Source organism: Drosophila sulfurigaster, chromosome 2R (genome assembly GCF_023558435.1).
Source record: "Drosophila sulfurigaster albostrigata strain 15112-1811.04 chromosome 2R, ASM2355843v2, whole genome shotgun sequence".
Taxonomy (NCBI): Eukaryota; Metazoa; Arthropoda; class Insecta; order Diptera; family Drosophilidae; genus Drosophila; species Drosophila sulfurigaster.
Window position 1 is genome coordinate 8,949,456 of NC_084882.1, and position 72,089 is coordinate 9,021,544.

General features: G+C 37.4%; 4 protein-coding genes across 7 annotated transcripts; 3 read left to right on the top strand and 1 right to left on the bottom strand.

The window, feature by feature from the left end:
• Positions 1-2,974: 2,974 nt before the first annotated feature.
• Positions 2,975-13,449, top strand: LOC133836887 (esterase B1). The gene is made up of 5 exons (XM_062267481.1): positions 2,975-3,637; positions 10,819-11,131; positions 11,190-11,340; positions 11,400-12,136; positions 12,205-13,449. Exons 1-5 carry the CDS (start codon positions 3,594-3,596, stop codon positions 12,667-12,669), a joined length of 1,710 nt encoding a protein of 569 aa, XP_062123465.1. The 5' UTR covers positions 2,975-3,593; the 3' UTR covers positions 12,670-13,449.
• Positions 7,146-8,462, bottom strand: LOC133836896 (growth hormone-inducible transmembrane protein). The gene has a single exon (XM_062267493.1). It carries the CDS (start codon positions 8,366-8,368, stop codon positions 7,283-7,285), a length of 1,086 nt encoding a protein of 361 aa, XP_062123477.1. The 5' UTR covers positions 8,369-8,462; the 3' UTR covers positions 7,146-7,282.
• Positions 13,450-13,731: 282 nt separating the features above from the next.
• LOC133836885 (esterase B1) lies at positions 13,732-23,774 on the top strand. 3 transcript variants are annotated; one of them, XM_062267477.1, is made up of 4 exons: positions 13,732-13,870; positions 21,708-22,020; positions 22,089-22,800; positions 22,862-23,774. In XM_062267477.1, exons 1-4 carry the CDS (start codon positions 13,776-13,778, stop codon positions 23,482-23,484), a joined length of 1,743 nt encoding a protein of 580 aa, XP_062123461.1. In that variant the 5' UTR covers positions 13,732-13,775; the 3' UTR covers positions 23,485-23,774. The 3 variants fall into 3 exon arrangements, 2 of the variants coding, with proteins under 2 accessions (XP_062123461.1, XP_062123462.1); XM_062267478.1 differs by lacking the exon at positions 13,732-13,870 and adding an exon at positions 17,821-18,091; XR_009893753.1 differs by lacking the exons at positions 21,708-22,020; positions 22,089-22,800; positions 22,862-23,774 and adding exons at positions 13,934-14,772; positions 14,835-15,472 and having other exon boundaries at positions 13,796-13,870.
• Positions 23,775-26,215: 2,441 nt separating this feature from the next.
• Positions 26,216-31,574, top strand: LOC133836895 (esterase B1-like). 2 transcript variants are annotated; one of them, XM_062267490.1, is made up of 4 exons: positions 28,136-28,343; positions 29,653-29,965; positions 30,034-30,745; positions 30,807-31,573. In XM_062267490.1, the coding sequence occupies exons 1-4, from the start codon at positions 28,297-28,299 to the stop codon at positions 31,421-31,423; spliced, it is 1,689 nt and encodes a 562-aa protein (XP_062123474.1). In that variant the 5' UTR covers positions 28,136-28,296; the 3' UTR covers positions 31,424-31,573. The 2 variants fall into 2 exon arrangements, with proteins under 2 accessions (XP_062123475.1, XP_062123474.1); XM_062267491.1 differs by lacking the exons at positions 28,136-28,343; positions 29,653-29,965 and adding an exon at positions 26,216-26,308 and having other exon boundaries at positions 30,807-31,574.
• Positions 31,575-72,089: the final 40,515 nt, after the last annotated feature.

Below are 72,089 nucleotides of genomic sequence, written 5' to 3' on the forward strand. Positions count from 1 at the left end.
TTTTAACTCAACTCAATTTAATTGACTTTGCACAACATTGCCTATACAATTTCATATTGTTTGTATGTATTGTTTAAAGTTATCAAAGTTCCCTTTCTGCTTTATTTTCCATCGAAGCGAGTTAAGCAGGCGGGCGTTTGGCTTTAACTATGTCGGAAGCTCCTGAATTTTTTTAAATCGCAGACAATAGTTTTCTGTCACGTGTGGAGGAGTTTGAAGGGTGGGCGAAGCACTGAGCAACGTTAGGGGCAACACTAAAGTATTCCACAAATCCCTCTCATTTTGCTCAAGCGCCACTGCCAGCGACAATGAGGATAAGAGTGAGAGAAGCAGGACGAGTCATATTACCCATGTGCGCCGTAATCGAGTCACGGAATGTCTGAGAAAAAGTCACGCGAGATTGTTGAACTGTCTGAAAATTATGACTCTGGGGGTTGGCCGTTGCGATATGAGGGGGCGTGCCGAGTATCCTTATGATTTGATTTTAAAAAATTCATGAGGCAATTGTTGAGCGCGTAAAAAGATTTTACTTTCCACTTTCCCAACGCCAAGGCTTCAACGTTTTCTTGTGTGACAGCTGGCATTTCCTTTAGAGGAGATACTTTAGAGCTGCTGCAGCTCCGAGCACATAATAGTTAATCAGAAAGAAGTTGACATATACTTCTCATGAATGTTTAAAGAGCAAGCCTATAAACTTGTACAGAGAAAACACGTTCAACACATTTTTATGGAGAACAAATTATGAGTCAAAGCGATCGTACTTTCCCTATCTGGAAAACAGAAAAGAAAAGAATCGATAAGCAGAGTCTTGAATCAAATCCATATAATAAATAATAACGAACAGAACAATTATTGTTCCATTCTTCTGTGCAATCATCTTTCACTGTTAAAATTTAATTTTCAGTTGAATATTTGCTTACTTCAATGTTTACAAAATCGTCCAAATGCTGCAAAATTCAAATGAATTTTAAACAAACTTATAGACAAATTAAAAAAACTTAAATACAATTTTGACTCTGTGATGCATCGACAGATGGAAACGATCAGAGGCCCAATAAAAAAAATAGATAAAAGAAATAACAAGCCAAAATATAAAAAATCATAACAAGGAGAATGGAAGAACTTTAATTTCATTAATCAAATTCATTTAAAAGCTAACAATGTGCAAACTGAGCTGACAACTGAGCCAGAAATAGACGCAAATTTCAATTGATTTAAATGAATTAGTGGCAAAAAACGTGCCGAGCGTCGGAGCACGAGATTGCGCTTTGAGAGCAGAAGAGCGATAGAAAGAGAGATAACGAACGTGCAAACATGTTCAGTTGAGCTGTTGCTCTTGAAAAGCTCGCTGAACCGTCACTGAAAAAAGCACATGAGAGCATAAGGCACGAGAGTTTATGCTTTGATAGATCGGATACGGTGTTTGCTCAAGGTCATACAGTCAACGTGCTAATGAAATGAAAACAATGCGGTAGATAGGTCTGAGGATACAGATACGAGAAAGTACACATTAATAAACACATGCAAAAGTGTATTATGTGTACAATGATTGCATACAGTTGTGTATGTACATAATATATTAGAAGGGTAGATTGCTTTTATTGAGCTTAATCAATTTTGATTTGAGGCAGCGCATTGCGTGTGGACATGTGTGGCATGGTCTGTGATTTTTCGATTAGAAGCGCTCTTTTGTTGCGTGCCTAGGATAAGTAACCAACTAACGGTAACTGGCCATAACTAACTATAATTGCCTAGTCAAAGCAATCAACTGACCCATTTTGAAAAATTAAAACGTACAAAAGCGCAACACAAGAAAAGCTTTACAGCGAGAGCTTTCACGTGTTTGCACGACCCACAAGTTGGAAACTTGAAGCAGCAACAGGAGCTCATGGTCGAGCCCTTCAGTCAGCTGTTTTCGCTGTTTTGTTTACATTGGCTTGAAAAGCTTTTTTTTTTATTATTTTTTTGGGTTTTTTTTTTTTTTGTCAATAAAGCATAAAAAGCACAAGCACATGTAGTGAATGACTTTTGTTTTCATCCTCTTTTCTAATACAAAATGGTTAAGAATCAACGGAACAATAAGCAAGTGAATGCGTCAAGTTTTTCATACTTTACCCCAACCAATTTTATATTGTCACCGAGATAGTTGTACAACTTGCAGTATTTTATTGGTTGATAGGTCTTCCCTGTACGTCCGATGACTCACATACAACCGAAATAACTGACGCACTTCGCCTTATCAATGTCATTTATGCCCCTTCCATGATTTTTTTTTATTCTTTGAAAGATTACCAATGTTTAACAACGCAGGCAATACCGCGAAATCAGAGTACGGGTACTTGGGGCTCAGCCCATACCGAACTCATTACCATTCATCAATATCGATCTATTTGGTCAGCGATAAGGGCGCCATAACCATAAGTGAGGTCCGTTATGACTCAGTTAACCTATGATTCAATGGAAAAAGCACTGTTCAACATCGATTGGGGCGCATAATTACGAGGCATCATATACTACTTATGCCAAGATAATGCGCTATCCGCAAGGCTCGACGTTATCGTCGCGACACCCAAAAGATTTATTCAAAAGTAGTCGACGAATTACTTCCCTAATTTAAATCTGCGATTTTAATATTGTGCTTTGTTAGATTATAAATAAAAAAGTAATTCTGACTTTAGGTAAAAACCCCGATTATAGTATACTTGAGATTACGTAAAGAATTTACGTAATTTTAATTTTACGTAATTTAATTTTTAGGGAATGAAATCATTAAAACGATAAGAAAATTCCTTGTAACTCTAAATAAACCTTTCAATTCGTTGAATCATATAGTCACGGAACACATATGTACGTAACGTACAGTTCGCGCGCTCTTTAGTTATGCTCAGTGGGGGAAACACAAAAGCTTTCGGTGCTTCGGCCATGTGCTTAGAACTTTTGCGCGGTGCTTTTCGGTTTGCTGCTTTAAAAACAGTTGACGAGCTGCTTTCATGCCCAACGGACGTTGCAGAAAGCGAAGAGAACTGAACTGAACTGAACGAAAATAAAGCAAATGACAGACAGAATCAACAGCTAGCTAATAATACAACAACACAATACATTATAAACTATAATAGAATTAAATTAATTCGCTTTGCTTGGCAACAATTCAACTACACCATATTTCGCGATTCGTCTTCTCTTTTACGGTTCGCGCATTGAAAGCAAAAGTTATGTGATAAGCAATTTATGCGTGTGCTTTTTTCGCAGTGAATTTATCCTGCGTGCTTGTGCGTGTCTAAACGTGTGTGTGGTAGTGTTAGTGTTTGTGTGTGAGCGCCAATAACTGCGCAGGACGCGACGGGAAAAGCTCCTTTATCAGTGAAGAGCTGCTGCTGCACAGCAGCCTGTTTGTAATCAGACACATCAAGACAAGGTCAAGAAAACAGCTGGCAAGATACAAAATTCAAAATAGAAACCATTCTATAAACACGATTCGGTTTGTGAAAGGAATTGAATTATAATTGGCGTAATTTATTAAAAATAAAAGAACAACGTAATTGTGTATCATTTTTTTATTTGACGACGACGCAACAAAGAGCACAAGCAACAAAATGTCTTCCATGGCTGCATTTGATCAAATTAAAATTGGACTCAAGTAAGTCTCATGCAAAAGTAAACAAAAGCACTTGAGCTATCAAACTGCCTACTTAGTAGGCAGCTGAACTAAAATATATTATAACCAGAGATGTGTGCATTATCAAGCAGATCATTAAATCCATCAATGGCGTAAGCGATTGTCAGAATTTGGTATTAATTGAAGAATAGGTAGCTACTTTGTACGTACTCGTCGTAGTTTATTATTTTGATGCCATTAAAATTACTTAAGCAAGAATGACATCAGCTGATTGTGTCATCAACCGCAAAAACTTACTTACTTATAATAAATGCTTACTTTTAAGGGCTACTCTAAAGAGGGGGAGTTCCAAACTGCGTTAGAAAATATATATTTTCAGTATGTTCATTCATATATGTATATTTATTTATGTGTGCTGCGATAAGAGATAGACATGTTAACTTGAGCAAATCGGCGAGATTAAATATTTATTTGGCAAACAGAAACCCGTGTTTGCCTTTGTCTAACAAGCCCACGAATCTGTTCGTGTATATAAAATTAAATGGTTTCTTTTTTGTTCGTATTTTTCACCAAATTACTGCAATCTGGTTGAACAGCTGGGTCCTTTGGCAGGTCCTACACCTGCAAATGAGTTGTGACGGCAACAAAACAAACATGTTCACGCCAGGAGCCTCAATTTACTAACAGCTTTGACAGGCTACCTTACCCATATCTCTCTCACTCGCTCACTCACTCACTCACTCAGTCGCTGGCTCCCTCACTCTTCTATTGATTCCGAGAACTCTGTAATTTGTCTACATAACGAGCAAGCATAAATGACAAGCTGACAGCGCTCGGAGCCCGGAGCCCCAGCACATCTGTCATTAGAGGCGCCCATTGTGAGCGGTTCTTTGGTCTCATTTTCCATGTTTTCATATGTATGCGCTTGTGTGCCGGGCCGGCACTTAAAATGCGCAAATAATTAGGTAGAAACTGCTGTTGAACTGTTCTCAAAGCGCCCCGCAGCTGTCGCAAAAAAAAGGCGCACTATTTATGTAAATTTCGTCTATTGTAGAAGCTCAAGCTGAGTCATTTGTGTCATAGCAAAATGTTTGAGAGAATAGGAAAGAGATTGTGCCATGAGATCAGCTAAGAGCAACAGGTTTGGGTTGCCATATAAGCAATCCATTTGATATAATCGCACATGCGATTCATTTGTTAATGCCACATCAAACAACGAAAGAAACTCGTTGTACAGTCCAGAAAGCCCAGCCAAACATTTTGGGCTTAAGCTGTATCAGAAGTGCGTATTACTTTATTGATTGATCAATCCGTTCAGTTTAAAACGAGCTGGCAACTTATTGCCATATTCTGTTTACAAAGGGCTTTAGATGGCACTTGTATTCCCTTTCCAATTAATATGACACTCTCTCACATACACACCCATAAATTTATTTTAATATTTATTTTTTGTTCGTTTTCATTTTTTTTTTTTTATTACTTTTCAACTGCGTGGTTTAGTGCAACATTTTTTGATGCAACATGCTGCCAGCTGTTTTTATTTCGCACAAATTTGCATATTCATTGTTTGTGCGGTGATTTATGCCGATTCATTTGAGTAGGGCACTCGTTGTCATTTATATATTCATATAGTATGTATATTCATTGAGCATCAAAAAATCAACAATCAAACTTAAATTGTCAATTCAATTGGCTAGTAATTTAATTCTTTCGACCGAAATCATTTTTAAACGAAGCATTTATTACTATTCTCGTAGTTGTATCAATTCGCAGACGCCAATAGGGAACATTTCTCCGACACACGTGCTGACATCGTTTACATCTTAATTAACCTTGAAATTGATAAATGAAATTCTTCAAAGAATTCATAGCTCACGTTTAGCATTCTCTCAAATTAAGTCGGATGTGGCCTTGTAGTTGTAACATAAATGAAAATAAATTCGTACTCTTAATGTCCCAATGCAGAAATTTGTAACATTTTCTCATCATAAAATTTGTGTTTGTAGATTCATGCATTCCGAACATTGAGTAAACATAGATTTCCTCATATTTGCGATGGCTGCCAAATATATATTTTGTTGTTCTTCTATGTAGTTTATTGTTTTTGTCTTCTGACATTGCTCATACGCCGCATGTGCGTTCCACACCAAATACATTTGTCGCCGTCGCTTTTGCTTAGCTCATGCTGATCGCCCACACGCACGCATACGTACACAAACTGAGTTATAAGTATGTGTGAGCTCGTCAATTTCATTTAATTTTGCCGCGTTTTGTTCGCGTTTTGTGTCATTTTTGTAAGGCTTTTATAGCTAGCGAAAAAGTGGCTTGAATGAATAAAGAATGAAAGATTGAGCGCATGAAAGATTGATATCATATACGAGTACAAAAGCATAGAATAATAAGTATATTTCTTCTATAGATTCGTGTATGGCAATAGAATATATTCATTGACACTTTGTGTGCTACCTAAATGGGTTTAACGTCATCAAATTGCGGCATATAAATTGGTGAATTGTGGCCAACCATTTGTCTGCTTTTCCCAATTTGCTTCAATTTCAATTTTTGATTTCCTTTTCAATTGTCTCTCTCCCTCTGTCTCTCCATTGTTTGGTGTAAATATTTAGCCATTTTGTGGTAGAAACACGCCTTGACCTGCTGACTGACATCAGAGACCTTACTTTGCAAGTATTACTTACCTTGTGTTTTATCCTTGCGCTACTTGTAAGCTTTTTCCCATTCATACGCCAAGAGCTTTCGAGTGAAGCTTTTGCGAGTCCTGGACTGGCGTGCCTTGCGTGCAGCCTTGCCAAGGTCAACGGGCTTTGCGACCGACGGAATTATGGACATGCAAAAACTAAGCATTAAGTGTCTGCCTTTTTTATGTTCGAATAAATACGATGGACTGTTCCCTCTCCATGGGAATTAGCATCCATTCAGACACACATTCCTTTTTTATGATTATAATATGATTATAATATAAATTGTGACTCTGGCAAAAACTACACAACGAGCAGTTTCTGTTGCTATTTGTTTAGACTTCGTGCGAGATTCGTCGACTGTCTGGCATGTTGATAAGCGAGCGTGAGGGGGCGCTGTAAGGTTGAGAATTGTGTTAGGGGCTTAATACGAGCAGCACGTCTGGGCATGGAAAATTAATGCAATCATTACGACATAATCTGTTACATTCTCTGCTTATCATATGGGGCCACATGCGAGGGTGATCAGGGAGCGCACATGAGAAATATTTGCACTCGGAGAGTGAGATTATTTTAGAGTATTGCAGCTGCAGTTTTACATTTCGGCCGAGGTGTTGATTGTTGTCCTTCAGTGAGTGAGTGGTAATAACATCAGCATAAAAAGGCTTAAAACATATGTAAAACAATTTCATGTCATTTAGTTGAGTTTGAATGAGCTAATCTCTTAGTCTTGTCTGAAGCGAGAGTAAATTTACTAATGAACAAAAAATTAGCTATTATTATGTTGATAATTTCATAGACAGAAATTTATAAAAATCATTTTGTTCTTTTCGGGATTCATTGTTACCGCTAAACTTGAATTTTGATTTATTACCACAAACTGCCAATTAACTAGTCATTGTTTAAACATGTATTGCTAAGAAACCGAGTGCTTGTAATTTGATTTGTTGTCTGTTGTCGTCTGCGATATCTATTTTTTTCGCTGATCACTGGATGACAAAATGATGGCGATGCGTATGAAAATGTTAAGGGCATCCATATAGATGGCCAAGGCGTGGTTGATAGGATCGAAATTGTAGGGACTGCGCTCCGGATGCATTTCAGCCGCCTTCACAATGCGCTGCGTGTCGTAGAGCAGAAATCCGCTGAAGAGTATAAGGCCTCCATATAGCGACACGGATGCGAGGCCAGCGCCAATGGCTGTTGTGGGTGGCAGCCACATGGAGGCCAGCGATGAGGCGAATATGATGCCCAATCCAATGGCCAGCGGTCCGCCAATGTTCAGAAACTTCTCGCTGGGCGCACACGCGGCCACCGTGGAGAGAGCACCCACAATGCCGCCCGTGTAGAGCAAAGCTTTCACCAGAATCGGACCGCCCATAAAGCACATAGGCGCAATGACGGCACCCAGGACTGCGCAGTGCAATGCCCAGGCCAACTGCTTGATTCCAAGACCGGGCTGATACTCAATGGCTTGTGTCAAGGCGCCCGTGCCCATGACCAGACCCAGAGTCACCAAGGTTGCCAGCCAGCCACTGCGCATTATCAGACTGAGCAGCGCTTCCGACTGGAACACAGCTGCCGCCGAGGCCGCTGTCACGGCACAGGAGGATCCAAAGTAGGCGTAGGTGGCATGTATGCGACTCTTCACGTACTGCGGCCACATCACCGAGCGATCGTAGAGACTCGGCTGATCCGACAGTCCCAAGCCATAGTAACAGAGTGCCACAAGTCCCATCAGAGCGGCTCCGGCTGCAGCTCCTTTGCCCATCGAATAGGCATTCTCACTGGGCGGCCCCATTAGCTTCTCTTTGAGAGTGGGTCCTCGAGTGCGCTGCTCCAGATGGGAACGATTGCGATCCTGTGAGTCCTCTGCGAAATTGCGCCTGAAATTGAGACGAGTTGGCAGCGCTGATCCCTTGTTTGTTGGCATTGTTGACCTGCCTCTGGTCGCCTGCAACATTGTTCGCCATAATCCTGCTGCGTTGTTGGGAACTCGGTATAACAAACACGCTGAACGTGCAGGCAGATGATGCGCCAGTCGTGCCGCAAGCATTTTCCCAGATCGAAAGTATATATTTTTCAGAATGTACAGCACAAAATTTATGAAAATGTTTGTAGAGCTCCAAAAATGCTTTAAAATTAGACTTTAGTGTCAAAGTTGATTAATGAAAGTGTTGAGGTTATTTATTTTAATAGTTATATTATTGGCTTCAACCACATAGAAAATAATACACTAATGATTAATTTTGGTTTAATTTAAATTTTATTATTCAAACAAATCAAACTACAATACTATTACTAACAAGCTCTAATAATAGTCACCTTCTGTGTTCTTCTTGAAAATTTGAGCACAATTCTTTCATTTGACTAATGGATCATTATATCATTTCGATGAAATCTAGTTTATGCCAGCTTTAGTCAGATGAATTCCGCATTTCTCTCCACATGTTTGGCAATGTCAGCAATTGTGGCATACAAATAATAAGATGCTCAACTCCGAGGAATGCCACATTGCAAAAAATCGGAAATGTGTCTCATATGCTACATATAGTAAATAGTAGAGTATGATGTGTTTGTTAATTATGAATATCTCATGATATATTTGCCTTTCGTTTATTTGTCTTTTATGTTAATTTCGACTGCTGTCGTCACTTTCAGCGAATGAAACAGGAATTTGTTTGTTTTTCTTGAAATTTATTTTCGAATCTATAGCAAAAGACTTTTGTGCCAAGACAAGCACATAAATCAGAAAATTAAACTCAACGTCATTTCGATATATGCGATCATTCGAATGGAAGTCGTAGCAATGCCCCCTTTAAATACTATATTCTGTTTGTGTATCTTAATGAAACACTGGGGGAAAATCCAAGAGAAATATAGGACAATACATATATATACATATATTGTCATGACATTTCGCCAATTCCCATGTAAGGTATTTTTCCTACAATTGGCAAAATTCGCCATGTTAGGTGTGTCCCCTGGGCAGCAAAGCGAAATGGTTTTGACACACGCAAAGCCGGCATTAGAAATTTTTTTGGTTGACTTTTTCTATTTATTTAGTATAGTATACAATTTTTATATTTTTTGTGTACATTTTTTTTATGACACGCGTCCCGTCATGAACATTATTTATATTGACCTTTACTTTTATAGCAGACTGACCATTAGCTAAAACGTTGGGATAGCTTCCACCAAAATTTCTATGGCAAAGTTCAGGGCTGCGTTGCGATAGTCGAAAAATCACAATCATTGCCCCAGACTGTGAGTACTTATGGCATGAGTATGATAGCCAAGAGGCAGAAAATAAATACAACAGCTCGACTGGCTATTAATAAGCATAAATATGACATATTTTCGTCGCTTTTGCTGACATTTGCAAAAGCCAAAGAAGCAACGAAAACGCATGTGTAGGTTGTTGATTATATATTTTTTTATTATTATTGGTATTGTGATGTAGTCAAGTGTTGAAGATTTGTTTGAAAATTAAAGCACGTTTCTTTCGATGAGTTCGCAATTTGCATTGCCCAAAACTATGTCTAAACCTAAAATACTTTTTGATAAACACAAATGGCAAAACCAGAAATAATCATGTTGGAAACTTTTGTGGCTTCTTTTTGCTGAATTACAGAGATCAATCAAGTACGTTTCCGGAAATAGCAAACCTATACGCTTAAAAACAATTCCAATTTGATAGTTTGGGCCAATTTAAAGTGAATTATTTACTCTAGTATTGTCGGCAATTTTCGTTCTTTTTACTTTTTTGTGCACCTTTAATACAACTTTGAAATTATGCGCAATTATGCGATGACCTTGAGTCTATATTTGAAACAATGCTTCGTTGTGAAATAACATTCTCAGAATGGTAGAGATATGATATAGCGCTTATAATAAAAAGCACTTCAAAGAAATGTTGTTGCTTGGGAATACGAATATTCTTTTTTCCTTATTTACCTCTCACAAAGTATTTGATATGGACTGATTTGTATTTTTATTTTTACTTGTCTTTTGTATTTAATCTAAATTTAACTTTTAATTTTCCCAACGGAAACTCGCGTTTATCTTTTAGAACCCAAAACGAAGGCAAGTTGAAATTTAAACGAACAAAAAATAAATAAAATGGCAAACGGAAATACACTTTTAAGCTGAAACAGAGACGAGTGGGGACGTTGAGATTTTGGGCCTGCACTGATAAATTGCGAAATGGCGAGCACCTGGCTCGCGTCGCTGATAAAGCATTAGCTTTATCGCAGTGTGGGCTTATACATATATGAAATTATATAGAATTGAATGGGGAAAAGACGTCGCACCGATATTAATAGAGATAGTGCAAAACGTATTGTTTATATTGTGATTGATTGATGGCGGCTCTCGAATTAAGGGCCAAAGTGCGAGTCATGTTTACCATTATAATGAACTACGTAGAAGCATATGCTGCAAATAAATCCTGTCAACTAATGCTAATAATTTACCCCCTCTCCATCTATCTCCTACTATATATAGAATGGTCGACTTCAAGGTCCAACAGCGTCGTTATCGCACAAGCGAAAAGACTGTCGTCAGCACCACATATGGTCCCATCAAGGGGGTCAAACGTAAGTCCATCTATGGACAATCCTACTTCAGCTTCGAGAAAATACCCTTCGCCAAGCCGCCCATCGGTGAATTGCGCTACAAGGCGCCGCAGCCGCCAGAGATTTGGACTGAAGTCAAGAGCTGTACCTCTCAAGGCCCGAAGCCACTGCAGAAGCACTTTGTATTCGAGATGACAGATGGTTCCGAGGATTGCCTCTATCTGAATGTCTACACAAAGAATGTGCGTATATTAAACAATTTGTGCACTTTAACTTCACTAAAATCATTTCTTATTGCAGTTATATCCCACAAAACCCATGCCTGTGATGGTATGGATTTATGGCGGTGGCTTTCAGTTTGGCGAGGCCTCAAGAGAATGCTACAGTCCCGATTACCTGCTTCGCGAGGATGTCGTTGTCATCTCCATCAACTATCGCCTCGGTCCACTAGGTAATTGATTATTAAGCGCACTCCAAAAGAAACATCGAACTAATCATATTGTTACTCAGGTTTCCTTTGTCTCGAGGATCCCGAATTCGATGTACCCGGTAATGCAGGACTCAAGGATCAAGTGCTGGCGCTGCGTTGGGTCAAGGCCAACTGCTCGCGCTTTGGCGGCGACTCCAGCAATATCACGATCTTCGGCGACAGTGCAGGCAGTGCCTCAGTGCATTACATGATGATCACGGAACAGACGCGCGGTCTGTTTCACAAGGCCATCTGCATGTCGGGGAACACGCTATCGCCTTGGGCCGTAACACCGCAACGCAATTGGCCCTATCGCTTGGCTGTCCAGGCTGGCTACACGGGCGACAATGTGGAACGTGAGGTTTGGGAGTTCTTGAAGAATGCCAAGGGTTCGGATATCATCAAGGCGAACGGCGAACTGTGCATCGATGAAGAGAAGAAGGAGCGCATTGGCTTCTCCTTTGGCCCCGTGATTGAACCTTACGAAACCAGCCACTGTGTGGTGCCCACGAAGCCCATTGTCATGATGCGAACTGCCTGGAGCAATAGCATACCTCTGATACTGGGCGGTGTCTCGAACGAGGGACTGCTGCTCTACTCGGAGACAAAATCGAATCCCAAATGCCTCAACGAGCTCGACGACTGTCGCTTCGTGGTGCCCATCGAACTGGGCATGGATCGGGAGAGTGCGTTGTGCAAGGAATACGGTGAGCAGCTGAGGCAGTGCTACTATGGCGATAAGACGCCCAGTCTGGACACGTTACACGAGTACCTGCAGGTAATAGCAACTATTCTTCCGTATATTGAAGTGTTCGTATTGCTCATCCCACCATTCACTTCTTGTAGATGGTCTCGCACGAGTATTTCTGGTTCCCCATCTATCGCACAGTATTGTCGCGCATGGAGCACGCACCTGGCGCACCCACCTATCTGTATCGCTTTGACTTCGACTCGAAGCACTTTAATCATCTGCGCATTCTCAGCTGCGGCAAGAAGGTGCGTGGCACCTGCCACGGCGACGATCTCTCCTATCTCTTCTACAATTCGCTGGCGCGCAAACTGAAGAACCACACAAGGGAATACAAGTGCATCGAGCGACTCGTAGGCTTGTGGACGCACTTTGCCACCTTTGGCAATCCGAATTTCGATCCCGATCAGTCTGAGCTGTGGCAGCCCATCTCTGGTGCGGCGCTCGAGAAGCATCAGCTGAAGTGCCTTAATATATCCGACGATCTCAAGATCATCGATGTGCCCGATCTGCGCAAATTGATGGTCTGGGAGAGCTTCTTTCGCCGCGACGAGCTGCTGTGAATAATCGAGTGCATTGATTGTTATCATCTGGGGGTCTTTACTTAGCACTTACCACTTAGCACTTAGCACCTATCATTATCGTTACCATTAGCTTTATGTTTAAAACCAATGCAAAGCTTAGCTTTAGAGCTTTACCATCTGACAACTGATGCAGTTACAGTCACAGATACAAATACAGATACAGATACATCTACTATACATGTTGTTAAGTTTGTCCATGATCAAAACTCTATTTAAGCCTGTTAAAGTTTGAACAGCGTCTCTAAGATCATGTTGAAATCCACTATTGATGTTAGTTATAGTACATATTGAATTGATTTCAAGTAAGTCGCAACAAAAGTACCTTTTGATAGAGCCAACAGCAGGGGAATTCTCCTTTTCAAAAATTATAAAATCAAAACATTCATTTATGTATCGCGCACAGTGCTAAAAAGTCTGTCAAGGTCGACATTTTATAAATTATAGTTCATATTACAGTTCTCTCTCATACGTACATATAAGAAGACATTACACAAGTTCGTAATGATGCGTTGGGTAGACAACCCCTCATTAGCTTTAAAGTCAACCTGCGAAGGCTTTTGAATAAATGTTTAACCATTTTTGTAATTACATAAGTACAATATAATTTTTGGAAATGTATTTTTTTTAGCAAAACTCGTCCAAGTTTTACATATTTAGGAATATGATTCTTGTTAACAGAGAACGCGATATACTATGCATATATGTATATTATATATGAATAACTAAACGCCACAAATTTATATAGGAAACTTAAACAAAGAAGAAGAAGAGAAACTTGAATTATCTGCTCGACACCTTGAAATGTTATTGAAAGTGCACAACGTAATCTTAAATGTTTCGAATTGTTTTTTATAGATTCCATAAATGAGCATAATATTTCGAGCTCGATAAATTTAATTCCTATAAGCTTCGAAGTAATGTGATGCCACAAGATTAATACTAAAATAAAACTAAAATCCATATTTTACTAAAAAAAAACATTTCAATGGAAAACTGAATATATTTCAAATAAAAAAAAGGAAACTGAACAAAAACTGTCATTTATTATTGGCTACTTTGCCAATGTTATCAGTACAATAATAATAATGACGGCGAGGAAAATTGTGGTTGTTTTAACAAAACTGAATTTGATTAAGAGACGAGCACCTCGTGTTTTTACGAATTATGATTATTTACAACAGTAAGTACAGCATTAATTGAGAAACCTTTCGATATCTCTTGACTGACGCAACACTGTCTGTAGTTTGCGCTACTTGAAATCTTATCGCGATCTTAAATCTGAATCATATAAACTCGTGTGCCGCACTGGGAAGGCACGCGGTCTTTCAACCACAGAGTATAATACGACTACAACAAAAATCGCGTATCAGCTGACGTTTGACAAACTCGAGATTATTACAATCATAAAAAAAACAAAAACCAAAACAAACAATCATAATTTAAAACGTAGCGTGACTAATTCAAGTGCAAATGGCAAGTTGTTAATTAGCTACGAATAACTGGTCTTTTTTTTGTTGTAGATTTGGAGGTGCGACTTGCTTGTTAATTGTTGCCGATAAATATTTATGGGAGTGTTATAAGAAATTATCTGAATATCTTTATGGCGAATAGATAAACGCTTATACACTTCATATTTTTATGAAGCCAATAAATATATTTCAAGAATTATGAGTAACAATTTCTAAGCCTAAAAACTCGAACTTGGATGTAGATGTAGCTAACATAAATATTTCTCCAAATTTATGAAAGACTATCATTGTCAATGCTTTTGATATATTTGTAATTTCACTGAGAAACCAAAATTGTTTACATAACAATCTAATTTAAATTTGTACACAACTTATTGGTTTATTTGCCAAATGTCTAGTGATTTCGAAGGACTGTTTGACGCATTCTTTGTTGTTTGACGATTCAATTATGGATCAATTTCACTAGTGCTAAACGTATACTAATATGTCTGGTAAATAGCTGATTATATATATATAGCTCATGGTTAGTTGACTGCAAGTTAGTTGCATATGTGAATTACTCGAGTCAAGTCAAAATGTTCTCCAAGCTAGGATATACTTTACTACTACTTAGGTACTTCGAATTTCGAGTAATACGTTTTACAGAATTATCATGTAAATCATTTATTTATTCAGCTTCTTGGCCCTCTTCATACGCCAAACATTATGCGAATTGCCTGATCCTGAAGTCATCACTGAAGGCGAGCCTGAGCATACAACACCAAATGACTATCAGTATTGAGTGGAAGAGTCAAGAGACGAGGTTGATGCCAAGCGGAAAGAAATAATAATTTCGGGTTAATAAATTTATTAAATAATGTTAATAGAAACCACAAACTGGCTGCGTTTCGTCAGTGATACAGACTCAGACTCAACAGACACCAGTCATTGACGTATCATTAGACTGTAGACAACTAAAACTGGTTTAGTATAGTACCTCATACTATGTACGTAACATTATTTGAACAAATTCAAGTTCAAAACCGCATTCGAATCGTTTCTACTGTTAACTGTTTCTTAACTGTTGTGCTACTTAAAAAATGTCGTTTTCAGGTCTTTGCACTCCACTCATTATGTTTGCTTCGTATCATACTTAGTTATACTTCGCTAGGGTTTAATAACATGGGCGTTTGCTTTATATTCCATTTCAAGTCTACGTTCAAGGTGGATTGTTATTATTATTTGCATTTTGTGGCTTTTTGAATGGGCTGTGTGTTTAGCTCGAGGTTATTGCTGCTTATAAAACAATTCCATTAAGTGTATTAAGGCGAAATGTGTATTCTGATTGATTGAACATTTTGGTTCTTAGAATTGTATTGTATCCAATTTATGGTGAATGTACTTCTTATGAATGTACAGTTAGAACTCACAAATTTACAATTAGAACTCTCGAATATTCATATCTATTTCTGGAAAAATATAGAAAAACAAGAATCTTACAAACTTTTACATTTATTGGGTTGTATGGTTCCCATTACTTAATTTTTATACCCGCTACCCATAGGGTAGAAGGGTATTATAACTTTGTGCCGGCAGGAAATGTATGTAACAGGTTGAACGAGGCATCTCCGACCCTATAAAGTATATATATTCTTGATCAGCGTCAACAGCCGAGACGATATAGCCATGTCCGTCTGTCCGTCTGTGTGTCTGTCCGTCTGTTGGTACATTCTATAATTACTATAGTAGTTATGATTCCTGAAAATTTGGTTGCGATCAGATAAAAATTGTGGAAGTTATCAAAGAAATAATTTTGTATGGGCTAAATCGCCTACTTACTAGGGGTCTGAGTTGCTTTGGCCGACAATCTGGTACATTGTGCCGTCTATGGTATGTTTTGAATGGTGTGCTGTATCGATATACCAAACATACCCTTTGGTATATTTTTAGTATTTTTTAAAGTATTTTCGGTATATTTTAAAATAATACCGCAATATTTTGCCCTTATTAAAAATGGGTAGCGGGTATCTCACAGTCGAGCACACTCGACTGTAACATTCTTACTTGTTTTTTATACATATGAAATAACGTATAATATAATTTTTTTTTAAAAACTGTTTTCCCGTTTATTATTTATGATGTTTAAGTTTTTAGTGCATGGACTGCAAAGAAATTTGTTTTGAATGTCGTTCTAATATTTCTTTCTCTTTTTTTACATCCGTCCTTAATAATTACTTTGCTTGTAAAATAACTGTATTCAATTTATAGTTATTATACTTTTTTCTAAACACAAGCTTACATTTAGGCCAAGAAACTTAAATTCGTTCTTAGAAGCTTTCAAAGTATCGCTAAATTTCATTAAATGCTTTCAGTATCGAATCAAAGCTTTTAAAAAATGTTTAACAGCGATCTAGCAGTATAAACATAAAGCTTTCTGCTAAAGCGCTGTGTGCTTAAACTCGACAGCATTGCCAGTCCACAAAATGTCAACCGAAAGCTCTTTCAAATCGAACGTACATACAGTGCTGGCCGAAATTAATTGGCTTTAAGCAACCGGTTGACTCAGTAATACAAACACACCTGTTGAGAGCAAGAGTCAAGCGCACCAGTGAGAGAGAGTGTGAATGAATTTTTTGTTTTTGAGAACCGCTTCCGTTAATGTTTATATTGTCGCGGTCATGATACAATAACACAAGGTAGTCTCGTCGTGTGCCTTTTCGTTCGGCTTCGAGCCGTTATCGCTCAGTGCGCTCGTGCTTGTTGAAGGGAAAGGTTGTATGCGGACGATCTTTTCTCTAAATATTAACCCTTGCGCAAGGCAAAAATGTCAGATTGCAATTATATTATATATATATTTGAACTTTATGATAGAATTAAAAACCTGAACAAAATAATTAGTAATCAAAAACAAAAATAACGATTACTATCAATTTCTAAACTGTAAAAAATTAAATTATAAAAACATTTCAACTCTTTTTAATACAGTGGAACAATTAAACCATATGCGCCATTTAAGGGTTAATTACAAAGCTCTACTGTCGATTCTTTCGCACTCACTAGGCGCAGTCGTTTCACTCGCACTTATGTATGGTATAGATAACGGATAGCTTTTGCCGACGAGACTACCTTGTGTTATTGTATCATGGTCGCGGTCTGCTTCTCAGCTGACGCTATCTCTCTCTGACTCCCTCTCTGACAAAGCACAAGCCATGATACAATAACACAAGGTAGTCTCGTCGGAAAAGCTGCCCCTTATCGACAGTAGAGCTTTGCGATTAACCCTTCAATTGCGCATAGGGTTTAATTGTTCCACTATATTAAAAAGAGTTGAAATGTTTTTTTATAATTTAATTTTTAATAGTTTAGAAGTTGAAAGTAATCGTTATTTTTGTTTTTGATTACTAATTATTTTGTTCAGGTTCTTAATTCTATCATAAAGTTCAAATATATATATAATATAATTGCAATCTGACATTTTTGTCTTGCGCAAGGGTTAATCTCCACAAAAAAAATCGTCCGCGCACAACCTTTCGCTTCAACAAGCACGAGCGCACTGACGATAGTGGCTCGAAGCCGAACGTTAAGGCACGCGACGAGACTACCTTGTGTTATTGTATCATGCTTGTGTTATTGTATCATGGCACAAGCTGTCGTTAGCGGCGCGATCGTTTCGCTTCAGTCAGTTGTCGGCGCGCTCTTGTCTGTGGCGCTTTACAGAACGGTTCGTCTTAAGTGTTTACTTATCGGCGTGTTTGTTGCGTGCGTGATAAAAACATTTGTAACTTACTCGCGGTGCTTTGTGAACTTTCCCCTGTTTCAACCGCGCCCAAAAGCAAGCGAAGGGCCGTGCATTTTCTATTTGTTTGTCATAATTTTCATTAATTTGGTGTTAAAAGCAAACTAACTATAACAATGGCTGTGCGCGTCTTGGATATGCTAAAACTCACCTTTAAGTAAGTTTTCACAAGCTTCGTTACTGTTTTTCTGTCTTTCGCTTATTGCAGTAACATGTGCAGAGATTGCAGATTGCGAATTTGTTCGATGTTGTTATTATCCATCTATCTCGCTTGCTCTTTTGGACGATTGCGAGTATCACCATGTTCACCATTGGTGAAATTGTTGCGCAAGTTTCGCTGCTGGTTTTTTGTTGTATTTGTTTTTTGGTTTTGTTTTGTTTTTGTTTGCATAAATTGATCGGTTTTTGTTTTCTTTTGTTGTCTTTTGCCCGACTCATTCGCCAGTGTTGTGATTTTATTTCTTATTACTTGCACGTCTTAGTCGGAGCCCACATTTGAAATTATTTATTGGCCATTTGGCGGCAAGTAATTTACAGTTTTTCTTACTAATAATTATGGTAAACTCTTGCAAAATGCAAACTCTATAATTCAAACTTAAAGCACATTTTAGCTTTCTTGTCGTATTCTATCTTAATTACAAACTCTAAAGTTTGAAAGTCCCTCATGTATAAAATTTTATTTATTTTTATCAGATATGCTTTTTTTATGCTATAGTTAAAGTATTTTTATTCTTAGAATTTCTTCAATGTGGCATAAATTTTATCGCACCATTATAAATGTGAATAATACTTAAAGTTATAATAGATTTTGGTGAATGTGCGTATAGTCGTGTATAAATAGGGAGGCGACCTAATAAAGTATAGTTCAGACTAGAGGTGGGCGCGGGCCTGTATTTTGAGGCCCGGGCACGCACGAAAACAAACTCTTTTTTGAGAGGCCCGGCCCGGCCGAACACGAAACATTTTCATCAAGACCCGGGCCCGGCCCGGCCCGGCACGAAACTTATTTACACATATAAGAAAACATTATTGCCATTATAATTAACGCAATCGAAAAGCTTTCACACTTCACTCCTGCCCTTTTCATTTTGTATAAATTTTACACATTCACTTTTTTTTATTTACAGCGTCCTGAATTGTTTGTCGCGTCATTTTTATTTTTCACAGATTTGCTAATTTCACAATAAGCCGCCAATTTTGAATTAGTGGTGTGCAAACAAATAAAATATTGTATAAGCAAATTAATAGTAGCATCGATAAGCAATTAAAATGCCACAAATGGCAGTTCTAATTCGATCAAATCAAAAATTTTTTCGGGCCTTTTTCGGGTTTTTACGGGCCGGGCCTTTTTGCTAAGGCCCGGGCCCGCACGAAGCCCGTAGGAATCTTAATTTTAAGGCCCGGGCCCGCCCGAACCCGCTCCGGGCCTGTGTAAGCCCGCGGGCCACGAAAAAAAGCCCGGCCCGTGCCCACCTCTAGTTCAGACGAATGTCTGTCCGTCTGTCACTGTAAGTTCGTTAATCTCAGAAACTAAGGGACCTATTCTGTATATGCAAAATTATTATTACATCGTCTACTTTGGTATAAATTTTATACTCTTTACTAGCAAAATGTGTAGTCAATTAATATAAAAATAAGTTTTTGTGGTTTGATTCAATGGATGTATAAAAATGTGTAAAGTCAGAAAGCACTGGGTATTTAGCAATCGAGCACTCTTGACTGCTTTACTTGCTTTGTTATTTTTCAGTGTGTATTCACTTGCTCACCTATGTGTTTGATAAAGCGACCGCCAGGTGCATAGTTCACTTAGATTTCAGATTTGCTTTATTTTTCTTTTGTCGTGTTGAGCGGTTGATTTGCTAAACAGGCATGACTGCGCAAGTTTACGGTATATTATAAATATTCGACATTAATTCGAATGCTAATTAAGGCTTTGACAGTATAATTACAAGTTTTCCACTTAATGACTTTGTGATTTCAAAGAGGGTTTTGTGCTCTCACAATTGTAACACATTGTTGATATCGTTTGAAAGTGGCTAGTAACTGAAATCAATAAAACTATAGCTTATCAGCAATTTAATAATCAGCTTCGTTATCTATAATCAGCTTGGGCAAACTTTTCGCCGAAACATTTAATTCACAATTCTGATGTCAAGGCATATCTTCTATGAAAACAACACGCGATACACAACTAAAAGTCCAAGCATTAGTTTAGTAGTAGATAATCAAAGAGGTTAATTATGTACTTGCTCTTTTATAAAATATTTGATCCATCCATTTCTATTACTTTACTTTTCTAAAATAGATCAATATTTAAAGGCAATAAATGAACAGGGAAATATTAATAAGTTTAGTTTAACAATGATATGTAGGTTTAGTAATTAGTTTATAAATTATCATGAATGATTTGACAGAAAAGATTCTAGTTTTCTAACCGCTATTATCGTCATGCCCTATTAGTTGACTAGATTTAATTAATCTTAAAACACGTTTTGTTACAAGAAATTAACATTGTTGAATGTCACCTGTTGATCTTTACTCTGTAGAAAATATTATTTTTAAGTAAAACTAACTAAGCAAAACTTATTCTGCGACGTTAAAAATCTTAATTGCCACTTAGAAGCAATGGAAAGTCGAAGTCTAAATGCCCTCTAATAAATATAGATCATATATGCACATTTCTTACATTAGGTGTAATTGTTTAAATTTTAAACTAATTAAAAAAAAACAAAATTTTACCTTTGATTTTTTTGATACTACTTTCTGAAAGTGTATAAAACAAGTTTGTAAATTAAATTTCTACTCTCTACCTCTATAGAGCCGAGTTTCCCAACTTTGCGGCAAGCACGTACACGATGATAATCTTTATATCAGATCTCTCCTCTTTCACTGAGTCTGCTCTCAATGATCAATTTGTATGCAGTTTTTTTCAGTTTTAAACTATGTCAGTGCATCGGGACAATGCGTGTGAAATATAAAATGTTTGATTAATTTCTGCGCAACTGCGCAATTTGAAGGCAACAAAAATGCCATAAAATGCATATGCCACACACCCGCAGGGCAATAAAAATTGAATGCAAGAAATCGAAAACAAAAATAAAAAACAAAAACAATTATAAACGCAAAAGTCGAGCTTTGACTCTAGTAGACCCTTTAGTTTTTATTCCCCTACTACAAATGTTGCTTTCATATGTGATTGATAAACTTTAATGCAAAGCTTTCAAATTTATTGGACTCACACTCATGTTTTGCCAAGCACTTTTAGATTGACTTCCACCCTTAACAAAATGTATATATTCATGTCCCGATCGCAATATAATATCTATAATTAATATAAAACATTTGATGCTTGTAACGTTATAAACTAAAATCTGGCGGGAAATTTGGATTTTGTCTATCTTAATAGACTCTTTTTAAATTTTTGTACAAGCGAAGGGTCTACAAAAATCAAAACAAATATAAATTGCAATAATGAAAATAGAAATAAACAGTAGAGAACTTGTCATGCATATTAAGCGTTAAGCATTGAGGCTGGTCAAAAGACTCTGACAACACAACAACGGCAACGACTTTCAACACACAAAAGACCGTAAAGCAAACACTGAGCAACCACTTGGCAGCGGCATTGAAACCACCTTGCCGGCAATTTGTTGGCCCGGCTGCGTGACTGATTTTGGGCCACAAAAGCAGCGGCAAAAAAGTGGCAACAACTTGTGCCTCATAACTAATCGGAAACTATGTTCCGCTCTCTCTATCTTTCTCTCGTTTTACAGGGTACTCAGCTATAAGTTTGAGCAACGAAGGCTGACCACGGCACTCTATTCGGTGGTTAAGACAAAACTTGGCTCCGTTCGCGGCGTCAAGCGGAACACAATTTGGGGCGGCAGCTACCTCAGCTTTGAGAAAATACCCTTTGCCAAACCGCCAGTGGGTGAGCTGCGTTTCCGAGCCCCAGAGCCGGTTGAACCATGGGATCACGAACTGGATTGCACATCGTCATGTGAGAAACCGATGCAGACTCACATGTTTTTTAGCAAGTTTGCTGGCACCGAGGATTGCCTATATCTAAATGTTTATGCCAGGGATGTAAGTATCCTAACAGCAAGTGGTATTCAACATGGTTGTGTAATAGTTTTTTATTTGTCCATTAATAGCTGCATCCGGAAAAACTGCGCCCCGTGATGGTTTGGATTTACGGCGGTGGCTTCCAGGTTGGAGAGGCCTCGCGAGACATGTACAGTCCGGACTTCTTTATGTCTAAGGATGTGGTGGTTGTTACCATCAATTATCGACTGGGTGCCCTAGGCTTTCTAAGTCTAGATGATCCCGAGGTCAATGTTCCTGGGAATGCGGGACTTAAAGATCAACTGCTGGGACTGCGCTGGGTGCAACAGAACATCGAAGCTTTTGGCGGTGATCCCAATAATGTGACTCTGTTTGGCGAGAGTGCGGGTGGAGCTTCGACTCATCTGCTCTCACTGAGCCCGCAGTCAGAGGGATTAATTCACAAGGCAATTGCGATGTCAGGCTCGGCGCTGTGTCCTTGGGCACTTCCACCCCGGAACAATTGGGCACTTCGCTTGGCCGAGAAGATGGGCTATACGGGCTCTCCTAAGGATAAGGAGATCTATAAGTTTCTGCGTGATGCCAAGGGTGGAGACATTGTTAAGGCAACGGCCCTGGTACTTAACAAGGACGAGAAACACAAACGCATATTGTTTGCATTTGGTCCCGTCGTCGAACCCTATAAGACCGAGCACACTTTGATTGACAGCCAACCATTTGAGCTAATGCAGCAAACCTGGAGCAATCGAGTGCCCATGATTATCGGCGGCACCAGCTTTGAGGGTTTACTCTTTTATCCAGGTGAGAAGGGATATTTTTAGCAACTTATTGGTTAACCTAATGGCTCACGGGATGCTTGCAGAGGTGATGCGACGACCGGCTACGTTGGATGAGGTGGGCAACTGCATAGATGTGCTGCCCCTTGATTTGGGTGGCAGTCTGGATCCAAAGTTGAGAGAGAACTATGCATTGCAACTGAAGCGCGCTTACTTTGGGGATGAACCGTGCAACAAGGAAAATATGATGAAATTCTTGGACCTGGAATCCTATCGCGAATTCTGGCATCCCGTCTATCGTACAGCTCTTTCTCGACTAAGACATGCCAGTGCTCCCACTTATGTGTATCGATTCGACTTCGATTCCAAGCTTTGCAACGCCATACGCATTGTGCTCTGTGGCAAGGATATGCGTGGTGCGTGTCATGGCGATGATATGTGCTACCTGTTTAACAGCATGCTGTTGCATCAATCGGAGGTAGGCTCACCAGAATACAAAATCATCAAAACCATGATCGATGTCTGGACGAGTTTTGCGGCCAACAGTGATCCCAATTGTGAGAGCATTAAGGAGCTTAAGTTTGCACCCCTTGGGGATGAGATAGACATTCAATGCCTGAACATTAGTGAGCCGATCGAGGTGAAGACATTGCCCGAGCAGGAGAAGTTGCAGCTCTGGAATAGCTTCTATTCCAGGAATAAACTGTAAGGCGCGGATAGATTTGAGCTCTCAGTCTTTTTTTGGTTTTATAGCTTTGGCTTGCACTCTTAGGGCCTTCTTTTTCGCATATACTCTACTCGTATGTAAATATTTTGTTGTAAATGTAAATATGTTGTTTTAATATGTATTTTATACTGTTAAATTCCAGCTTAGTCTTATTTATTATTATTACCGAGTTGTATTTTGTGGAAGGTTGTCCACATGGTTTGGTTTATCAGCTGCAAATATACGTAAACTTTAAACAAGCAAAATAAAATATATATTTAATTTAAAGTAAATATTTCCAAGTTATCTGTGCGTTAAATACGATGGCTTAATTTTAAGTGAAACAATGAATACATACGTTTTTGCAAAGTATTTAAAAAAAATCAATATACCAACATTTTTTTGGAAAGAATACTAGTAATTAAATTGTACTCCTAGCGTACTTTTAGGCCATGCATATTAATTCTCACTTAAAGCCATTAAGTTTGAGGTGGCAAAAACATCGATATTTTTGGACATATTCAGTTTCAATGTTTTTATAGCAGGTACCCATAGGGTAGAAGGGTATTATAACTTGGTGCCGGCAGTAAATGTATGTAACAGGTAGAAGGAGGCGTCTCCGACTCTATAAAGTATATATATTCTTGATCAGCGTCAACAGCCGAGACGATATAGCCATGTCCGTCTGCCCGTCCGTCCGTTCGTCCGTCCGTCCGTCCGTATGAACACCTAGATCTCAGAGACTATAAGAGATAGAGCTATAATTTTTTTTCGACAGCATTTGTTATGTTTGCACGCAGATCAAGTTTGTTTCAAATTTTTGACACGCCCACTTCCGCCACCACAAATTGACAAAAATCGAATAAAAAGCGTAATTTTAAAGCAAGAGTCGAATTTCAGTATATATAATAATGACTATAGTCTTAGTGATTCCTGAAAATTAGGTTGCAATCAGAAAATAATTGTCGAAGTTATTACAGAAATACTTTTGTAAGGGCAAAAACGCCTACTTATAAGGGGTCTTAGCTGCTTTGGCTGACAATCTGGTATATTTTGCACTCTGTAGTATATATTAAGAGTTGTATCTTATCAATATACCAAATATACAACTTGGTATGTTTTTGGTATTTTGTGGTATATTGATTAAGTATATGTTGAAAAATACTGCAATATTTTGCTTTTATTCAAAATTGGTAGCGGGTGTCTCACAGTCGAGCACACTGTATCTTAGCGGTTGCTGGCTGTATTCTTCTATCAATAACTTTGTTAATTTCTTGAAAATTCGAAGTCTGAAGTATGCAGCTTCGTACAAAATACCCTTTAAGTAAGTCTTCAACAAATTCTTTGTATTCTGTAGGTATTAATATGGATATGATTGAGAGTATTTAATAAGAAACAAATACTGTACGATTTTTTGTTTCTCAATTAAAACTGGTAAGACGATGTGCACCTATCTTGGAAACACTGCAGGTACAGCTTTGTGAGAAACGTTTTTGTATAAAAATCTAAAATTGGTCAAATACCAAGGAAAAAAATCTACAAATTAATTAAAAGATGTTTCAAATATTAATATAAATATTAACATTTTTAAATGAGGTCATGCCAATATTTACTTCTGTTTTAAACACATTTTTAATAACATCACTCTAAGATGCATTTGGCAATAACGTGTCACACACGTTAGATCTAGAGATTCGCAATGCTTAGCCATTGTTTGGTCTAACCGGTCCAACCGAACTTATTCAAAACAAGTGGGAATCTTTTTGTTTAGAGTACTCTACTAAAGATGTGTCTCCAATTTGAATATAAATTAAATAGAATTAAATAATGCAATTTGACATTTTTTTGTAAACTTACCGCATTCTAAGAATACTTTATATGTTTTAGAAATGAAAAGTGAAAACAAATAAAATTTGAACTGAAAATTCTCTAAACAAAGTTTTGTAGAAATATGTAAAATATTTTAAGCACACGGAGATTATAAGAGATAGATTTACAATTTGTTAATTAGACTTGTTAGGGTTGCTGATTAAGTCGATGAGGGACACATAAAAGAATAGCGAGCATATTGTTATACCCGTTACCCGAACGTTAGAAAGGTAATTTTAAGTCGTTAGGTAATGTAGGTAGACAGAATTTACCTCCAGTACCATTACTTATACAGTTCAGCGTCAAGAGTCTGTCTGTCAGTCAGCCCGTACGAACACCCAAATCTTTAACATATAATTCTTTGAAATTTGGTTTCGATCACATTAAAAACTTAGAAGGGCCAAATTAAACTAAAACTGATCGCACCTATCAGAGCGTATTTGTATTTTGAGGAATATTTTTAATAATTTTACTTTCTTTCCTTCACCTACAAATGGCGCATGACATAGATTCAGCACTGATAGACTTTGAGAATTAGTTGTTCAGGAGGACGCACATCTTGTCGTCTGTTGAATATTAATTGTGTAAAGGTTCGGAGATAATTGCTTCATTTACATTTCCTTTTAACACAATGTCATGGTAATCTTTCACCTGATGGTGATTATAATAAGAGGAAACTCTCAACAAAACACAAACACTTGTTCACTTTTTCGCTCCTTCTAACTCACTTTATAGAGCGATCTGTTTTAAAATTCATCAATTTCGGCAAACTACGAAGATCTATACTACAACAGTTCACATGAATCTTTTCGATTCCGTGCCCCAGAGGCGGTTGAGCCATGGGATCACGAACTAGATTGGACATCGTCAGGTGATATGCCGTTTGCAGAAGCACACGTTTTTTAGCTGGTCTGCCGGAACCGAGGATTGTCTGTACTTGAATGTTTATGCCAAGAATGTGAGTAACCAAACAGAAACTGATCTTGACCATGTTTATCTAATAGTGTTGTCACTCTCCATTAATATAATGTACCGAAGAAGCTGCGTCCCGTGATGGTTTCGATATATGGCGTTCGCGTCCAAAGTGGAGAGGCCACGCGAGAAATGCACAGTCCGGATTTATTTTTGTCCAAAGAAGTGATGCTTGTAACCATCAACTATCGACGGTGACTCTGTTTGTCACTGAGCCCGCAGTCAGAGGGATTGATTCACAAGACAATTGTGATGTCAGGCGCTGTGTCCTTGGGCACTTCCACCCCGGAACAATTAGGCACTTCGCTTGGCCGAGAAGATGGGTTATACGGGTCCTCCCAAGGATAAGGCGATAAGTGCTCCCACTTATTTGTATCGATTTGAGTACTACTCATCACGAAGCAATGCCGTACGCAATGTTTACTGCTGTAAAAGATGTCGTTTGCTACTTGTTGAACAGCTTTTTAGTAGATCAATAGTCTGTAGGTTCACCCGAGCATAAGGCTTTCGTGAGCATAATCGATATTTGGACAACCCTTGCGACCAACAGAGATCCCAATTGTGAGAGCACCAAGTGCATTAAGATTGATCCCCTCGAGAATGACAGAGAAATTAAATGCCTCAATATTAACAATGTGCATCAAGTAAGGAGATTGCCCGAATACTTGTTATTCGATTTTTGTTGATTTGCGGGGCGGAAGTGTGCGTGGCAAAAATTTGAAACAAACTTGATCTGCGTGCAAACATAACAAATGCTGTCGAAAAAAATTATAGCTCTATCTCTTATAGTCTCTGAGATCCAGTGTTTCATACGGACAGACGGACAGACACACAGACACACAGACGGACATGGCTAGATCGTCTCGGCTGTTGACGCTGATCAAGAATATATTTACTTTATAGGGTCGGAGATGCCTCCTTCTACCTGTTCCATACATTTCCTGCCGGCACTAAGTTATAATACCCTTCTACCATATGGGTAGCGAGTATAAAATGGCTGGCAAATTAAAAGCGCCATGATTACTTCTGATTAACCAAACTTTGTATATTAAACATGTTTTTTTGTAATTATAAAAATTTGTTGTCGCTTAGAATTTATCTACACAAATGCATACTTTTAGGCAATTAATATAAATTCTCACATAAAACTCTATGCTAGAGGTGGGGAAATATCGATATTTTCGTCGGAATACGTTGAGTATCGACTTTAAGCTTATCCGTTGCTTGAAACGGCGATCTTCGATGCGACGTTAAGCTTTCCGATGAAAGCACTATAAGCTTAATATCAATAGCATTGCAAACGTAAAAAATCTCAACCAAAAGCTCTTTCACGTCAAGCAAACAGTGCTGACCGAAATTTATTGACTTCAATCAGCAACCTGTGTATTCAGTAGCTACGGTACTTAACTGTAAGTGCAAATCCCAAGGATTAGTACAACAATAAAAACTTGTCGAAAACGTATTTTGTTATTTTATAGTATCTAAAAGTATAAAATTATCAAAATAAAATAGAAATAGCTGAACGTAATAAAATAAATTTTATAATTAATATTTAACAAAATTAATTTGACAACTTTTAAGTGGCACGCTGTATTTACTCCGCTTTGAATATGATTTGCTGGCTCTTCTATAAATACCCCTAATTTTGCTAATTTCTTGAAAATTCAAAGTCTAAAAGTGTGCAGCTTCGTAGAATTATACAAAATAACCCGTTATGAACAAGAATGCGTCGCACTAATAAATGAGAGGGAGTGCAAATATACATGGATGGCTGCTGTCATCCGCTTCGCGATCATTTGCTTCAGTCAGTTGTCGGCGCACTCTCGATTGTAGCGCATTGCAGAACGGTTCGTCTGTGTTTTGGATGCGTGATCTAAACATTTGTGAATCACACTAAAAAACTGTTAATTTTCTTGTTTTATGTCCACAATTTTCTTTAATTTGGTGTAATAAGCAAACTAACAACTTAAAACAATGTTTCTGCAAGTGGGTATTCTGGAGAAGATACGACTCACATTTAAGTAAGTCTTCAAAAAATTCTTCGTATTCTATAGGTATTAATTTGGATATAACTGAGAGTATTTATTAAAAAACAAATACTGTACGATTATTTTCCAAATACTTTCCCTTCAACCAAAACTAGTAGGACGATGTGCATCTATCTAAAACACTGCAGGTACAACTTTGTGAGAATCCTGTTTATTTCGACTGCTATTACGGTACTTAAACATTCCTTTTCTTAATAGTCTCATAGAATCCTTTGTAAATATCGTCTTTAACTTCAATAATTTCCACCCAGTCGTTCACAACAGGCTATGGATTTCTATGGATTTAGCGAGGTCATTGCGAGTCCATTTAATCTGCCTTCCGGTCTAACTTATTTAAAAATACGGAAGAACGTTTTTGTATAAAGTTCTACAAATTGGTCAAAAACCAAGAAAGGAAAATCTTTAAATTAATTTACAGATGTTTCAAATATTAATATTAACATTAACATTTTTCAATAAGCTTATGCGAAAATTTACTTATGTTTTGAGAATATTTTTAATAACATCGTTTTAAGATGCATTTGGCAATAACGTGTCACACACTTTAGATCTATAGATTCGCAAGGCCAATGCTTAGCCATTGCTTGGTCTAACCGGTCTAACCTTACTTATTCAAAACAAGTGGGAACGTTTTTGTTTAGAGTACTCTACTAAAGAAATGTCTCCAATTTGAATATAAAATAAATAAAAGTCGTTTTTAATTAATACAATTTGACATTCTTTAGTAGTCGTGTCGAATTCTAAGAACATTTTTAATGTTTTAGAATTGAAAAGTGAAAATGCATCAAATTTGAACTAAAAATTCACTATAAAAAAGTTTTGTAGAAATAAAATATTTGAAGTGAACCATTCCTAGCATGAAAACATAGATATCAGAGACTATAAGAAATCGAGTTACAATTTGTTAATAAAACCTGTTAGGGGTCCAGACTAAGGATATGAGGGAACACATAATACATAATATATACCCGTTACCGTTACGATAGAAATGAATTATAGTTTAGTTTCGTTGGGAAATGTAGGTAACAGACATAATTTACCTCCGACCCCATAACTTAGACATATTCTTGTTCAGCGTCCACAGTCGGTCTGCCAGTCAGCCCGTACGAACACCCAAATCATTATGATTCTTCGAAATTTGGTTTCGATCACATTAAAACATAGAAGATCCAAATTCTTGATGTGTAATAATAATCAATCACCCGATGGATATCAGTAAGAAAGAGGAAACTCTCAACAAAACACTTGTTCACTCTTTCGCTCCCTCTAATTCGCTTTACAGAACGATTGGTTTTAGGATTCATCAATTTCGGCAGACTACGAAGATCTATACTACAGTTTACACGAAACTTGGCGCCGTTCGTGGCGTTACGCGCAATACAAATTGGGGCGGCAACTACCTTAGCTTTGAGAAAATACCCTATGGCAAACCGCCAGTGGGTAAGTTGCGATTCCGTGCTCCAGAGCCAGTTGAACCATGGGATCACGAACTGGATTGCACATCGTCATGTGAGAAACCGATGCAGAAGCACGCATTGTTTAACTGGTCTGCCGGAACCGAGGATTGTCTGTATTTGAATGTTTATGCTAAGAATGTGAGTAACCAAACAAAAACTGATCTTGACTATGTTTATCTGATAGTTTTGTCACTCTCCATTAATAGATTGTACCAAAGAAGCTGCGTCCCGTGATGGTTTGGATATATGGCGGTCGCTTCGAGAGTGGAGAGGCCACGCGAGAAATGTACAGTCCGGATTTCTTTATGTCCAAGGAAGTGGTGCTTGTAACCATCAACTATCGACTAAGTGCCCTAGGTTTTCTCAGTCTAGATGATCCTGAGGTCAATGTGCCTGGCAATGCGGGGCTCAAGGATCAACTGCTGGCACTGCGATGGGTGCAACAGAACATCGAAGCTTTTGGCGGTGATCCCAATAACGTGACTCTGTTTGGCGAGAGTGCGGGGGGAGCTTCGACTCATCTGCTCTCACTCAGCCCGCAGTCAGAGGGATTGATTCACAAGACAATTGTGATGTCAGGGTCGGCGCTGTGTCCTTGGGCATTTGCACCGCGGAACAACTGGGCACTTCGCTTGGCCGAGAAGATGGGTTATACGGGTCCTCCCAAGGATAAGGCAATCTACACGTTTTTGTGTGATGCCAAGGGTGGAGACATTGTCAAGGCAGCAGCGTTGGTCCTCAACAAAGAGGAGAAACACAATCGCATTTTCTTTCCATTTGGACCCGTAGTGGAACCTTACACGACAGCGCACACTTTGATTGACAGGCCACCAGTAGAGCTAATGCAGCAGACCTGGAGCAATCAAGTGCCTATGATGATTGGTGGCACTAGTTTTGAGGGTTTGATTTTCTATCCCGGTAAGAAGAGATATTCTTGATAACGCATTCTACAACTAAATTATTTATTTGATTCTTGGAGAGGTGACGCATCGTCCGGCTACATTGGACGAGGTGGGCAACTTCATGAGCTTGCTGCCTCCTGATTTAGATAAAGATCTGGATCCCAAATTGCGTGAAAAGTATGCATTCAGGTTGAAGGACGAATACTTCGGCAATAAGCGTTGCAACATGGACAATATGATGAAATTCTTAGACCTGGAATCCCATCGCGAATTCTGGCATCCCATTTATCGTACAGCACTATCTCGCCAGCAATACGCTAGTGCTCCCACTTATTTGTATCTGTTTGATTACGATTCTCCACGATGCAATGCCGTACGCAATGTTTACTGCGGTAAAAGAATACGCGGCGTATGTCATGGCGATGACGTTTTCTACTTGTTCAACAGCTTTCTAGTAGATCAATCGTCTGTAGGGTCACCCGAGCATAAGGTTTTCGTGAGCATGATCGATATTTGGACGAGCTTTGCAGCCAACAGCGATCCAAACTGTGAGAGCACCAAGTTCTTTAAGGTTGATCCCCTCGGGAATAGCAGAGACATAGAAGTCCTCAATATTAGTAGTATAACTAGTATAACGAAATTACCATATATATGGCAGGTGCAGCTCTGGAATAGCTTTTATCGCAAGAATTAACATTAAGTTCTTCTTATTACACCGATACATTTGTCAATTAATAATGTTGAATTTCATTTGTTGTACACAAGGTTTGGTTTAACAGCTGTCAATACTCGGAAATATTAAGCAATTAAATAAAAATAAACATTTCCATCAATAATGGTTTAATTTTAAGTAATATCTTCAAATTCTTTAATATAGAGACATATAAATTGACCTTAAAATGCAGGATCATATTATGGTCTTTATTTTTAATTCTGGGAATAAAGTATTGAAAATTTATTTTATTTATATAAAAATCTCATAAATGTAATGCTTAAATATCATCACAGCAAAATTATTCATCTTTTCTAGCACTTGATTTTGAATTTGTCATGTGCTCATCAAAAGTAAGCAACGTCGCGCTAAACGCTTTTAAATTCTAACGATTTTAATAATTTACTGTGGTTAGAGCAAGTTTTCACGCGGGATGACATTTTAGTTTTTCAGTCAACTGGCTAGCCTTTAACCTCTGTGTTTTTTTTCTCTCCAATTCTCAATTCGCCGAGTGTTTGAGTGTATGCAGATGTTTGCATGTGACATTTATGTGTGTAAACCGATGCTTGACAATCAAAGGGAACAACGACAACAATTCCGGCAACGCAACCGCCAACGACGACCCTAGAGACACCGAGTACCAAAGCGTGATACGCGAGAGTGAGAAAGAGCGAGGGAGAGATAAAAGAGAGAAATAAAATTCCATTAAAATTTTTGCAAGTTTTTTAATCCATTTTGTTGTTGTTTTATTTTTGTAGGTGACATGCCGAAATGTTTGTGTGGTAAATCCAAAGGGCTCCTCACGTCGACCGTGGTCAAGGCGTGTGTCCTGTGTGACGTGAAAATTTCATTTGTCGACGCGCCGCGCCGCGAACAAAGTCGAATCGTTTCTAGCAATCCTTTTTTTATTTTCTGTCGTTTTACATATTTGTGTTTTCAATTTCTCGTTTTTTAGTTGTAGACCCCCTGTTAAGTAGTGGCCAGGGCACTCGGGGGGCGTGTTCGCTGAATTTTGACCATGTGCGCAGCGTGTAAAAATGGGCGTAAACTCAATAAATTAGAATTTTTTCACTGCCCCAAATGTTTAGGGAGCTTCTCTCTTTTATATGTATATTTCACCCAGTTATATCCTCAGTGTGTAATTGTTTTATATGGATTGCTTTACCATTTGATTTTTTGCTCATTCTTAATTTAAGTTTTCAACATCAAATCTAATTTTATCGAAAGGTATTTTGATTGAACTGATAATCAAATTGCAATACAATACATATTTCAAATAAAAATGAGAATTTTTACAGAAATTTTGAATTTTTACCGGAATTAAAATAATTAGATATAGTTAATTCAATTAAATTTAAAATAAACTAAATGTTTGTGCCGTGTGTATAGAAGATATCACTTGTGTGATTCGAAAAAAGTTTTTCTCGTTTTAAATTTAAAAAATAACTTGTAATAAAACCAATAACTAATTAAAAATTAATAAAAAACTGGAACTAAAAAAAATAAGAGAAAAAAGAAATAATATATGTATATCTTGCAAAGTTGTAGATTTAACAACATGAACATTATTTAACTGACAGAAAACGGTTTTTATGCGCTTCAACAAGTTTAAATGCGTTTATTTTTTTTCAATAACTCAAAATATGTTCCATATGCATGTGTTGTTGTTTTTTTTTGCGCATTTTGCAATGTTGCCACATAATGAAAAGTTGGTTAATTAAATAGGTGTTTTCTCGCGTGCTTGATACGAGATTTGTATGCACTCTTTGTATTTTAGCTGAGAGCTGTATAAAGAGAGGGCACATTTTTTGTGGGCGCTTAAAAGTATGCAACACTTTTTCGCTTCAAGCCTTTTTTGGTGTTTGCATGTGTCATTTTGCGTGTATGTGCTCATATGCATGCTGATACGTATGTATATATGGTTATATATGCACATACAAACATGTTACTACTTGCTGTTGCTTTTGCTGGCATCAGCCAACAGCCAACCTGATGTCTGATCATATTTGTTTGCGGTTTTCGTTGTGGTCGCCATTTAACAAAAAGTGCTCCACATTCGCATTCACACACACAGAAATACATACACACATACATAGATGTAGGGCCAACCACAATTATAATGGCCTAGACAGCTTTGGCACTTATTGAAGTTCAACTTTTATCAAATTAAATTTGCCGGATTACAGGTATTTAGAGCTGAACAGTCTGTGGTCTAGCGCCCGGGCAATACAAGTGGCATTAGCGGTTGTAATTGAATTTCAGCTATGAACAAAATGTTCTTTTTTTCTTTATTATTTACACTGACCTAATTGAATTTACTGCACATTTAAATAACAAAAAAAAGACAATACCAATAGCAATAAAAGCGCAAATAGAAGAGTGTGGATTTTTATGACGTATGTAGCTGTCACATTAGATTCTCTTTGGCGTTTTTATGTGTCCAGTTTTTTTTCTTTGTAAAGATTATGTAATTGAATGATTGCGATAGAGCTTTGTGCAATATAAACTGTCAGTCAGGGTCGGTAAATGCCAAATTGAATCAATGACAACAGCGTAAAGTGAATTAAAATCAAATAGATTCTAAAAAGTACAAATTAAATGCTGTGAAATTATCAAATTGCATTTTGTTACATTTTGTTAAAGTCATTGCAAAATGCCATTTACTCGATTTTTCTTGGCGCCGTGCACTTAGCTGACCCAAAAGGGCTTAGCACGCAACTATGCGCGTTCTTGTAAGTTGTTCGTGTACTAGCTGCAACTCAATTATGTTGCAAAACATAAACTATTTACTTAAGTGTCTTGAATTACCTGCAGAAAGGATGGCGCAACGTTGTTTCGCTGCAAAATCTTTTCGTGAAACAAACACGAACGCAACTCAATTTGAGCGTAAATTTCATTCGGTTTAAGTAAAAACAACTGAGAAGAGGTAAGAGACTTTAATAACAAACACAATATAAGTGCACATAAAATGACTGGTCTGGCAGCTGAAATATCCATGGGCACTCCCTCTTTTGCCCCATCTACGCCCTGATTCGCACTTGCACTCTCGCACAGACGCCAAGGAATTATGTACTCCAAGGATACGACCCGCATTTTATGCACTCTCCAGTAAAGTTATTGAGTAATCAGCTTTAAAATTCTGAGCTAGCTGCTGTTGCCTTGCATTCGGGGCAGTTGTGTGTTCGTTCGTTCATTGGTTTGTTTGTTTGTTTGTTTGTTTCTTGGCCACAGTAGCCAGCACTCTTTGCAACTTGCAGCTTGCAGTCAGCAGCATGCCCCATAAAATGCGAGAAATGTATGCCCAGGCACGTGGCAGCTGAAAATGATTGCGCGACATGCTTGCTTTATGCTTTTTGGGTCCAACGATTTATGCGGTTCTTCCCACAGCCAATGCAGAGTGCTTCTGCTGGTTCCAAGATCCTCTCAACCAGCTGCTGCTATGGACTTTGCCGCTGCTTAGCATATCGCATTGCTTGCAGGCAACGTGACGTATGAGTGTTAATAACTTTCTACACGTCAGACCAAAAATCAGCTGCAACAGCAGCTACACTCCGACAAATATTGAACTTGTTTGCAACAAACTAACTACTAGTAGTGATTAATTATGTGGATATTTAAATTGTTTTACAATTAAAGCACAATTTATAAATTTTAATATATGTTATACGGATTAAAAGTTAGGTTTGAAATAAAATAAATATGAAATGTATAATAAACTGTATTTATGTGAAAAAATTCTTCATTCTATCATTTTTTATTGCAGAATATAATTAATTGCTAATATGTTTTTATTTTAAAAAGTTAGTTAAAAAAGTTACTTCTCTAAAATTCTATGTTATAAACAATCTTATTGACTTAATTTGTTAATTTAAGAATTGTCTAAGAACATATTATGTAAAGTTTTAATAATTAATAATTACAATATATTCATGTTTATTTAGATCGGATGTTTTTTTTAAATTTATTAATAATACTGTTAAGATTAGTGCACTATTTTGAACCATGAATGGAAAAGGTAATACATATTATATTATTGCTTAAAGGAGCATTTCTTGTAGCTACAGGGTATTTGCAACTAAAATTTATCATTCGCTGACCAGCGCCAACATAAATAAGACGCAGACAATGAACAATGTAGTGAACCTTTTTTGCATGCTTAACATTTTTTCACCACCAAATTTTTTTTTTCGTCGCTGTTTTTGCAGCATAGTATTTTTTCCCGAAGAGGCAGACTCATTAAGCCCAGTAATGACACTTTAGCGCTGTGAGCACGTTCTAAGCGCTAGCAATAATTCATGCCACTGAGTGATTTGTGGTAGCAGACCGAAACAGAAGCCACCATCGAAGCTACTAGTCAGTGTCGAAGTGTGAACATTATTTGTATTTGTTGTCGTATTTTATGGTAAATATGCTGCCCGTTTTAGGCCACTTTACTGTGAGCAGCTGCCTTTATACAATATTCCAAGTTATGCGCCCACTTTTGCCTCGAAAGTGTGCTGAAACCAAGCTATGTCATGGCTAAGGTGATTTGGCAAGAAGCCCACTTATGAGTGACTCTTCAAATATTAAAGTGGAAAATTTAAGAGGAGAGTTCAATAATTGCACTCGCAATAGTGATCAACTATTTTTGGGAGAATGAGAAAAAAATATTGACCAAAAACCAAAACTTTAATGGGCCAAACCAAGTGCACACGCATAAAAGCCGATAGTGCAAATGTTTATATACATACATAACATATACATATATAGTATGCATGCGTATGTGATGTGGTCAGAAAACACTATAAACAGGCCAGCAGTTAGCACTGCTGTGGGTGTGGCAGACGAAAGTCCATGAGGCCAGGCCAGGACAGGCAAAGCGGCCACAGCCAGCAAACCGCAGCAAACTAATAATAACCAGTAAAGCCACATAGAAAAAAAGTGAAGTGAACGAGTGATGTAGGGGAAGAGGAATATGTGCTAAGAGCGGCAAGTGTGATGCTGGCATGTGGCAACTGCGGAGGGAACCAGAGTAAGGGGCAGAGGTAGAGACAGAGACAGAGAACGGGAAAGAGAAAGGCGTGGCGGGCAACTAACAACACAGCAAACATAATTGCAACCACGAAATTTACAAATAGCTTTTAGTGTCAGCGCAAAATACACACTATACACTCACAAACACACACACACGCACACACACACACACACACACACTCACACACACACTCACGCAGGCACACACACACACACACTCGTAATGCAGATGCACTCAATGCATATCAGCCTTTGGGTCAGCGCATGTTGCATACTTTTGTGGGCGGAAATGTCGTAAAACAACGACGCACAGACACAGACCCAGGCAAAAAGGACTCGCTGCTGGGAACATTACATTTTTGTCTTTTCTCATGGACACTCGAGAGCTCATCTAATTTGTCATGGAACTGTGCAGCAAGAAAAACGCAGAAACATGCAACTAGAGTTAAACTAGAAAAGCCAAGCCAAGCCAGTAGAGAGAGAAAGAGTCCTGACCAGAACGGCTGTTTCGCCTTGGTCACTAATTAATGCGGCTTGTTTGGCCTGGCATGTCCTTGTGCCTTGTTGCCAGCTCTTGTAACTGTCCTGGTTACTCCTCTTGATCCTTTTCACTTACCCTTGCCACTTCTGCAAGGTTTGTCTGTCGAAAATTCACGCTGCATGGCTGCTGTCTGAAAAATTCATTTTGCTATCGCGAGTTGTTGCCAGCGCAACGGTGCTACAGCTCTCAATTCAGCAAACTTGTTAATTTGCAAGGCTAAACGAATTTAGCAAAAACTAAATAAAAATAAAACAAAATGTCGCACATGGCGCGTATACGTGATTTTGTGTACAATCAGTTGCTAGTGGTTATATTTATATTTTAATCTCTTCGTAAACTCGAATATTGTAATGATTTTAGTTCAGCAAATGCATTAAGAGCAATACTATTGTTAGATAGATATACACACCAAATCCCAAATAAGTATATTTGAAATACTTTTAGTTGCTTTCAAAGCAATATATTTATAATATTTTAATCTGAAATCATGGCATCCAAATTGTGGAATAAGTTGAAGGCTTTTTAGCTTTAGCAATATAGTTTGTATAATCTAATTAATAGGAAAATCCTAAGCAACGCAAATTTATATAAATGACAATAAACAGTCAAGAGAGAGGAAAAACAATTATTTTTTATGACAAAACTTTTCCCATTACGAAAGTATTTAAAAACCTAAAATATAAACAAAGAAACACAGTTGCTGCCTGTGCAAACTAACAACAACATTTTGAATAAAAGTAAAACAGAGTCAAATTTTTTTGTTAGTATCCCATTGCATGTGGAGTGCCAACATTTATTGCCAAATAAAATTGCAAGCGAAACATGAAACTATATGATAAAAGTTGCAGCATCTAAAAACGGAGCACACAACACAATAAAAAAAGTCACCCGACTGAATTGAAAGCAACGCATAAAAGAAAGAGCTAACAGAATACAATCAAATTAGCTAAATATGGAGAGTTCTGTGTACTTTTTGAATTTTTAACAAGCATATTTCTTCAATGATTTACTATATGTCATAAGTTGATTGTTAAGCACAAGTAATCATACCATATACCAAAAAAAATATTGTGTAGTTTATATTTGTTATATCGATCAGTAGTATATTCACTATATACCATAGAGAACAAAATATTCCAGATTGCCAGACGAACCAACCAAGACCCTTTGTAAGTAGGCGTTTTTCCCAAATAAAAAGATTTCTTAAAAAAAATTCTCAAATTTTAAAATTTATAAAAAATAAGTAAAAACAATTTAGCATTCTTCGGACTGAATTGACGGTTCTTCTAGAAGACAAACATGTAAATGGAATGATGATTCCTTAACTTTGCAAAAAAAAAGCACACCTACATCGCCTTTATCTTTACAAAAGGAAACAGGGTAACAGTAGCTACAGTATGTGAAGAACTGAACTGAATTTAGGCAATAGGAATTTTAAAACAAAATAATTACATCGGGCTAATAGTCGTAAACAGCAGAATGAAAATTTTAACGAGACTTTCTAACAATCTTTGATTGTTTGGTAAAGGAGAATTTTATGCTAACTAAAATTTTGTTTCCTTACAGTTTCATTACATTGCACTTTAATCGAAAATTTTAAACTATTTACTATCACAAATTAATAAGAAACAAACAAAAGAGAATTTTGATTATCCAATGTGGCAGATTTTATCACACACAACACAAAGGTTTTTGTCGTTAACGATTTCCCAAATCACTTGTGATTTCTGTGGCTCTCCTGAATATCTCCTGTGTTTCATACGGACGGACCGACGGACGGACAGACTGACAGAGAGACTTGGTTATATCGCATCGGACTTTGATGCTGACTTCTTCTGCCTGTTGCATACATTTACTGCAAGCACAAAACTATAATATCCTTCTTCTTTGGAATAGGCAAGTGAATATGTTTTTTACTACCCCATCTACTTCAGGTAGGAGCGCAAAGTGGTTGTTCCTTTGAAAGTCTAGTAACTGTAGTTACTATATTTACATTTCCTCTGCTTAATTAATGGCTTAAACTGCATTCTGCGTGCCAGCAGCCTAAGGAAATTGCAAAAGTTTTTCATTTCAACAGGTAAAAAGGGGAAAAAATAATACGTTTACTAGACAAAGTTGTGCTTTTCAAATAAAATATTTAAATAAATTTGAAGGCTCAAAAATAGTGGATAACACAAAAGCCTTTAACGATCGACATACATTTTGGAGTGCGAGAACAGATGCCTGCTTGGCAGATGCAACAAATAAGCCAAGGAAGCGTCTTGCTTTCGATTATCTGGTAAACACATTAAATGGTGTGGCAGACAATGGCAGCAGACACGGACACAAACACGGACATGGACAGGGACATGGATACGTGCAGTTACACAGAAGAGAGAGAGAGGCGGAATAGAGAACATCTCGAGGCTAGCAACGAAAAGAAAATCGCGTGCTCCACAAAAATATTTATTGGCTTGTAGCGGAGCCTTGGCAGAGTTAAAATAGAAATAGAAATCACAGCTAAGGAAATGCTAAAGAAATGCTAAAGAAATAACGGAAATACAAAGTTGAGGTATCAGGCCAGGAAGCGCATATCGCGTATGGCAAATGCAATAGCAACAACAACAGCAACAACAACAGCAACATCTACAGCAAGAGCTACAACAATAACTGCAAAACACGAACAACGTCAACAATAAGAACCACAACAATGCTAGCAGCTCGTAAATAAAATGCAATACAAATGTGCGCTGCCAGAGTGCAAACAAACCAAAAACTGATACCAGAATCTGTGACAGCTCTACAGTGGTAATTGGCAGAGCAAACTTTCGAGCCAAACTTTATGAATTTACGATGAAAATACTTTTTTTTGTTAGAAAACACCCAAAAGATAAAGTGCTAGAAATTTAAATTAAAAACATTTTAGATTAAGACAATATTTATCAAAAAATTAAATTGAATGAAATTAATCAATAAACGCAATGTATATTTAACAAATAACAAATTAAAAGTTTTGCCTGCTTCAAATAACTGAAAAAAACAAATTTAACGATTGTGACTTTGCAAGACAAATCGGTTTTCAGCAGCGTCGCATGTTAAGCTTTGCACTTAGCGAATGCACACTGTGATAATGTGTGAAATACGCAAATAAAATAGCAGAAAATCAAATGGGCACCACTTCCACCAACCGGCGTGTGGACAACCACAAACTGTAGTAGGTCTTCATGTGCCATAGCGTAACTTTATTTTCGGCGCTTGGGAAATTGGAAAATTGCAAATCACGTAGAGCAAAGAAATAGAAATGCGCGTTTTGCGTTCCTGATAAACAGACGCTGGGAACATTTAATCTCAGCTCGTTGGGGGCGTGATGGCATCGTGGATTGTGGATTGGGTCATAAAGACTGCGTTTTTATTGCTGCCTCGGTGAGCTTATGTGTGTTTAAATTGGCAAACTAAGTCAACCCAAGCGCAACGCAGGGCAGGGCAGGCAGGTATGATGTGGGATGGTGGCATGGAATAAGGTTTGCCTTAGATGAACTGCAGCTCATTTGGTAAGCAATAAAAAAAAACTTGTTGCCAGGGCAACAATGTTTGTGCTCAGCCCTTTTGCATGGCATCCTTACATTGTTGTTACTGCATAAGTCAGTGGGAATTTACATTTTCAAAATCAAAATACTTTTAACATGGCCTGCAGAAGCCAAAGATAGCGACGCACCTAGCAAGTCACTTCACCCTTCTCCCCCTACACCATCGCTTAGAGTCTTTCTGTCGTTCGCCTTGCATGTGTCAACAACAACGGCAAACACAACGTTAACACAACGCCAACTTAACAGTAACTGTGTGGGCTGGGCGCACGCCTAAAAGTATGCAATGTTTGCTTAGGCGCCTTTGCAAACACTCCTTCGCTTTCAGCTTGCGTCATTTCTGCTGTTGTTTGCGACTCTGTGGGCGATGCTGGAGCAAACTTTATTGCAATCTCATTTCTTGCTTATATTTAAAAAAAACACACACACTAACACTGACACACAGACTCTTGCAAAACAGAGAACCCACTGAAACGAAACAAAGTTAATGGGCGTGGTCGAGGTGAAAGTTTTTTACCTGGCTGGGGCATTCTTCGACCCAACTACAAGTACAAGCAATAACGCTCACCTGTTTACCCTACACACGAACTTCATCTTACCGCAACATGACCGCTGAACGGCCCAAATGTTGGTGAAAAGTGACCAAAATGTCGTTAAAATTTACCTTGTTTGCGGATAAATAAAGCAATAGCAGGATTCATGCGACAATTATTGTCATCTTCTTGTGAAATGTGTATCAAGAAATGCTTCTTAGTTTTGGGTGGACTTGTAAAACGTAGGGCAAAAACAATATAAATATTATTGATCATTTACAATATAATAATAACATAACATAATATTTCAGGTGAGTAGTTTAGTCATTATATAGTATGAAATTATTATTATTAATTAAAGTGATTATGTTAAATTAATACAATATTGAATACCCAATGCCTATTGCATCAAAGGCATAGAGCCTGTTGGAAATTTTAAATCATTAATATAGAAATATAACATCCTGCAGAAATGAATTTCTCAAATAAATTGATGAGTGAGTAAAATGACAATCACATTCAAAATCAACAGAAACTTACTGATCGATATGAGATGCAAATAACTGACTTTGAATCAGAAATCAACTCGAAAGGTAAGAAAGTTAAGGTTGTGCAATGATAAAATAAGAACACCAAATATATTCGGGATGAAGTCATAGTTCCCTTAGTGAAAACAAAGATAGTAGTTCATTGGGACTCGAATATGGAACTTTAATCTTGATGGACCTTCATTCAACGGCAGCAGAATGGAAATTTGAACTTTAATCGAGCATGGTCATAGTATGAAGAAAGTCTTGGAGATTTCCGTATGGAATTTTTTTTTGACTTGAGAAACGGCACTTACTGACAAAGCCCCCGCTTCAGACTTTGTATAATTGTGAATGTAGTCTTTATGAACGTTGTTGGGTCTCGCTATGCTGGGGACAGTATCTTTACAATTGGTAACCAGAGAAAATTCTATAATCTAAAATAACAGAGATTTTTTCGCTACTCAGATAGGTATAATTAAATTAAAGCAACTTGTGTTAAGTCACTTTTTTCTAGTTGGTTGTGCTCCTCTTGCTTTCCTTCGACATTATTTGAATCTATTGGTAAAAAATTATACTTATAGTAAGTTTCGGCAATCTGAATGAACAGGATATAAAAAACCAATAACATTTGCACATTTGACGCTTCCTTAAGTTGATCAAAGGCCTATTATAGAATAGTGTAAACAATACTCAATGAAAAAAGTTAATTTATTAATAAGAAATTTTATTCTTTAAAGTTTCGTGTGCTACTTAATTGAATTGTTAAACATACCTTTCTTTCTTTAATGGCAACTTTCGAATCTCTGCATTGAACTAATGTTTGTGTTCACAGCACTGATGTAGCTAATATATTCATTTAACAGAGGAAGAGGCTTGTCGATAAACTCTGTCGATATCGGTTGGCATTATCAAGTCGGTAGACAGTGTCTACTAGAAACTAAACCCTCAGTAGAAAGTAGAACAGTAGCAGCAGTCAGCTGTATTGAAGTCAGTTTAATAAAACTGTACTACATATTACATACATTTACTATCCCACATTAATGTTGGACCACAAAGAATATCTCTATAACCAAAATGATATTCATATATGTATGTGCATATTGCTTTGAAGTCAATATTCTTGTTCTTAAAATAAAACAAAACTTAAATGGAGTTAATTAATAGAATACTCTTTATGTTTAAATATTGATTTTAATATTGAGCGAGCTGGAATGCACGATAGCTAATTAGAGCTAAATGAATCGCAAGAGTTGAGTTGATTTGAGTTGATTATTAAATTATCACCACAGTGCTTTGCACTAATTTTCGCATTTTCAAAATCACTTCAAGCAAATAAACTATTATTTAGAGTGTTATCAGCACATTCATGAGCTTATTAGTATGATTATTATTATATCTAACATTAGTTGAACTCAGCTCAACTGAGACTGATAAACTGATATTTTCAGTTCAATAAACATGCACAATTTCATTTAGTTTTCCAGCAGCGTTCACAATAGAATTTTAAATTGTGCCCTGCTTCAGCGTTTTCAATTAAATGTATTAATGTGTGGCAATTGAATAGAGTCTCATTACATTTGCGTTATTTATTAAATTTACCATTTGACTGCACAGTTCAGGACATCGAATTTAATTAACAATAGAAAATGCGTGTAGAATCCATGAAAAGTTCATTGATTAGCGTTTGGTCACTTTGTTTAATTATTGGCACAGCGAAATGCAATTATTTGCATATTAAATGCAAATTTATTGCCCCAGTCAGGTTAGTCTCATCTAAATCGGGTTTTAATGTTTCCGAATTATAACCGCGAAATTTACGCAAAAGTAACAACAGAAAACTATGTTCAGTTCGTAAATAAATGAAATGGTGACAATTATTGTTGCTGTTAAAAATAATGTTGAACTATGCGGTTAACTAACAAGTGAGAAGGCTACAGTTGTGTCTGCTCGATTATGAAATACCCGATACCCATTAGTAATAAGCCCAAAATATTGCGGTATTATTCATAAAATATATGGAAAAGGTACTACAGAATACCGAAAACTATTTTTGGTATATCGATATAGTACTATATTTTAAACATATACCACAGAGAACAAAATATACTAGATTGTCAGCGAAAGCAAGAAAAACTCCATTGCAGTTTTCTCCAAATAAAGTACTGTTTACTTGATCAACTCTTCAATTCAATATACAAATCATTTTTAATTTTAATGATTAACGTGAATGTATATCTTTTAAATTACCAACTGCTGGTGACAGCTTAATGGTTTTAACTAATCTTTCAATTAGTATTCAGCGTTCATTCATTTGGATTGAATTATTTTTACATTTACATTTTAATTACACATTCAGTTGGCGCAGAGACGTTGAAATTATGACAAGAAGGCAACAAAAAACACACACACACATGCAACACATTTTGTTTATTCAAGTTTCTCTCTTTTAACATAAATTTGATATTTGTTTTGTTGTTTTTTATAATGAAGAAAAACAACAATTCACTCGAAATTCGAAAGTTTTCGTCGACTGAGTTGTTAAAAGGGATAAAAGCTGCATAAATGTTTGATGCTTCATGTGGTTGAAGTTGTTCCTGTTGATGTTTGTGGCCCAGTCAAGTTTTATGGCACCCCAGATGCACATAAAATCTTAGCAATTCCCGAATCGAGCATAAAAACTAGTTATGTATAAAACACATGCATATTGTCATTCCCATACCCATTCCCAATCCTAATCCTAATCCTGCCAGCGTCCTTCGCAAAGTCTTCGAAAAAAACATTTTAAGTTGAATGGCAATTAACCTTTCGCGTTGCAAAATTAAAATCATGAGCCTAAAATAACCCCTGAATGCGGGTCCACATAAATTCCGAAGCTCGCATCCGTGCCTCTCGTGTGTGGGTAAAAGAGTGGAGTGCATGGGGGAGAAGGCAAAGGGCTAACAGACATGACACGTAGTATTTATAGCTAGGCAAAGACCTCAGTTGGGCATATTAGTAATACGCCATGTTGGCTGCTCACTTGCGTGGCTTTGTTTTATATGCGCACACACAGCCTCTCGAGTGCCAATCGAGAGAGAAAGAGAGCGAAGGCTTGAGTAAAAGACAACGCAAATGTCTGCCATTGCATACACACTATAACGCATTCCCTCCTCTTTCCCCTCCCCACACACATTTCTACGAACTATCTATTTAGTCTTTTTGCAGGCGATTGTGCTGAGGATGTAGCAGTTGCTGTTGCCATCGCCATCGCCTTTTCTGCAGCTGCATCTCGTAAATTGAATAAAAGTTCAAATGTTGGCAATTAATATAACGAAAAAGTTAATGCTGCTTGTGTGTAACTGTATGTGAATACCGCAAAGCGTGTGTGGGTTGACTGTTGTAGTGTAGCTTCTATTACAATTGGCTCTTGAAAGAACGACAACCAACTGTGGCTTCGTGGTAAAATGCAAAATGCAGATGCAACTGGGACGCAGCTAAAACACTTGTTCAATATGGGAAATCTTGACTTGCACTTGAGGTGAAATACGTTTCTTTAAAAGCATAACGCTTATTAGGTTTCAAAATACGTATTAAATACAAAACTCATTAATATATTTTAAATCGAAATGTGATAAAAAATGGATTATTAATAACGGTAACTTATCTTCACATCTGAAAAAATAATCATTAATCTTGTATTTATTATTTATGTTAATTTTGAGCAGAAGACATAAAAGCATATTTATGAAATTTGAAATTAAACTGATCATTAATAATATTGATTCTTCTTTAACTTTTACTTTTTAAAAAGCATTCATGGAATTGAAAATTCTTATTATGTACAGAGCTCATAAGTAAATAAATTGGTAGTTATACACTTCATTTGATTCTAAATAAAAACTTATTATTAATGTCTACTACGAACAGACATAGGTTTTCAAACTATCAATTGACAATTCAATAAAAAATACAAATATATTCATTTTAAATTACCAAATCTGGCTATGAAAAATAGAATTTAGCTTTATTCACTTCCAATACGAATTTTATTTTCAGAAAAACTATTCATTAAATTTAAACAGTTTGAAACAGTTCTTGCTACAAAAAGCACAATGTGCATGCCAGAGAACTATTTATTTACAGAGTCGCACACAGACCCACACATCCATACACACATGGGGCAATTCATTTGTTCAAATTGCGTGTGTATGTGTGTGTACTTGTGCTGGCATTTGCAGTTTCCTTTTAGCCTTTTGCCGAGATTGTGGCACACGCTAATTGCTCGAAACGTTTGCTTCCCATATCTCCATTTTAGCACTTTAGAGTCGTGCCGTCGTATACGTAATATGCTCACAAATGGGGCTGGGGTTGAACAGATTCTTCCTGTGTCCCCTTCAGAAATGCATTGAAGATTTGCTCCATTTTCAAATCGCTTCACTGGGAGCCCTAAAACAATGCTTCGTTATTTTCGCAAAAGTTATTGCACATTTGCTGCAGTTAACACTTGTTCTGATTTTATTCATGTAATTTAATTGTTGTCTAAGTATGTTTTTGTTCCATTGTTGCTGCCGTTCTAATGCCACAAGCACTTTTGTCTGCACGTTTCCCAGCAATTGTATTGTGTTCTCTATTCTATTTTTTACTACAAATTCACCAGAAGCTCGGGAACTTTGAATATATACATACATCGTGACTATAATATATTCATAAATGTACGCAAAATAGGGAAAATCATTGTTATTTTTTTACCTACAATTTAAAAGTTATTGCATTAATCATAAATCGTAATTATAATCATAAAAGTCGAAAACCTATTTCTTTTTTTATTATCTGATAAAACAAAATATTCTATCAGCTGCTCATTGGTACAATTATAGACATTAAGTATACTAATAATTTACGTATATGTATCAAGTTATTACTCTTTTCTTTTTGCTTAGCTACAATTTGTGTGGTTGCTTGAGCAAGTTCTTAATGGCTTTTGTTTGCGCTTTGGTCTTACGAAATGTTGAACAATCTTCAAATGGCTTAGCAATTATTGCGTATCATTAAATAAATAGCCGAAATTTGCAAATTTAAGGCAACTTCACTTAGCCAAAACGCTTTAGTTAAATCACTTAACTGTTTCATTCATCAAAACGCAATTTGCATAATCTTTCCCTCTCCATCTCCATCAATGTCCTTTCTGCTCTTCCTCTCTCGCTTCTTTTGAGCCACGCACACGCACACATTTGCACGCATGTCTAAGTGTATGTGTGTGAGCAATGGGAAACACGTTTTTAATTCCCAGTCGTCAACAAATATGCGATTTGCTGTAGCATTCGTTTATGTTGCTGCTGTTGTTTGCCCAGACTCAAAGCGCACAAGGCGAAAGCAAATCTAATTTCTAACATACAAAAAAAGATTACGCAAAAAATGAACGAAAGCGTACAACAACAACAACTACAACAAAAACAACAACATCAGCTATAGCAACAAAATAATCAACAAGAAAAAGCAGCAGTGGCAGACAGTTGCGCCCCAAAAAGTATGCAATGCATGTGTGTGGCATAAATCAAAGCTAGACAATTTTGGCAAGAGAAAACACGAGCAACGAAGCATAAGTAAAAAAAAAACATTTAAGAATAGTCAAATGGAAGATACCTCTTAATCGAAAACTGTCGAGTGTTAGTGACTAAAGCAGTTGTTGTAAAAAAGAACGAAGAATAATTGATAGAATCAAATTTAATATTTAAAAAATGATTTGAAAAGTTTTAAGACTTATTCTATATTTAAATAATTTATCGCACTACTTCAAGATGCTCCTTGCAATAATCTTATCGCTACAGGGTATCGAAAAGGGAACAACAGGCGCGACGAGACGGGAAGGAAATCAAAAGTAAGTGACAAGCAGACAGGCAGACGCACATAAAACACATGTGCACCGCAAACAAACAGTATGGCAGAACTTCTGTCGACAGAGTAATGAGTGTGAGGTAGGCTTCAGCATCCAACTAGAAGCTGTTGTTGCTGTGTGTTGTGCCAGTGACAAGTTGCCCTTTGAATATTTACAGGGCTCCAAGAGGAGCTCCTGACGCGCCTAAGTACTTTAATTGTTTGTGCCGAAATGTTGACAGACATCAAGAGCGGGAGTGCAACAAGGAATACCAGATGAGTTGTTGGAGAATAAAAAAGTGGATCTAGAATTGATTCCAAAAGCCAGTCAGTTGAAAAGATTTAAGAAGATATGAAGAAACTAAACCGAAAACAGAAAAATAAAAATCATTTGTTGGAGTTTTCAATGGTTGTGATTACATGAGTATATGTAAATTATATCTCGTATCTCTTTGGATTTACACCCCACTGTGAAGCCCGTGGAGCAGATTCATAGGCTTTGTGCTGGCTTGTGAGAGTTGAGTTATTTTAACGTTTCACTAAGCTTATTTTATAGCCCAAGTTGACATTTTTAATCACCATGCGGTTGGAGCTTCCCGCTGTTCTGCAGTTGGTCCAACAAAGCATTTGAAGAAAAGAATACCAGAACAATTACTGCAAGCGTTCCGCCTAGACAAAGTCTAGACAACGTCTGTTGCTGTCAGCCACATGACTGCTTGTCACAGGACAACAGTTGGCTTTTGTTGCCAGTTAGCTACAATGGAACAAGTTTTCCTAGTCAAATTATACGCATTATTCGATTGGTGGTCAGATCGTGGGGATTAATGTGCAGAGCGTGTGTGTTTGTGAATCCAAAATGGCGGGACCGATGTGCAACATCGACTTGGTTGCCATTGGAATTTTGTGCATGTATTTGTGTTTGTGTCTGTGTCTGTTTGTTGTTGTGGGTAGATACCTCGGGACAAACTCTTGCCCAGACAACATGGCAAACATGTGCCTATAAATTCAATAAATTTGAATGAACAATGCCCATGGATGAACAATTATAATGCCAAATGGCCAACAATTGCATTTCACATTGATTGCATTCCAAACACAAGCCATTATCAGTTTGGCCATGTTTGTGGCAGCACTTGGATAGTTGGTTGGTTGAATCCTCAAATCAGACATCTACCAGTTCGATGGCATTAAAGCGTTGCTCTAACTAATTTCAAAACTCGTGTCTAAACAAGGAAATTGTTGATGGATAAGTGAGAGGAAACCACAAGAGCGAACATCTCTCATCGGGATAACCACTAAGTGGACTAATGCAGCTAATACGCATAAATAACAAGGATTCACTGCATGGCAGGTTGCTGTCGCTTAATATTTATTAATGGTTCGGCGGAGGAAAAGTTGAAAGAAAGGGCCCAAAACCAAATTGAATGCATCAGCGAACCAGTTAATATTAAATTGCCGCATCGATGAGCACCACAACAACATGAATAATAACAAAAATAAGAAAAAGGGCAACACAAAATTATAGCAAAACTATGCACAGATTTTATCTTGAGGTTGTGTTTTCCTTGTTGGCTTTTTTTTCCTTTGAATGCGCAAACATCAAAAGCTTCATAAACGCGCAACGCAGCCCAAAACTTATGACTCCCGGGGGAGACACTTGAGTGACTACAACAATAGCAACAACAACGGGAACAACAGCGTATAGCAATGGAATCGAAGCAACTTAACTGGGAACCTTGCACAGCAGTAGACCCGTTGAAGAAAATAAAAACAAGAAAACAAAAACGAGAACTAAACTGAACCAAGGAAAAACCGAAACTATTTCTTTGCGCAGCGTTGTGGAAAATTAAAAACGCCCTCCCCAGCCATCTGCCATCCGAATACTATATGTGCTGAGTCTTATAGACAGTTGAGAGAGCAGCTTACCCTGCATCGGGCAGCAAGCAGCAAGCAGAAAGCGCCAAGCGCTGAGCACTGAGAACCGCCCGCTGATTATTAATAACTGGGCTGCATCAAAAGAGTTATTAGACTAACACAGTTAGCTCACATATCAGCAGTTTGTATTCGGTATCCTGAATTCTGTATGCGGAGTACGGTAAGTATCTTTGCTGCCACATGTCGGTTGGTTTGTCTGCGGCACAGATTTCCCAAGGGCCATTGAACTACGAGTACTGTCGACATCGTCTAATGAAGAAAATATGCACTCTAAACACTCACACATACACACACAAACGCACACGCACACTCAGACAGAAGCTCGGTGAATAAAATTCTTATCTGTTTGATTGCTGCTTGCTGCTGCTGCCTCTAATCAACTCCCAGCTTCGATATTACGTATACGCAGTTACAAATTTTCCAATTGATTTGCATTTGCTGGGTATTTTACGAGTACATGCTCTCCACATCGCAGGCCAATAGACGTGCAATTTATAGCATTTTTGAATTTGCATAAATTACACAACAACAATGTCAATACTCGTAACATTTGATTGACAGCATGTCGTATGCGTAATATTTATACTTTGATGTGCTAAATAAAAGTTTATTTTAATAGTGTACTCTGTTTAGACTAGCTGCAATGTTGATTTACCATTATCATGCACGCATATTTTCAACCAGTTTTAAATTAAATTGCTTTCAATATCGGACTTTGCATTACTACAATTTCCTAAAAATTAAAAATGAATAAATATAAAATATACATTCAAATAAGATTAAAAATTAGGGAATAAAATCAATTATTTTCTAAAATTCCCGGAATATAATTATATATTAAAATATCAACATAAAACATTATATATTTATTGACAATTAACTATGTATATGTTTACAAACGTCAATTCTTTACTAAAATTTCAAATATATAAAAAGAAATAATATAATATTACACTAATAAACTAAAAATTGTATAACAATTAAATATATTGACGTAATTTACTTGACTTTTTATATAAAAAAATATGCTACTATACAAAGCGTTAATAATCTAAAATCTAGCTTCAAAATTTTTTTCAAACTTTGTAACCATTCAATGTGGGTGGATTATAAATATTATTAAAGTGACTTGGCTAACTAACAATTAAGGATTTTAAAACTAATTCTCTATGTGATTATAGTGAAATTCAACAATAATTTTTTCCTAGCAAATATTCCGAGATAATTATTATTATTATATAAATAACTTCTGAAATTAATTTTCATATTTTTTGTAATTCTTATATTCTTTTTATATTTTTAATTACTTGTTAAAGTTAGTTGGTCATATTCTTGATGGATGCTGATTTAAATCACAGTTAACTTGCCAGTAATGTTGTCAGGGAAACCAGAACTAACTAATCGACAGCGGCACCAGCCGAGCATTCAAGCAGCCAATGCCACTGCATTCAGTCAGCGTCAGCCTTGTGCTCGCTTGCATTGATTTAAGTCGAAACCGAGGCAAAGTGGCACAAGAATGCAATTGTAATCGTACTTATAAACCAGGCGAGCGAAATGAGTGAAAATGGCTAAAATTGGCACTGGCTCTGGCTTTGGCGCTGTGGCAAGTCCGTGACGAAGAAGAAAGGCGGGCAAAGGACCTGGTAGGAGGATAAGCAAGGGGATAAACTGCCATGGAACATCATTTTTTTAAAATGGCTCAGCATTTGGCGAGAACGCGGCCGTGCGGCGAACAGCGCGAAACCAAAACGCATTCAGGCAAACAATTGCAATTGTAATTGAGCCGAGAGTCGACATGGCCCTGTGTTAGTAAGTGAGTGTATGGGTGTGGATATGTGTGTGTGTGTGTGTGTATGGGGAGTATGCGTAAGAGTCTGTTTGCATTGTTATTTCAACGTCGGTCGCTTAGTGGCAATAAAAAGAATGTGCATTCCATAGGGGAAATTATGAAAGCGGATTTCTTTTGTTTAGAATCGTTTCTAGATTGCATGCAGCGCCACGGTATTCGACTGTGTATGAATGTGAGTGAGTGTGGGTGTATGAGTGTGTGCAGCTTTATAACCATTTCTGCTTATTACTAATGCGACTGTTGCTTTTGCTGTGGCCACAGCAGCATTCGCTATAGCATTAGATACTCTAACTTAAGTCCGTGATTATTACATAAGAACTCGAAAAATAATTCAAATATCATTACAAAAGTAAGCCTTAGATAATTTCTTAAGGCAAATAGAAATATAAGAAATTTTAAGTTTCCATCTGATAATAAGAAAAAATAATAATATTCAATAAGTTTAGTTTTTATAAAAGTAACATATAATAAAAGAATTAATGTATAATGTAAATAGTTCGAAACTTTCGAGTAAGAAAAATATCATTGCAAATTGTGAAATTTTGATACACCCACCAAGAACTGAACTTGTACTTCTTTTTTGGGATTTAACGAGCACTTTTCCGACAAATTCTCGGACCAAGTAGCATCGCAATTGACAACCCCAATGCCATGCCAGAGCTCGTCATCAAATTGCGTGCATGCGTTTGTGTATGGGAATTTTACCACCATCTTAACCCTTTTCCCTCTGCCCAACTTGATACCAAAGAGCTACAGAGCAGACTGCCAAGTGCCGCATGAAAATCAAATTTTTATGATTGAGCAGTCATGCAGCATGAAAGTGCCACGATACAATTGAAAGCAGCATCGTATGAGTATGTGTGTTTGCTAGTGAATGCCAATTGGTTGCTATTTTGTATCATCATCATGCCATATGGCCCGGGACGCACTTTGACTTGATGCCAATTTTAGTGCAACTTGCTGATTTCATTTCCTCCTTAAGCGCCAGCGCGAAAATATAATTTGCATGCTGCCTTCGTTGCTTGCGTCGACTACAGATACAAAGATACAGATAGAGATGCAGATACAGATGCATTGGCAAGTATACAGATGCAATGAGTTGTGCAATGGTTTTGCTCATAAGGGAAATCGAACTTTTATCAAGTGTATCAATTTGTGATGTTAGACTAAAAGGACAATGCACTTTTACTGCCTGATTGAACCTCATTATGAAGGACACTGAGGTCGCCCACTGGAGAATGGCCAAGTTTAATTTGATGCACATCTTCTTCTTGTTATCGATAACTTGGGCAAACAAAGAGAATTAATCCGGTATTCTATTCAGGAATTTTCGAATTTGATGCACATTTAAGATATTCTGTTTGCGTGGATTTAAATATATGTACATATTATTTGCTTCTTATTATTTTCTTGTTCAAGAAACAGGGCAACAATGGAAGTCAGTACAATTTACGTTGGGCAAAAACAATGGAATTAAGATAAATATTTTCACACGCGACATTTTCAGTGCTAATGAAATTTTGCTTTCAACTAAATTAGTGTCCGTCTTTCGAAAAGGACAACAACAGTAACGGCAAAGCCAGCAGCGTGCACAAAATAAAATTAAATAATGCAAGCACTTTTAGGTTAATTAAACTTGAATAGCAACAAACTGGCAGCAAACGATGCAACACACTAAGCCAAAACAGTGCAACATTGGGCCAGTTGCAAGAGGGAAGCGGACACAAGAACTTCAAGAATATTGCAGCCAAGTGCAAGGGTTGCTCTTTGCTGTTGTTTTTGCTTTTGTTGTTGTCGTTGTCGTTGTCGTTGTACATGTAATTGTTATTACAATGGTTGTCCTTTTGCATTGTTGTTACTGCCAGTTGTTGTCTGGCTGTCTCGGCTTGCACTTTTCCACATAATTGTGTGCCTGTGGATGCCCAGTCCACACTCAACTTCTATGCATTGCCCGTGGCACATGCCAAATTCACCCAAGCAATTCTGAGAAACGTATTCGCATTTAACACTAATTTCAGATTTAACGAAATATCTTATATGTAGGAATGACAAATTAAGTTCTGAAATTAATCATTATCAAATTCTTCGGATTTAAAAAATTAATTAAATTAAACATTTTTAGCAAAAATGTAAGAAAAACACTTTGGCTTTTTTGTTGTTGTACTTTTTATTTTCACTTTAAAGGAGAGCATGACCAGCAGAAAAAGTAGTGGTAGTAGTTTTATTTATATACATATATATTTGTGTTAAAGGCCTAGAAATCCCCCACTAGAAATCCCCCTAACACAATAAATGTTAGGTCAATACTGCGGTTACATACTTACCGCAGTCAAAAAATCGGCCAGGCCGGCGCAGTCATAATACTACATTGTATTGTATATTAACGATTTATAACTATTAATTAAATTTGCTGAGATTTATTACATGAGAATTAGTTGAACATTTTCGAGAAATTGATTTCTGGAACTCGTCTTCGGCTGTCGGTTTGCTTAGCTGCTGGGGAAATGTGCAAAAGTAAACAAAAGTGTTGCCAACTTGCCATAGACAAATACAATGAGATACGTTGGCCAACTGCCTCTCGCTTTCTCTGAGTGCTAGTGTGTGTGAGGGGGGGTGTGTGTATCTGAGTGCTATCTGAGTGCTACAACAAGTCCCTTTTACTGCTGCCTGCCGGTTTCCCTTGCTTATTATAATTGCCTGCGTTTTGCCTCGTCTTTTGCCAAGTTGTCTGCCTTTTGTTGTGGGTGTTGCAGTTGCAAGATTTTCGGCAGCCCGTGCTACAAATGTAAGCAACTCTTATTGATGCTGTTAGTCCAATGTTTTTCTTCTCTACTACTTTCCTTTTTTGTAGAAGTATTATTGGTGAGGCTAGTAAAGTTGCAGTGCCTCTCAGTACACTTTTCTATTTGTTTATACAATAATATCGTGTAAGTTTTGAGTTTATTTGTTCTCAAATTTCTATTTAGTATTATTTACTATATGTTGGCTATGAATAAGTTTTCTTTGCCCAGCCGAAAGCCAAATAAAACCAGTTAACAAATTGCCGTCTAAACAAAGAAAGAACATGATTTAATTTGATGAATTTTGGAATATTTTTACTCAAGGGAAGCGTCTCCTCATGCATGCTCAACTACAATACCCAGTTGTTGAGTGCTATCGTTGCCATCGGCTGCTCTTTAACTTGTGGCTGTTGTTGAGCTACATTGTCGAGCGTATGTAGTTGCTAATTGCTTTAAATGTGTTTTAGCCGGAAGTAGCTTAGCTTAAGCCACCAGGCATTAGCACGGACAAAAAGAGATGCAGGCAGATACAGACTACAAACATGAATGCAAATACAAATGCAACAACAATGTAACTGCAAATAATACCCATAATGCACAAACGCTTTCAAACGGATGTCAACTGTGGCTGCTCTGCACTCTATAGTGGCTGGTATTATTTCAGACTTAGTTTTATTTGATTCCATTTTAATTGTTTTTATTTATTTAAAGCTTTTAACTTGGCTTAACTTTTACTTTGTCCTTTGCGATTCTTTCGCATTGCGTATACGTAATGTTTTAACGAATCTGCCAATAAGCCACAAGATAAACACATTGGCACACACACACACACCCACATGCACACACACATACATATACACATACACATTGTAGCCTTGGCAAACAATTTTCCTATTTGCTGGGAAATTATACCCTTCCAATTAGGAAACTGTTCTTTGACCAGTCAACGCTTTGTTTTGATTGGAAATTAAAATCAGAAAGTTTATGATTGTATTCAATGCAGTTAAATATACATGCATGTAATAGATGGATCCATTGTTTGCCCTCATTCTTGTCTGTTTTCTATTGCTATCTGGCTCTTTTGTATTGTGTATAATGAAAATTGCATTTTACATAAATAAGATACAGGCATATGCAATTATTTGCCTTCAGTTAGAATTTGTCAATATTTATCTACGATTGTTGAGAGCAATTTAAGCAGAAGGCAATCTTTAGATACCAATTTTACAAATAGTAAATTTAATTCTTTTTAAAGTTACTTATCTTATTAAATAAAAAGCACAGAAAGAGAGACAGAAAACGAAAACACTCTTTGCTGAGAATCAACAAGCTATAACAGTGTTTATTGGTTTAATAAAATTGATTGTGTTTTAAGGCTTGATTCCGATGGCGAGGTGCTCAACCGAAATGGAACCTGTTCGATGAGTACTCACAGGAAGAGATGGCTGCACTTTTAAAGTGCCGGCTTAGGAAAAGTTGAAGAAAGCTTCTTGGTTACTTATGCGTTGACATTTTTATGGGAATTTTATGGGTATCGCGGCGAGTGCGAGTGCGAGTGTGGCAAAGACAAAAGCTTAGCTGTATTTTTTATATTTTCGAAATCGATAAAAATGCAAATTAAACAGCGCAAATGTGTGGAAGGGCAGACCGTAAAAAACTTGCATATGTGCCTGTATGATATCAATGTTCTTCCACATTCATGAGACAAAAAGAAAGAGAGAGAGAGGGAGAGAGAGAAGACAGACTTCGGTTCGTTAAAGCGAATGCCAAGCGAAATTCAAATACCGGAAAATGGCTTTTGTTTTCTGTGTCTCTGAGAATTACATTCAGAAATATGAAAATATACGGCAATGTCAAACGGAAAGAACTTTTCAAGTTGCTTGCATGATGCAGCACATGTCCTGGCCAAAGAAGTAGCCTTGGCCCAAAAGGCACAAGCAGTCGAGCGACAAATGAAAACTGCAAAAATGATCGGAAATGACCAATTTGAAATAAAAATGTAACCAAATGTGGGCGTTGCACCGACAAATGTTAAATGCTGCTTAAGACGAGTGGAGCTAGCACACATACCTCCCGATATATAGCTCCATGTATGTGTCTGTCTATTGCGGAAGTTGAGCGCTTGACATGCACAGACACGCACATCAACGGCGCAAGGCAGCTGGCAACAAGGAGTCCAATGCAGGCAACAGAGTCCTGTTTGCGGAGGATGCGCTTGGCACTCGGTTCGTTGGCCCTTTTGAAGCCGAGGAAGCCAAGAAATTGCATACGGAAAACTGCAGTGCGCAGACTATATTCCGTATTCCGGCATCAGTTTGTCACATGTAAAAGTCATGTGCACGATTCGCACAAAGAAATATGGTGAGATCATAATCGCATCTCAGCTCTGACCTACATGAGATGACTTACAAAACTTATTGCCCATTTGCGCTGCTGACAGACAAATTAGAAAATTGTCATATCTCTGTGCGACTTGCTACGACAAATATCTTGATCAGCACTCGACTATTGCACTCGTGTTTTTTGCAGTCTTGTGGTAGAGATTCTAGAGTCGGGTCCGTTGACCTGAGGGCGGAGCACTCACATCGACGCACAGCTCATAACTCAAAGTTGTCATCTTAAGTCGGATTCTAGAAACAATAACACAGCTCAAACCCATATAAAACTTTGCATTTAAGTACGAATGGGTTTCCACATACAAACACACACTCACGCATATACGAAAACTTGCTTGTATATTTCAATAAATCAACACAATGCTCCTTTTGCGTAAACAGCAACAATTTTTGCGAAACCCTTTTCAAATATCGCCCTCGGACCATTTTCTTTGTGTAAAGTGTGGGCAAGTAATTCATCAAGAATATCACAAAAAGAATACGAAAAAAATGTTTATTCAAATAGCAAACAAAATACAAGAAATTCTGCATGGAAATTAGAAATTGTTTTGTGCGCTAGCTGACAATTGTCGGATTTATGAAGATTGTTTTCAGACTTATAAAAACAATGTAGACGAGTTTTTTTTTATTACAGCATTCTTACAAAGAAAAATATGCTTCAGTGAGGCCAATTTAATACCATATAATATATAAAAATATATATATTATGTGAGAGGGGGTTTGAGAGGAATTAATAGGCCTTCGAGTGTCTTTGTAGGTTTATTTGGATAATTGAGTTGATGTGTTTTAACATTTTTAAAATTATAATATTCTCAGGCAATTTGCTTCTTGTTCGAGTGCGTGCTTACAACTACTCATATTGATTATCGATACTTATTTAAGTATTTTTAGTAAATATCGCGATACCAATACTGCAAGCAGTATCGATACCGATAACTCAGGGCTTATGAACACTGGCTAATTTGTCCGTTGTTCACAGTCGGCCTCTCCTGACAAATCGACGCGTCCTCGCAAGATTCGGGGTGGTTCATACTCCAAATCCTCATCGTCGGTCTCCGATTTCTTCTCTGATTTCATATCGGCAACAATTTTTTGATTTTCTCGTCCTGCAGCTGTATAGAAAATAACCAATCAGCTTCGTCAATTATGGTTTTGAGATCTTTAAGCATGGTGTATCCATCTCATGATGATCTTCGAATGGTGCTCGACTTAGTGCATCCACATGACTCATCTGTGTTCCAGCGCAATGGACAATGTCTATGTCAAATTCTTGAATGCGCAACCACCATCTAGCAATCCGGGGTATAAGCTCTCGTTTCTCCATTGACGTTTTCAGTGCATTACAATCTGTAACAACTCTCAGCTTTTTACCATACACGTAGTATTTAAATCGCTCCAACGATTCCACAACAGCTAAAGCTTCAAGCTCGTAACTGTGGAAGTTCTTCTCCGGTTTGGAAGTAGCTCGGCTAAAATAGGCAATTGGCTTTAACTGGTTCTCTTCATGTTGTAGCAATACTCCTGCCAAACCAATGGCACTGGCATCTGTATGAAGTTCATGATCAGCATCTAAACGGTAACTAGTGATTACTGGGTTTGATATCAGGCATCTCTTTAACTCGTCAAATGCATCTTGTTGTGCTGGCTTCCACATGAATTTCTGTTCCTTGCGCAATAGGAAACGCAATGGCTCTGAGATGATAGCATATCCAGCCACGAATTTGCGAAAATAACCAGTGAGACCCAGGAACTTTCTCACATCGGTTACATTGGTGGGCTTCGGAAACATTCTAATGGCATTCGTCTTAATATCCCCAGGGCTAATGCCGTCTGCATGTATTTGGTGACCAAGGAATGTGATTGACTGCTTGTATAGTTCACATTTATCCATGTTTAAAGTCAATCCACACTCATGCAAAACTTTAAGGACTCGCTCTAGCTTCTCATACATTTCGCTAAAAGTATGGCTACCAATAAGGATGTCATCCATATAGTGTATCATATCGCCTTTGTACACTCTCCTCTGTAATTCTGCCATTAGTCGATTAAAAACAGCAGGTGCGTTTTCAATCCAAATGGAAGTCGCTTGAATTCATATAATCCATCGGTGGTGATAAATGCTGTGAATTTCCTGCTCTCTGGGGCTATTTCAATCTGGTAATAGCCACTGTTAAGGTCCAGGGATGAAAAGTACTTATATCGTTTTGCCTCCTGCAGGCGCCCTTCAATGTTCGGTACTGGGAAATTTTCCTTCTTGATCAACTTGTTCAGACGTCTGTAATCGACACACATTCGATCACTACCATTCGGCTTTTGATGAGCACTATCGGGCTGGCGTACTCTGATGTGGATAACGTTATAATATCCTGCTCCAACAACTCGTCGACCATTTTGCGAACTACTTCCTTCTTTGGCTCGGAAACTCGATAAGGCGCTTGAGAAACTGTCTGACCGCTCTCAACAATTATATGGGCTTGGACTAAATTTGTTTTTCCGATGTCTTGCAATCCTGTAGAAAACGTTGGGGAACCTTTCCAGCAAATTACGTATTTTGCCTCTTTCCTGATCATTCTGAAAATTGATCAAAAGTTTGTCTATAACACTGCCGATTGGAATTAACTGCTGATGAACTGCTCGCTTAACTTCTGTGACATGTGGCTCAAAGCTTAGCGTGAGATGAGCGCTAATGATAACATCTTGTCCCAATAGGAAATCCTCCTGTAACAGGTCGTCGTCTGCTACATATACTTTGGCTGTGACCACTTTTCCTTCGATGTCCATATCCACAATGATCGCTTCTGTGAGGATACATGAACCCCGCAAATGCCTCTTATTTGCATAGAACATTTGTGGCGTTCAGCGTTGATTTTCTTGGCAACAGATTGGCGCATGATACTAGCCTGGCTACCTGTATCAATGAAGGCGCTATACTCGTGTGAATTTATCAAGATTTTTCTGATGAAAAGTTTGTCATGATTGGTGGCTCCTAAACGCATTGTATTCGCGGAATGACAAGCTCCGTTTGGCTCATGAAATTTGTTGCATTTATTACAGCGCAGCTTTTTCTTTTCCTTTGTGCACGAATTAGCAAAGTGTCCCAACTCTCCGCAGTTGTAACACTTCAGGGTTTCCCTTGATTTTGATGACTTTACATCGCTGTCCTGCTTTTGCTCGAAATTGCTGGTTTTTGGTAAGAATTCTTTTTTAGTTGTACTCGGTCGACCTCTATTTACAAAATAAGATTCAGCTGCATCACGAAGTTGCTTCATTGACGAGAAGTGAATCGCTGCAATACTGTTTTGCAGTTCTCGGTGCTGTAGTCCTGATCTTACATATCTTATAATAGCTGCTTCGCTTAGCTGGTACCGCACCCCAAGGGCGGACATCCTGAAACAGTACTCCTTGACCGTCTCCTTTGATCGTCTGGTTGCATTTGCCATAGTAAAATGCACTTCTGCTTCGTCTGGGCTGGCTCCGAACTCATCCTGTATAGCTTCCGCAAAACTATTCCATGTCGTGTGGAGAATAGGTGAGGAAACGAGCCACATCTTGGCTGGTCCTTTAGTCGTGTGTATATTGCGAGTAACACAAATTTCTCGTCCCATTGATAAGCATCAACCACTTTGTTGACTCGATCAATGAACTGGTTTACGGAAATGGCGTTCTCATCACTTGGATCAAACTCCGGCAATGTGTTTGCAATTTCTTTCACCGATGCTTGTCTCATGACCTGTCCAATATGTCTGTTTTCATTGTTGATATTTTCGGGTTCCACTTCAATGATTTGCTGCTGTTGATTGTTTGCCATTGATGCTTCTGCATTTTGCCTTTGCATTGCGACTAGCTGACCCATCATATTCGCCAATGCTTTCATTTCATTTTGCAATTGTGAAATTGCCGCTGATTGTGACGTCATCGCTTCTTCTTGCTGCGTAGAAAGCCCAGCCGTTACTGGCATCTCTACTTCTTCCGATTGCTCAAATTCAATTAATCTTAGAATTAATTCAGCTCGGGTGCCTGAGCTTGACAAATTTCTAGCTCGTAGCAGGTACCTTAACTCGTCTACTTTGAGTCCATCTATTTTCGTCATTTTTCCAAACTCGATCGTCTCTCTGTCTTTGCTTTTACTTATTGCGCAATTCCCGTTGCATGTGTGCAAGCGAGACAACTGCTAAGTATTTCACAACGTTGGCGTCTGTTTGCGAATTTCACCACAACTTTTCGTATACACACAAGCCTTTTGTATGTACATATATATGTCTTCAAGTTCACACAGATTCTTGAAATCGTCTCTTGCTTCCACAGGTTCACTAAGATTCCTGATCTCTCTATTTTGAATTCGTCCGCCGCGTGGATAAGGAACACATCCGTAATTTGCAATATACGTTGTCACATAGACCTTTGGGAACACATCCCATTACAAACTTTCCACGCCGACAATTCTTCTTGCTTTTTGTGAGTTTTCAGCACCACTCCTTCGTTTCACACATCCAACCTCAAGAATCCCACTTCTGAACTGTGAGAGGGGGTTTGAGAGGAATTAATAGGCCTTCGAGTGTCTTTGTAGGTTTATTTGGATAATTGAGTTGATGTGTTTTAACATTTTTAAAATTATAATATTCTCAGGCAATTTGCTTCTTGTTCGAGTGCGTGCTTACAACTACTCATATTGATTATCGATACTTATTTAAGTATTTTTAGTAAATATCGCGATACCAATACTGCAAGCAGTATCGATACCGATAACTCAGGGCTTATGAACACTGGCTAATTTGTCCGTTGTTCACAATTAAGAAAAGTTTGTTGTCAAATAAAAATTTAGTTTAGAAACCAAACAAATTTTCACTTGAAGCAAAGAGGATTAGAAGGCAAACGTTCTAACACTTTTCAGATTAGAGAAACATTTAATATTTTAGTTGGATTTTTAATAAAGTATTTTAAATTCATTGCTTTCATTTTTCCATGTTTGTTTGGCTTACTTTTCTTATTTTAAAAAAATAGATGCATTAATTTATATGAGGGTAAGTATTTAAGTACTTTAAAAAAATCCATATTTACGAAATTTAGCCCTTGGTAAGTATTTTGCTGTGTATTAATATGCATAGCTCCATTCTGTTTTCATTTAAAATGGATAGCGGGTATCTCACAGTCGAGCACACTTGACTGTTTATTTTTATGTATTTTAAATTCGTTTTCATTTCTTTAAAAATCATTAAAAATTTCGCTGTTTAATTACAGCCACATAAATCTAATATTTATTTGTAATTTATTTTTAAATTAATAGTTAACTTAGTAAGTATATTGCATACCCCATTCAGAGTTTCTTTCTCTGTGAGTTTCATACGCTAGTTAATCCATTTAAAGAAGAGTACAAATGCTACACAAATCTCTTCGTTGTTTATATGTATGGTATATTTAGAATATTTATTTTAATGGATCTGTGCGGTATTCGCTTCCTTTTTGGTGTGTGTTTTAAGTACTTTTCTTTGCCTTATCCCCTCGGCAAACAGCATGTTGGTTAAGTTCACTTTGTTCGAGAAACGTACAAGAGTGAAAATGTTGGTGCTTCCTTTGCGGCCAGGTCAGCACTTTGTGCTAAGTTCTTGCTGACGTTTTTGTTTGTATTTTCATTTGTGCGCTTTGCTGTTGTTTTCGCTACCTTTTAAATTTGCTTAAAATGTGTCAACAACTGCGACCCTCAATTAGCACTACGATCAAAACTGTAGCTGCACTTTTTTCTCCTTTTTCGTTTTTTTTTCTTTTTGGGTGTTATCAAATGAAAATCTTGCTCGTTGCCAAACGAGCCAAATACCAATTTACCAGTCTTCAAACACATACGCAAATTTCACAGACAGCACATTGCTCATACGCCCCATGGACATGCTTCAACACACATACATACAAGTACATATGAGTCGGAGCAACAGTTCGCACAGCTGCAAATGTCCGTTTTTCGTTTTAGTTTTATTAAGTTTTTAATTAATGTATGAGCAGTTAAAACTTGTAAAAGTGCTGTCATGATAAACTAAAACAATATTTCTCACTGGGGGACTCTAGCTTCCACGCACACACACACACACACCCATACACGTCCGTGTCGACAGCTCGCCAGGCAAGCAGAGCAGAAGAGGAGAAAGCTGTGTAAATAAATGAAGTTATAGTTACATGTCTGGGTGCGAGTGCGTGTTTGAGGGTGTGCTTGTGATTGGTTGTGCCATTAAAATATTTTCGCCTCATTATTCACTTAAGTAAAATGTGTAGTTGGAAAGTTCAAGCAACGCAAGGCAGGAATTTTTCTATATTTACATTCTTTTGAGAAGTATCTGTCGGAGTCTGTTCTACCGAAGTCTGTTTATTCATTATCGCGAAGCGAGTTTCGATGCTCTCACAGGCGATTCTACGAGCACACTGCCCGCTCGATCCTCTTACTGTCTACGCCTCAGCCATCGAACCACACTCGGCGACAGCGTCTCGACGCTGTCGCCCCGCAATAACTGTACTTGGCAAAGCGACAAAATGCGGACAACCGACAAAGCGCAAATGAAGAATGATGCAATCTAACATGCACACTCTTAATTACGCATTGACAATGTGCCGAAACGCACAAGCAACTACGCATTGTCAAAATGCCAAAGTGCACCTACAACTACGCAGCAATGTGCCGAGACGCACGCACAGCTGCGCAGTGACGTCAGTGTGTCGAATCTGCATTACTTACTCCGACACGGCCATTCTGACATATACACGTCCTCGTGTCTATAATAACTATCTCAATTTCAATCTCACTTTCCAATTTCAATTCCTCAGAATAACCCAGTCAAATAATCCATGTAGTCTTCCATAACATAACTTTACTTTAACATATCTCAGGTTATATTCTCTTATAAACCATTTCTTTAATTTCCATTCCATTTAAACATTTTCAAATTATACATTAATCAGTTCAAAACATCAGTTCCTAATCCACTGTACATAGCTAAACTTTTATTAGCTAACACTTCAATCTAATGCCAAACGCATCTTCAAACAAATTAAGTTTTCCACCGCCAAAAACTTTGACTTCACTCATTTTATTAACTTCCTGTTCGTCCATCGCCCAACACTTGGCTTCACGAATTCATCAACCATATTTCTCGTCCATCGCCCAACTCTTGGCTTCACGAATTCATCAACCATATTTCTCGTACATCGCCCAATACTTGGCTTCACGAATTCATCAACTACACTACTCGTACATCGCCCAATACTTGGCTTCACGAAATCAACAATCGCATTTCTAAAGCAACTCTCGTCCATCGCCAATCACATGACTTCACGAATTCTCTTTTGTTTCAACAGACTTTTCCAATAGACTTTTCTTTTTATGATTTACATCTAACTCTTCTGGGATTTGCACATCCGGTAGCTTTCGCAAACCTTCGTGTGGGTATTTGTAACGTTTATTGTTCTGTGTTGATTTTAAAATGTATCAGTCTCCGTCGAAAACCTCAACCGCCAAAAAGGTCCTCTAAACTTTGGGTCTAATTTTGTTTGCTGTCTCTCACTATTTTTAAGCAACACAAAGTCACCCACACAGAACCTAATTATCTTAGCCTTATTTTTATCAAATTTAGTTTTCTCATAACTAGCGGCCTCTTCCATGTTCTTAGCGGCCAACTCCCTTAATTTAACTTTGTCAATCTCAGTTTCAGTATCACTAATAGGAATCAATCCGAGTGGACGCGCCACTTTACCAATCAAAAGTTCTAAAGGGCTACACTTAGAGCTACGATTAACTGTACAGTTAAGGGCTAACTGTATATCCCCAGTGCATCTTGCCACGATCTGGAACTCGTCTCAACAGCCGTCAACAAATTCTTTAGTGTACTCATAACCCTTTCAACTTGACCGTTGGCTCTACTTGCACCTGTACCAATTAAATGTAATTGTATATTTTGATTAAAACAAAATTGCGCAAACTTTGTGCCCTTGAAACTGCGCCCCTGATCGGCAATTAGACGTGTTGGCACGCCAAAATGGAAATTAAAGATTTCATTGCGTTTATGCAAGTATTCGCATCCAAGGAAAAGGCGTGGAACAGATAAACGTATTTAGTAAAAGTGTCAATTTGTACAATGATATATTCTCTACGATCACTTTTTCCGCTCAATTTTCCCAATATGTCTATGTGGACGGTGTGCCAAGGAATGCTAATTTTGGAATTGGGTGTAATTCAATTTGAGGTTTTCCTGACGTACCCTTAGAAACTCTGCATGTAATACAGTTCTCCACAAATCTTCGAACATATTTTTGTCATGCCAGAAAACCAGTAATGATCATATACTTTGTCCAGCGTTTTCTGCCAACCTAGATGCATGATAGACTCATGTACCTGATTTATAACTGACCAACGGAACGCACGAGGAACTACAGGTAAACAACGACTTTTGAATTTCTCTGGATCTTTCTATACAAAACATTTGATCTAATTTCATAAGTGGTAACTAATGCCAATGGTAAATCGTCATTCTTCAACTTAGTTACGATTTGTTGTTCCACCAAAATCCAGTTTTCTAATATTTCTGTTAAGTCAATTCGTCTCTCTTCTGTTTTTCTTGATACAATATTTCTCTACCAATTACAATATTATTTTGCATACTTTCGACTGGTACTATATGAAACAAAACAACCAAAGAGTTACCACCATTCATGATATTAATTCCGCTTGTGCGGTACTGTACGTATTGGCATTACCTATTCCCTTTCAAGGAATAACGCAGCTTACCAAAATACTTATTAGAAACACTTTCTTCAATTAATGAGCGCTCAGCTCCAAATGAAATGTAATTGGAAATCTCTCACCCGCATACTCGATTGAGGCTACACCATAGCTCACAGCTCCACTCTATCCTCCGATCGCACTCCCACCTCGTCTGGACAATAAGCCCAGCTCCCGACATCTGTAGCAAGCCACATTTGCTCTTCCATGACGAGGCCGCTCCGAACGCCACACCCTTTCAGTTGCCGGTACCTGGACACTCATTCCAGCTTTACAGTCTTGCTATTCATGACCAAGTTTTTCACACTGATAACATTTAATTTCCACAATTTTAGCACGCTTGGCCTTTAGTTCCCCGTTTGATATAAAACGACGTTCTCTTAGCGCTGAGAACACTTGCAACTCCGCTTGCAATTCACGTTGATTGGTTACATGCGTTGTATGTACCATACCGATCGAAATTATCCATCTGTCCAAGAACCAACGCAATGGCATTTTGATCGAAATTTAAATTTCGCAGTTTTGTGCACAGTATTGACACAACAACTCGCAACAACAGGCTAACTTTCACGACTCCACGACTAACTTGGACGACTCTTTAAAAATATTCACATAGACGGCGGCTGGCGTCTCAGATATCTCGTACCGCTGCTCAAACAATTGCCGGAACTGTTGCCAGGTTATAACAGGGTAACACATTTTGTAACCACTGGACCGCTAAAGCTTCCAAAGCTTTACTCAACACTATTATAAGAGCACTGTCACTTAATAATTTTTCTCGCAAAGTTTCACACCATACCAGCATCGTCTGGATTATATTTCGGCAAACAGATCTCACTATTTATTTCAACTCGCTCGCCGGAATCTTAATCAGAGCCAAAAATTCAGATTTTGTTGCTCTATTAACGTGAAGACATCCCTTGAAGTACTTTAATCAAGGCCGAATCCACTTCTGATGTCGGAGTCTGTTCTACCGAAGTCTGTTTATTCATTATCGCGAAGCGAGTTTCGATGCTCTCACAGGCGATTCTACGAGCACACTGCCCGCTCGATCCTCTTACTGTCTACGCCTCAGCCATCGAACCACACTCGGCGACAGCGTCTCGACGCTGTCGCCCCGCAATAACTGTACTTGGCAAAGCGACAAAATGCGGACAACCGACAAAGCGCAAATGAAGAATGATGCAATCTAACATGCACACTCTTAATTACGCATTGACAATGTGCCGAAACGCACAAGCAACTACGCATTGTCAAAATGCCAAAGTGCACCTACAACTACGCAGCAATGTGCCGAGACGCACGCACAGCTGCGCAGTGACGTCAGTGTGTCGAATCTGCATTACTTACTCTCCGACATATCTTTATATTCTTCTCATCGCAGATTTCCTTATTGATTTGTTACAAAATATAACTCATATCTTTGGCTTCATTTGAATAAAAGTTAAAGTATTTGAGCATTGTGAGGCTGGAGAGCTCTTCAGCTCTATCTTATCAGGCAAATTGAATTTGTGGTCGGCGTCCAATGAGTGTGCTAAGTCATTTGGCAAACACACTCGCTCACACTCAGAGGCACACACTCACATTTTTCAGTAGCCTTTTGGGGCAGGTTTGCACTGAGCTTTACATGCTAGGAGGCAACTCTCTCCCAGTTCACTCTCTGTGTTTGTGTACGAGTGTCGCCCTAATCCTTTATGCATTTTGTGCCCCAGACACAGACTGACCCCATTCACTGAATTTAGAATGCCATCTATCAGCACACATACACATACGCACACGACAAACGATAAGCGACGTAGGACGCAAAGGACATCGAGGCGACATGGTCAAAACTTTGCACAATTAAAGTTTAAGTGTTGCACAAACTTGTGCCATGTGCTTGGCCAAACTGCAACAACAATGATAATGATAATGATGATGCTACGAATGATAATCACGTCGACAGGGACAATGCGTAAAATTCATTTTGTTATTATAGACTTTGGTCCGGGAACGAGAACGAGAACAAGTACGAGAACTGCATGCTTGCTGTACGCAAAAGTGTATTTGGCTTTGCCAAAAATAACACCTTTTGGATAAAGTTCATCCGCAGTAACAAAGTGTAATTAAAAAGTTTTAGCCACTTGCAAAAATAATGAAATCGATTATAAACAGAGTAGGGCTGAGGTTCTGAGACCCTTCCCCATCTCTAACAAAATGTCTAGAGGCAACAACAACACTCAATGAAATTAAAAAGATATTCTCTTTTTGCTGTTGCGTTTGCCTTGGAGGCTGCTTGACAATTGCATTGCTCTTTGGCCATTGTTTTCATGTCATTTTTGTGCGTCTGTCAAGAGCAGGCAGTTGCTTGTGAATTCATTGGGAAAGTAGCTACAAAACGACTCAGAATCTCAGCATTTTCTGAGTCTGAGTAGAAACTTTGGCGAAACTGCAAAAACTGTCAATAAAAGCATTTTTATGCATTAATTTCTTTTGCATTTTTCTTCATCGTTGCGCTGTCAGGGGCAAAAACAAGTAACAAAAAAGCGAACAAAAAAAGAACTGCGCAAAAATGTTAATGCAATTGCTTCGACATTTTTGCAAGTTTACTTACGCATTACGAAATCAGAGTAAAGCTCATTGAATATTTAAGAGGTTCTGAGTTGGCTCAAGATGGTTTCCATGACAATCGAGAAGTAATTTGTTAAATGGTCTAATTAATGCACATTATGCGCTGGCAAATAAAACTAAAAATACTTTGAACCACTTGGATTGGAGTGTGCTTAATCGTCATTCTTAAAAATTACCTTATTTTAATCTTCATTATGCAATACTTAATAGCTTACTTAAGTAAATAATCAGTAGAGAGATTAATTGCCATATTTATATGAATTGAGATTTATATTATTCTCTCGCTGCACACATGTCAGTATTAATTAAGTAAAAAGGATACACAGTAACTGCAGTGTGAATATTCGGTCTGTTATTGATTTCAGGTTAATTATACATTTAAATTTACATAAACTGCAATTAATAAAGCAGATTAAGCGCTACAAAATGCAAAGTAAAAATTGTAGATACCAATTATACCCAATCATTAACGAAAATTAATAATGACTCTGATGATGTGATGTGAGATCTGATACTACAAATATAAGTGAGAGGATATCCTTTAGGGAAAAAACATTTTAAAATTATATAAATAATAAATAATTAAAAAAAAAATAAAAATTATACATAATTCGAAATGCATCTCCAATTCAAGTGGTATATATGAAAATTAAAAAAAAAAAACGAATATTCGTTATAAATTGTAAGATATATGACGACTAAATTGCAATTGTTTATTATTCCGCACAATGTTGCATATTTATTGTTAATCGGATCAAATTGATGCTCACCATTGCCTCAATTTCACAATACAACCAATACTCAGATTATGTTTTTTCTTTCATAATATCATTAATTAATTTTTAATATCGTAAAAAAGAATTAACAAGCTGCGAGAGTCATAAATAAATCCACGAAAACATGGTATGCAAATACAATTGCGCATAAATAATATTAATACGTCTTTCTTAACAACAACGACATATATTAATAACAACGAAATGGGATGAATTTCACGAAAAGGACCACAAAATGGCTTAAAATCAATAAATGATGTGTGAAAAATTAATGTATCTGATAAAGGGCTTAAATCCAAGCTGAGAGCAAAGTCAATGATAAATACGAACATATTCGCAAGCTGTTTAAATTATTTTCGTTACTCTTCAACATGTTTCATAAATTTTAAGTTTATTTACAAAAAGTTTCAGTGGATCACGGATCATAATGCCCGTGAACAAGCTAATCACTTTGGAATTGTTATGCTAATCCAATTTTTGTTTGCGTCTCGCCGTCTGGAAAATCGAAACAACAACAAAAAAAAGGGAAAAAGTTCATGAATTTGATGCTTATATTGTCATGGTTGCAATCGTTATTACTCTTGTTGTTGTTGTTGCTTTTGCTGTTGAGTTGAAGTGACATGTTGAAGCCGGGATTTTCTCTTCAGCATCAATTTAAAAACAATTTTAATGTTTGTGATGCATTTATGTCGTCAACATTCAGAATTTGTTTGCACGTGTGAGTGGCCCTCTCAGTGCACTATGGGAGATCTGTGCTGTTCCTTTGGCATAAAGTCAAAATGCATATTTACAATATTTTAGTATTAACTTATTACGAATAGATTAAAGTGTTGAGTTACACAACAGATATGTTAACTTCACACATAAGTCTTTAAATATTGGCTGTTAAAGTCATCAGAACTTGCATTCTTTTATGTTCATTTGGCAGATCATTTTTAAATTAATATATTATATATTGTCAGTAAAGGATTTAATACATTGCAATTTCAACTGGATGAATTAATTATATAAATGGCATATAACAGATAAATGATCAAGCTATAAAATATATGTTGGACCAAAGTGCCACGCCCCCAAACTTGTTGCTTTTGTGGTATGTATGTTAAGTTGGTGTTTGTAAAATAAAAAAAAACCAAAGAAGGATAATTTTTAACAATTTAAAATGTTGTTTGTCTCCTTTTTAAAATGCTATGAACTCAATTATAGAAAATAACAGGCGAAAATAATATTTGTAAATCTAAAATAAATCAATAAATGGTCAGCGATGGTGCCACATCTACATTCCCGAAATATTGGTAGGAGTATATAAAACCCTTGAAAAACTTAATTGAAAAATCTTGCGTCGTTTCTGAGTTATTAAGTAATGTAAAAACAGTGGAGGCTTGTCGAAAGACCTTGGCATTAGTAAGTCGATGGACACAAGCCTATCGCTATCATCAGTCGTGAGTGGAAGATCATCAGTTGTTGAAAGCAAAACATACGTCGTAAGAAGTTGAACAGCAGTCGTCAAACGTAAATCAGCAGCAGCAGTAATCGTCAGTCAGGAAGCTTTATTATTTAAGTTTATCAAACTGTATGTTACTATAACTATTATTATCTAATAACTATATTCTATAAAATAAACATTACATTAATGCCACTAAAACTGGTTATATTCCCCATAGTGCAGTGTATGAGTGCAAAAAGGAAAAGTGTGAGTGAAACACTGTGTATCATGTAGGCTGTTTGTTGTGGTTGTTCTGCTGAAAAGTCGGCAATGAATGCTGCGGTTTTGTCTGAACAGCAGCCACAAACAAAAAATACATTTATAGATAGATGCTATCTAGAGATATATTCAAAAATCTATGTATGTCTGTGCGACGACTTTTACCTTGCTTTAAGCAAAGAAACCTTGTTCGCTTGACGGCCAACGTTTGGGGAGTTTGGTGTTGTTGTAATTTTATTTTATTCCATAGCATTTTTTTTGTGGGTTTCTCAAATCCAAAGCAAACACCTGCGTCATAAACTTTAAATCCTTTGCAAGGGCAAACAAAGTTTTATGTAGCTTAAAACAACCAACAACCCAACCAGAAATAAAATTATTCGACTGTAACTCAAATTTGTGCTTCGACTGTGTATGTGTGTGTGTGAGTGTGTTGGTGGACAAAAATAAAAGTTTCGATTTGCCGCAGGTATTTAGGAATTACTTTATCGCTTCGTTTGCTGGTCGAGAAAATAACCTTGGCACAGAGTTTGCGACTCGCTTTAAATGCAAATGAGAAAATTGAATGTTTTTGGTCGTATAAATTATTATTAGACTCGTATAGATATTCTCATCTGCAGCTGATGATGATTATTTAGTTTAATGTTTTTTTTTCGCGAATTACAAAGTAAGAATCATTCTCACGTGGCGAATACTCAAGAATATTCCTAAGCCGCCTTATGATGATCAGTAGTTACATTATGGCAATTATTCGCATTATCATTAATTTATTAGAGCCACAGTCATTGCCTGGCCCCACACAAACAATTCTCACGCACACACCTAGATTATACAACAACGAAAGCAACGACAACTTCAGAGCTTTTGACGAGCAAATCTCCTTTTGCCGGCGACAAATTCCAAGCAAAGTCCTGGCAACAATCATCCTCGTTGTCGCACATTTAGCTGGTTATTGTTTTAACATTTGCCACACCCCCCGTTTCGCGATGCTGTCTTCACTTCTTTTATCTTATCATTATTAACGTTCATTTTATTGTCATGCTGCTGCTTGACTCTCTATCTCTCTTACTTTCTTTCTGCTTCTCTTCATCTGACTTTCACTGTGTGTCCTGCTGTTATGCGTAGTTGCCATCATGTTTGTTCTGTATTTTAAGAGTGCTTTTTATTATGTCATTATTGTCATTTACTTGGCTTTCTGTCTGCCCTCCTCACCCCTCTACACCCACACAGTCCCCGATCGTTTCTCTAGCTTGCATTATTTTGATTATTTGTGACTTCTAAATGGTTGCCTTCAGAACATTATGCTCAGACTCGTTGATATTTTGATGGCGGATTTCATTTACAGTTTCATTTTCATCTAAGGCCTTTAATGACCAACTCTGTTTATTACATGTTTTTCCTCCCTGTTTTACTTTTTCTATTTCTGTGGTTTGCCACTTGCTTGTTCACTGTGATTTACGTAGCTTGTAGATAATTTTAATGACAAATTCCAATGGGTTTGGTTACTGCCAATGTTATCTGCAATTCATTTACTATAAACTTGGAATTTATTGGATGAGCTTCAAGTTTATTCAGAGAACTCTATAATATATTAAATATTCAACAAAATCTCTAATATACGAGTACTTTATTAATATTTAATTAAATTTCTTGCTGACACAATTTAAAGGCATGCTGCTGTCGGAGCTTAGTAGCTTTGGTTAACAATCTGGTATACTTTAGGTTCTATGGTATATTTAGTAATGTAATAATATTGATAAATAACCTTCGGTATAGAAGAATTAGAATAATACCGCACCGTTTTACTTT

What these genes read in the sequence shown, in the direction of transcription:
- LOC133836895 (XM_062267490.1), top strand. Translation starts at nt 28,297, where the DNA reads ATGTTTCTGCAAGTGGGTATTCTGGAGAAGATACGACTCACATTTAA. An exon ending in AAGATACGACTCACATTTAA is followed by an intron (nt 28,344 to 29,652) that starts GTAAGTCTTCAA and finishes TTCGCTTTACAG; the next exon opens with AACGATTGGTTTTAGGATTC. An exon ending in TGAATGTTTATGCTAAGAAT is followed by an intron (nt 29,966 to 30,033) that starts GTGAGTAACCAA and finishes CTCCATTAATAG; the next exon opens with ATTGTACCAAAGAAGCTGCG.
- LOC133836896 (XM_062267493.1), bottom strand. Translation starts at nt 8,368, where the DNA reads ATGCTTGCGGCACGACTGGCGCATCATCTGCCTGCACGTTCAGCGTGT.
- LOC133836885 (XM_062267477.1), top strand. Translation starts at nt 13,776, where the DNA reads ATGACGGCGAGGAAAATTGTGGTTGTTTTAACAAAACTGAATTTGATT. An exon ending in AATTATGATTATTTACAACA is followed by an intron (nt 13,871 to 21,707) that starts GTAAGTACAGCA and finishes CTCGTTTTACAG; the next exon opens with GGTACTCAGCTATAAGTTTG. An exon ending in TAAATGTTTATGCCAGGGAT is followed by an intron (nt 22,021 to 22,088) that starts GTAAGTATCCTA and finishes GTCCATTAATAG; the next exon opens with CTGCATCCGGAAAAACTGCG.
- LOC133836887 (XM_062267481.1), top strand. Translation starts at nt 3,594, where the DNA reads ATGTCTTCCATGGCTGCATTTGATCAAATTAAAATTGGACTCAA. An exon ending in CAAATTAAAATTGGACTCAA is followed by an intron (nt 3,638 to 10,818) that starts GTAAGTCTCATG and finishes TACTATATATAG; the next exon opens with AATGGTCGACTTCAAGGTCC. An exon ending in TGAATGTCTACACAAAGAAT is followed by an intron (nt 11,132 to 11,189) that starts GTGCGTATATTA and finishes TTCTTATTGCAG; the next exon opens with TTATATCCCACAAAACCCAT.